Source organism: Xyrauchen texanus, chromosome 2 (assembly GCF_025860055.1).
Source record: "Xyrauchen texanus isolate HMW12.3.18 chromosome 2, RBS_HiC_50CHRs, whole genome shotgun sequence".
Classification (NCBI taxonomy): domain Eukaryota; kingdom Metazoa; phylum Chordata; class Actinopteri; order Cypriniformes; family Catostomidae; genus Xyrauchen; species Xyrauchen texanus.
The window spans coordinates 56,735,974-56,808,062 of record NC_068277.1 but is presented as its reverse complement, the minus strand read 5'-3'; the positions used below and the strand labels follow the sequence as shown (position 1 = coordinate 56,808,062).

Here is a 72,089-nt window from a genome sequence, read left to right as displayed (position 1 = left end):
TTGGAATGACAATTGTCAATTTGACTGGCATAATAAAAAAAAACTCCAGTCTTCAATGTCACACGATCCTTCAGAAATCATCGTAAAATGTTGATTTTGTGCTCAACTATTATCAATTATTATTGGTGCTCAATTATTAGGAATGGTTCTTATTTTTTAATCAATGTTTAAAAATGTTTTCGTGCTTAATATTTTTGTGGAAACTATTATATTTATGTGTGGATTCTTTGATGAATAGAAATGTTAAAAGAACAACATTTATTTGAAATAGAAATCTTTTTAACCATATAAATGTATTTTACTGTCTCCTTTGATCAATTTAATGTGTCCTTGCTGAATAAAAGTATTATTTATATATATATATATATATATATATATATATATATATATATATACTGTATATATAATTTTATATAAAGCAGCACAACTGTTTTCAACTGATAATAATAGTGAATTTTCCTTGAGCAGCATATTAGAATGATTTCTTAAGGATTGTGTGACACTGCAGACTGAAGTAATGATGCTGAAAATTCAGCTTTGATCACAGGAATAAATTACAGTTTACTATATATTCAAATAGAAAACAAGTTTTACATTGGAATAAAATTTCACACTTACTGTTTTACTGAATGTTTGATCAAATAAATGCAGCCTTGGTGAGCAGAAGAGACTAATTTCAGAAACATAAAAAAATCTTAATGTTATCAAACTTTTGACTAGTACTAATATATATTATATATTTGTGTATATGTGTGTATATGTGAAAACTCATGACTCAATGAATTAAGAAGCCAAAATGATTTTACTTTTGAAATGTAATTACTGTGTAGTATCGAACATCCATTAACACAAATAATGTACCACACAGAATAATAGACTTGAGAAGCCCGACTTCCAGAAAAGCAGATACTTCTTCTCCAAACAGGAGTAGGAAAACAAGGGTGTGTGGCATATAACAAATATTTCTGAAATGGAACTTCAAAATCAAAAGTCCAGAAATCTTTTGGTTTGGGTGAAAGGGACCCTGGCTCAAAACCAGTGTCATCACTACTGCCATTTGTTTCATGATTTCATTCACGAGTAAACCCTAAACAGTGCAGATGTTGTGTCTATTTAATTTAACAAAAGTGTATACAGCCTTTGCAGTGATCTTGTTTTCTATCTGCTTACTAAGCTCTGTCCAGAAGCTCTGATTAGGAGTAGCTATGTTGCCATTTTGGACTTATGGCCTCTTTTGATGAACACAGGACTGTGAAAATGGAATCTCTGTCAACTTCTGGTTTCTTGGGCATCTGCCATAAGCAAAACATAATTACCCACTTAAATAATCCTGACTCAAAAAATGTCATGTTCAGTATAAACTTGTTTTCATTACTGTATTGGTCTGAATATAGTAATAATACATAAGGATAATGTATCTTATATTAGGACCAATATGGTAATGTTGACCCTTGGATGCACAATGTATTAAAAAAAACTAACATGGGTCACATGTAAAACTGTAATTAGCATGTATTAGTATTAGCAATGAGTGTTCTGTTCAATAAACATTGACAATCTTAGCTCTCTTGAATGTCACATTGTACCATTATTCTTGAAGTTAACAAATACTATTGTAACTGGCAGTGTTAAAACATTGTACTTACATTGGCTAGAAATATAATTTAGAAACTACATTTGTAGTTTGATTTATATGGATTTATCTCTACTAACTCTACACTAATTTCCACAAGAGCATCTTAAACAGAAGTGTCACTTGACCCTAGTGCATTGAGCATTATTAATTAAAGCAAACATGGGCCAAATAATAATAAGTAGAATGCATACGGCAATCGATATAATGGAAGACATCCAGGGCGCGAACCACCAGTGAAGTGTAGCAGATGATACTTTTTATGTAAATAAATAAAAAGTTTAATCAGGAAACACCAGTGAATGAACTAAAGATAATTGTTTATTGAATAAATGATGTGATGATTAGTCTTGACAGAAATTCTTCGGCAATTTGACTCTAAAAGTGTGTTCACATGGAGGAGATTTGCGCTTTTGTTCTCGTGCCCAGAGCTGGCGAAAGTGAGTGACAGAAAAAGAGTCCGACAGACACCAGATGAATATTGAGCTGCTGCTGTCTGAACACCAATACGTTTTTAATAAACACCATAGTGACTACAAAAACATTGATAAGGATTTGTTGTTGTATCTTCATCCATCTTCATCCAACATTTTGGCAAGAGTTTGAAATGACAAACCTGAAATAAAATGACTACACACAAAACAAGAATAGATTTTAGAAATATATAATATAGTAGCCTAATATATAGTAATCAGAATGACCGAGGCTGCTATTACTACTAACCTACATTAAGTGATCTATTCTGTCAGTATTGTATTCAATAAATATCAGCATTTATAATTCGCCTGTAATTCTAATATTTTAAAAACTGAAGCAGCACAAATTAAACTTTTACCGACACAAACCAGCACAAACGAAGCACAAAAAAAAAAAGAAACTATTTGGGGTGAATTTGGAGCATGTGGGGGGGCTGGTGACATCAACGCCTAGAATTCAATGTCTAATATTTTAAAAACTGAAGCAGCACAAACGAAACTTTTACTGGCACAAATCAGCACAAACGAAGCACAAACAAACGAGACTATTTGGGGTGAATTTGGAGCATGTGGGGGGCTGAGTGACCTCAGAATGACCTATAAATATTCTTTTAATATCTAAAAAACCAAAGCAGCACAAATGAAAGTTTTTACAGCACAAACCAGCACAAACGAAGCACAAACGATTGAGAATATTTTGCCGAAGCTTTGCGTTGGGTGGGGGGCCAACTTCACGCAGGTTAAAAGAGACCTCCATTATTCCACAATGCCCACTTTGATCCTGAAAGGATCACGTAGCCTTCTCAAACAACTTCAGTATTAGGTATACGTACATAATGGAGCATGGTGATATTATGCGTGTTTATCATCACATTCAACTTTTGCATTAGTAATTGAAGCAAACATGGGCCAAATAATAATAAGTAGAATGCATACGGCAATCGATATAATGGAAGACATCCAGGGCGCGAACCACCCAAACACATTGAAACATTTTCCCATATTCCCTGATCTCCGGTGTTATCAGCTAATGCTTTATTCAACTTATCCATTTCCTTTCATACCTTCATGAATTCACCATGATCATCAGTGTGACCCGGGATGTATGTACAGCATTTGTCACCAAACATTTTACATACTCCTCCTCCATCTTTAGCCAAGAGGTAATCCAAACATTTAATACCTCTTGGCTGTCCAACACTGTCTAGATATACTTCAGGGTCACTGGAGGCATCACCTTCTAGGTACCTACGTTTCCGGGGGTTTACCCATACCTTCCCAACAGAAACATTTTCCTGTAACATTACCATAAACCATAAACCATCATACATTATTTCTAGGAATTGGAATTACACTTGTGACTTCTTGCTGTTTTGTTGATACTGAACGGTCATAGGCAAGCACGACCGCCTGCCATATGCAGAGTGTCAGTAGGAATGTCTTCATGTTGACTGTTCCAGGTCCCTCCTCAGGTCCTCCTAATTCGCAGATTCCTGGTTGAGCACTGGCACTGCGTGTTCAGCTCCTCCTGTGCTTTCACAGTTCACCTTGAATCAGGAAGGCCCTCCTCTGGAGCAAGCATCACGCGGCTTGCGTGGATCCACTGTGGTTGAAGGTCAGTTAGCACCCCCGTTCTGGTCACTGGCAGTACAGTAGTTGAAAAGCAACCAGCATTGTGGACGACCCCACACACAAGCTCTTTACCCTCCTGCCGTCTAGCAAGAGTTACCGAAGCATTCGGGCCCTCACGGCCAGACTGTGTAACAGCTTCTTCCCTCAAGCCATCAGACTCCTCAATACTCAGAGACTGGTTTGACACACACACACACACACGTGTCCTGAGTTGCACTTTAATTACTGTCACTTTATAACTGTCTGCTACCTCAATAACTGTAATTCTATATTGTAATTAATAATCTCATAGTATGTTATGTTTACGTTTTTAGAAACTGTCATCTTTTTGCACTACTGTGTACTGGTCGGCGCTGCACTGTCTCTCACTGTGCCTATTGTCCTGTTCATTGTCAGACATTTTTTGTACTGTCCCGTACTTTTTGCACATGTTTGCACGTGCACTTTATATAGGTATATAGGTATTTTATATAGGTATTTTATTTAGTTGTGTAGTCTCATGTGGTCCTGTGTTTGTCCTATGTTGTTTTTATGTAGCATCATGGTCCTGGAGGAACGTTGTCTCATTTCACTGTGTACTGTACTAACTGTATATGGTTGAAACGACAATAAAAACCACTTGACTTGACTTGACATGAGATTGATAGTTCAGTTTCACCCATTGCAGCTTTTCTTTTGATGCCTTGAAGCCAGCCTTCGCTAATACATTGCACACAATAGTTGAAGTGGCTGTGATGTCCGGGCCGGAAAGCAGGATGTTGTCAGCATATTGCAATAGACAGGTGGCAGCTTGGTGTTCTTCAAAGTAGCGTGCACTACAGCAGAGAACACAGCAGGCGAGTCTCTAAATTCCTGGGGCATTCTGTTACTGTTGGCCTCCATATGTGAATGCGATCAGCGGCTGCGTAACAGGCATGACTGACAATGAAGAATGCAGAACACAAATTAATAATAGTAAAATGAGTGTGGTCTGCTGGAATTTAGTTAATAGTAGTGCACACATCCGGCACCACTGGTGACAATGGCATTAATTTTTTCAACTCTTGCGTTAATCACCATGTATTATTAGCTTTCTTCATAGGATTAATTGGTGATTTATATGATGAGTGAATGGGTTTCAAAATACCTTGTTTCAGACACTGTATTAATACCTTTTAATACCTTTGTTTTTCTGACAGAGGATACTGTTTGCAGTATACTGGCAAGTTAGAATGGAGTTTGGCAACATATGGTCTTACATCAATAAGGCCCGCCTCATCTTTGTGGGCGGCCCATAGCACTGGGTCGACGTTGAGCATTTCCTGTTTCGCAGCAGAAGAGTTGACAGACGTTGAGCTGCAAACTTCTCCGCAATGTCCTGTATACACAGACTGACAATATACTGAGGGAAACAGCAATTGTATGAGTTAGAATCAAAAGTTATTATTTTTATTTTCTGCATCGGATCACAGACCAGTAGGCAGAACGAAATTACAAAATCATGCATTTTAAACAAGGTTGTGTTATCTGGAGATGTTACAGGTAATTTTGGCATCATATGACACTACACATGAATGCCATTCATTCCCACAGAGTTTAGAGTGTGTCCCGTAATAGAGCCCTCATAGCAATGCATTGTTAATTAACTTTTAGATGCGCTCGCACCGATGATAAAGGTATGCGGTTTGGTAATTTTTTGCATATAGCCAATCGCATTTGCATTCTGACAATGTTAGTGAAACGATTTGATATCCATCTGGGCACTTGGTAAAAGGAAATGCAGATGTTGTACCTTCGCTCGTATCTTTCTTTGAATCTGAATCGAATACGTCCGCGGCTGCAGCAAATGAGTTGCCTTTAAATTGTGTTAAATCGGGATACAACAGTGTGCTTGGTGTCTTTGGGAGGTTAGGGGTTAAAGCTTTGTTCACGACAATATCATATTTAGGCGGCTCGTTTTGAAACATTGTGCATTCGTTTTGAACTCACTGTGTGCATTTGATTGGTCTCTTTTCATTCAGGAACTTTGTCCCAGAATGGTTTTATTTTCTTCCAAACCTCGTATGACTCTTTTATGTATTTATAATCCCACTGATGGTCCTTTCACCCTTTTTAACCATAGATTTGGATTTACTTATGAATTGATCTAATTAAGTTTTTTTCCTTTTTTTCTTTCTCCTTTCTCTGACCACCCAGCCAAATTGCTGATATAGGACTTGGTATTATAATCTTGTTTATTGCAAAACATCCATTTCGTTCGATAGAGGATTCTTATTTCCTGTCCCATAATGTCACCCTTTTAATAATAATAATACAAACAATTTCCCGATCGACAAGGTTCATGCAGAACAATAATGCAGATCAAATTCTCTCCGTCTTTTCCTTAGGACAATTTCCGTCCTCTTCTTATTCATACCAGAATAAGGATATCCTTTAAACTACTGCTGTGGTATTGGGGTTTTTCCTATTTATAATAGAGCAAAAACCTTCCTTCCTATTTATAATAGGGCAAAATCATCCTTGAGAAGGGCCCCCCTGAGCAGAGTTATTAATGGAGTTAATATCGAGCCAAATTAAATTAAGTTTTATTCAATCTCTCATCAGACAGGTTAATACTTGATAATTAAATCAGTCTTACCTGTCAGGAGAGATCCTGGCAAGCCCCCAAATCAGACACTAAGGGTCCCTATACATAAAACCACAACTAGATGAATAGTGTTACGTGGACTTTTGCAGGTGCAAACAAGCCCTGAAAACATTGCATAGTTCCCCACAACTGTGAAGGGGGTGGGTGAAGACGTATCTACTGTGGGAACAGGCCACACTAGCAGCGGCTTTTCTCTCTTTTTCTTCTCTCCCCACAGAGTAAAAAAAATTTCGGCTGAGGACAAATGTATTCCCGACATTACTTACATATTATACACCGATCAGCCATAACATTAAAACCAGCTGCCTAATATTGTGTAGGTCTCCCTTGTGCCGCCAAAACAGCGCCAACCAGAGATGCTATTCTGAGATGCTATTCTTCTCTCCAAAAATGCTAAGAGTGGTTATCTGAGTTACCGTAGTTGTCAGAAATAGGTATATCTCATGTCTGTCCAAGATAGAAAATGCTGTGTTGGGACATTCCATTCCAAATACATTATCAAACATCTGTTTCATATTAACTTGGAGTGTAAGAGCCCCCTCCTCTCCTTATTTCTTTCTTTCTGTATGTTTGTGTATATTGTATGAATGTGTATGACAGAGGTCCGAAGGATCCTTAGGATTCGAAGGAGCCTTTGTCATATGGAATCGTTATCTGTGATATCTGTATGTTGTAATGCGTGTTCTCGTTGGATAATACTGTAAACCTCCCTCTTAGTTTCGCACTATATCCTTGAATGCAAGACTTTAGAAGGGCGAGCTTTTCTATTCTTTATTTTGCTCCCCAACGTTGGTTCAATGCTTTGTGTTGATTCATGACTCAATAAACGACGGAGAAAAAGGCACTGCTATCGTTTAGAAGACTTTTATTTCTAACAATTGGGGGCTCGTCCGGGATTTCTCCAAACGGTAAGAATCTAAGTTTCCTTTAAATGAGGGGTTGATTCTTGCTGTTTGATGAGAAATAATTTTAAAGTATATGATTATAATGTTATGATAGTGCCGTATTGCGTTATTGAAAGACCGTGATAGGTCACCAGAGACTGGTCAGCAGAGACTGGTGACTCCTGTGTTTAATTAATGCGGAAGGGCGATAAAGGACATAATCAAGTTTATTTATCGTTAGTAGTGTACGGTCTCCTCGTGATTTTTGATAAATGTGGGAAGGTTTCCTCGTACTTCTAATGAAATACGGGAAGAACAAAGAAAGAGACTTGAATTCCTCTTTTTTGTTAGGTGATTTCCCGTAAGTTTTTGATAAACTGCGGGAAGAACGTAAAGAAGATCCGATCAATTTTCTTCGTTGTGTGATATCCTTTACTTTTGTAAGAAGGATTGTTGTGAGATATTTCATAAAAAATCTCCGTCGTTTTTTTGGGCTTTGTGAAGTGAATCAATGCACAGTTTATTATTTTTTTTCCCCTTTTTCCTCTTTCTCTATTCCTCTTCGTTCTTTGCTTCCTTTGACTAAAATGCTTTACTAACAAATGACACTGCAGCATTTTTCTTCTTTGTTTTCTATTTCATTATTTGAATTTTGTTTATTTCGTTTAGAGGTAAATATTTTTGTGTGGTTTCAAAAATGGGAAATAAAATAAATCCACCTTTATTTAATGAATTTCCGAAAGATTTTATGGATAGCAATAATCAAGCCTTTTTTACGGAACCTTATCTATCAAATTTAGCTGGCTGGTCAGATGGTAAAATACAATTCGATCCATTTCCGCGCGAAGGATCCTTTAGTGATACAGACATGTCTGCAGCGAAAGACATGATCTACGGAAACTGGGGTGATCCAGAATGGGACTTTGATTATATGAAACAATCCTATAAAACTTGGGAAATTATGAAAAAGTACTGGGATCGCGGACCTGACATAGATAAAGCGGCTGGAAAAAATTATAAAGATCGTAAATTCTCTCCCCCACGGGCTGATCTCAGCGAACAGCCTGAGGAGAGAGAAGGGAAAACTTTCTCTCCCCGTTTTCCCTCCGAGTTATGAATATCTTCAGGCTCCTATAGCGTGTGAGCCCGTGAAAAATAAACTGTATCATGATTTGAAGGCTGCGACTGCAATTCCGTTCGTGGAAACTGCAGAAGGATTTAAGGTTCACCCGTTGCCTCTGGCTGATGTTATAGCTATCACCACGAATAATTTTTTAACGATGACAATTGATGACCTTGATAAGCGTTTACGTGAGCTTTCCTCTGCTGGAGCCTTTGCTTCCTCCAACGGAAAAACTCTGATACTGTTACAGGTTGATGCTGCGGCTCAGAAAAATCCGTTCTTTCACACAAAAAAGCATGTTAAATGTTACTGCTGCGGTCGCTCGGGGCATCTTGCAAAGTCTTGCAGACAAAGGGCTCATCTCAGTGCACAGTCAGTCTCACAGCCTGAGGGGAGAGGAAAAAGCAGCAGTTTAATACAAACCAGATGTGTACACGCTCAAATGTCTATGACAGAAAACCCCCTCTTTCGTTTTCTCCTAGCCACAGACAGAGTGTAACAGATTCAGGGAGATATCCAACTGAATGGAACCGCGCCTGACGGTGCGAGAGCAAAGAGTCTGAATTTTCACAACTTTCGTTGCAATATCCAAATAAATCAAATGTTTTGCCATTCCTTGAACTAAATGTTGACCATAAACCATACATATTTTTAATTGATAGCGGCGCTTCGGTGTCCTCGTTATCTTCTGATGTGTACTCAGGCTCCGTCACGGGAAAGCAAATTAATTCTGTGGGGATTAATAATGTTCCTGTGAAATGCGAATTGACGGCCACATTACCAATTACTTCTAAGGATGCACCGACGTTGTTTAAAATGCATTCATTTGCAATCATACCGAATTCTCCATTCTGCCTGTTAGGTAGGGACTTGATGCATAAACTTGGTATGAAATTGAATTTTGACTCTAACTCTTTGACACTTCTGTTCCCTTCAGTTTTTTCCATTACAACCGACACCGGAAGTGCTCTTGTGGAAGATTCTTCTGCAACTGTGCTGATACCAGAAATTTCGGGAGTCAACCCTCAATTGTGGGCGGAACACAAGGATAACGTAGGGTTAATAGCTATCCAGCCCTACAGGGCGAATTTGATACATAATAAGCCTGTGTTTCAGAAACAATACCCGCTTTCTAAGGATAAAGAGGAGGGGCTTAAACCTCTCGTTACTCGATTTTTGGAACAAGGCATTCTGGTGCGAACTCATTCACCTTATAATACACCAATCAATCCAATTAAGAAGGCTAATGGTACTTCACGCTTAAGGCAAGATCTAAGAAAAATTAATGATTTGATCAAACCACTTGCTCATATTGTACCAGAAGTTCAGGCTATAATTAATTCTATTCCTTCAGAACATAAATTTTATTCTGTTATTGATTTAAGCTCCGCATTTTTTCAGTAATCCTGTTCATCCTGATACTCAGCCACTGTTTGCATTTTGTTTTGAGAATTGTCAATACAGTTGGACACGTCTCCTCAAGGGTTCAGAGATTCTCCGGCTGTTTTCTCCGCTGTAGTGCACGACACATTGAAAGATGTCAAACTCCCTCCAGACACCTGCCTGCTGGTCACTGGTGCGTCTGAGGACATGTGTGCTGCTGCTTCAAAGATTGTTTGCAATGTCCTGGCTGAAGCTGGTTTCAAGGCCTCTAGAGACAAACTTCAGTGGGTGCAGAAAAAGTCACTTACCTTGGACATGAACTGTCACAAGGCCAAGTTCGTCTGTCTGCGGACAGGATCAAAGCCATCGCTACATTTAAGTATCCATCCACACGGAAGCAAATGCAAAGCTTCCTGGGACTGGTCAATTACTGCCGCCTGTGGGTGCCTATTTGCTCCATGTATGACAAAATCCTGCGAGAAGCTACGCTGGGTGACAAAGACGATATTACATGGACAAGTAAGATGAATCAAGCATTCAAACATTTGCAAGCATCACTCTTAAGGCCGCCTGCCCTTGGCCTACCCTGTTACACACAAGACTTTCATCTATACGTGTACGAAAGTGGTGGCACAGCCGCAGCAATCCTGGCCCAAGAGCATGGGGGCACTTTCCGATCCAATAGCTTATTTATCTAAGACCCTTGATTCGGTCGCTAAGGGACTTCCGCTTGTTTAGTGCAGTGGCTGCTACAGCAATCATGATACAGGATGCTGAAAAGGTTGTTTTGTCACATCCTCTTATTGTACATGTTTCTCATCAGGTAGGAGCCATTATGCTTAATATTTCGACTCAACACATGACTGCCCAATGCCGTTCCGGCTATGAGGCTATATTGTTAGCTACTGCTAATGTAACGTTGAAAGTAACTTCTGTTATTCATGGCCCTACTGTACATTTGCATAGGTTGCTGACACAAGGTGAATTTGAGAGCTGACGACCACGCACTGCCTGAACAGGATCCAAATTTCGACTGCTTGCAGGCCAGACGTTTCCACGTCTGTCCTGGAGGAGGGAATCCATTGGTATATTGATGGATCCTGCTTTAAGCCAAACGTCAATACATTTTTGTGTGGTTATGCTATTGTTGAATTGCCTAATAAAGTAATTGAAGCGTATTCACTGTCACATAAATCGGCACAAGTCGCAGAACTGATTGCTTTAACAAGAGCTTGTCAATTGGCAAAAGGTCAGTGTATCAATATATATACTGACTCCAAATATGCGTATGGCGTAGTCCATGATTTTGCTAAATTGTGAGAGGAAAGAAATTTCAAAACCTCCGAAGGAAAACCAACTTCGCATCACAACATTGTGGCCGAGCTGATTAGTGCAGCACAGCAACCATCGAAGCTTGCTGTGATTAAAGTAGCTGGTCATAAAACAGGTGAGTCTGACGAGGCCAAAGGCAACAGATTTGCGGACGAAGTAGCGAAATGGGCAGCAAAAGAAGCAATACGTAGTCCGCATGTAAATGAACAAAATAGTGAAGTGCCGATGATGAATTCATCGTTGATTAATGATTTGGATGTTAAAATCTTATAAGCGAATCCTACTCAACATGATTTGACTCATTGGGCAGCCAATGAAGTAAAACCAGATCAAGTTGGTATTTTAAGAGATAAACAAGGTAGAATCGCGCTACCAGCATCTACTGTTGTAATGCTGTGTAGACATTATCATGGTGTATCACACGTGTCAAAAGAGAAAGTGATACAAAATTTGAATCAATCATACTGCATTGCGTAACGTTCGAAGAAATACTTTGTTGATATTGGATGCTTGCCTGGTGTGTGCGCAAACAAACAGGCACAAGGCAATCAGCCATGATGCTTTACCGCATCCTGAACTTCCTTTCCAATATTTACAGATCGATTTTACACACATGCCTCCATGTGGAAATCACAAGTATTTGCTCGTGATTATTGACCGATTTACTAAGTGGCCTGAGGCTTTTCCGTGTGGAAAAGAAGACGCAAAGACAGTAGTGAAGGTTCTTGCCAAAGAAATTATACCGCGTTTCGGTATTCCAACTGTTATAACAAGCTGACAATGGAACTCCATTTGCTTCTAAAGTAACACAATTGTTAGCTAAAGAACTTAGTATTAATTGGCATTTTCATATCCCGTATCATCCTCAGTCTTCGCCAAACGTGGAACGCTTGAATAAAACGATAAAAGAACGCCTTAATAAAGCGTGTTTAGATACGGGCAGAAATTGGGTTGATTTATTGCCTGCCGTACTGACGGAAATGAGAATGTCTCCGTCAGCCACTACAAAAATGTCTTCCTTTGAAATTCTCATGGGTAGACCTTTCCCGACCCCTTGGGTCAGAGGTCGCGCTGGCAATCTTTCCACAGGTGACACGGAGGTGATCATTGCGGATTATGTGGATTCCCTTATTAAAATATTAAATGGCATAAATGATGATATCTCTCCCTCTCTGCCTGCAGAAAGCTCTACTCATTTGTTCCGAATCAGCAGGTTCTGTTGAAGTATCTGAAACCAACGAAGTTAGGTGAACCAAAGTGGGCCCAACTACTGTACTGCCGGTGACCGGAACAGGTGTGCTGACTGATCTTCAATCACAGTGGATCCACGCAAGCCGCGTGAAGCTTGCTCCAGAGGAAGGCCTTACTGATTCAAGGTGAATGGTGAAAGCACTGGAGGAGCTGAAAACGCAGCGCCAGTGCCCAACCAGAATCTTTGAATTAGGAGGACCTGAGGAGGAACCTGGAACAATCAACATGAAAACATTCCTACTGACACTCTGCATATGGCAGGTGTTTGTGCTTGCATATGCCTGTTCAGTATCAAAACAACAGCAAGGAGTCACAAGAGTAATTCCAATTACTAGAAATAATGTATGATGGTTTATGTTTTATGGTAATGTTAAAGAAAGATGTTTTTGTTACGAGGGTATGGGTAAACACCCAGAAACGAAGGTACATAGAATGTGATGCCTCAAGTGACCCTGAAGTATATTTACGGTGTTGGACAGCCAAGAGGTATTAAATGTTTGGATTAATTCTTGGCTAAAGATGGAGGAGGAATATGTAAAATATTTGGTGACAAATGCTATACATACATCCTGGGTCACATTGATGATGATGATGATGATGGTGAATTCATGAAGGTATGAAAGGAAAGGGATAAGTTGAATAAAGAATTAGCTGATAACGTCAGGGAATATGGGGACATTTTCCAATGTGTTTGGGTGGTTCGCACCCTGAATGTCTTCCATTATATCGATTGCTGTATGCATTTTACTTATGTTATTATTTGGCCTATGTTTGTTACAATTACTAATGCAAAAGAGTGACTGTTATGTTTGTACATATATACCAGAAAATGATGAAGATGGTCATATCATAGATGGTATAAATAATATGAAAAAATTGTTGATGAATTACAGAGAAGACAAATTAATGATAGATTGTGGGTTTGGAGATTGGATTACAAGTTGGAAACAATTACTTGTATCTTCTTTAATACCAATTGGAGTTATACAGTTAATCCTTTCATTTATTGTTTGCTGTATTATTCCATTCATTAGGATGTTGATTTATCGCTCTATGAATACTTTTGTATTCTCTCAAATACGTCTTAGCAAACAGAACTATCAAGTACTAATGATTTTGAAAGAAATGTTTGATTGAAATATGTTTCATGTATTATTCTGTAATAATGGACATACTGAGAATCATGTAATGTGATAATTATGTTATATTATAACTGTCATTATCAAAGGGGCCACTGTCAGAAATAGGTATATCTCAGGTCTGTCCAAGATAGAAAATGCTGTGTTGGGACATTCCATTCCAAATACATTATCAAACATCTGTTTCATATTAACTTGGAGTGTAAGAGCCCCTCCTCTCCTTATTTCTTTCTTTCTGTATGTTTGTGTATATTGTATGAATGTGTATGACAGAGGTCCGAAGGATCCTTAGGATTCGAAGGAGCCTTTGTCATATGGAATCGTTATCTGTGATATCTGTATGATGTAATGCGTGTTCTCATTGGATAATACTGTAAACCTCCCTCTTAGTTTCGCACTATATCCTTGAATGCAAGACTTTAGAAGGGCGAGCTTTTCTATTCTTTATTTTGCTCCCCAACGTTGGTTCAATGCTTTGTGTTGATTCACGACTCAATAAACGACGGAGAAAAAGGCACTGCTATCGTTTAGAAGACTTTTATTTCTAACAGTAGTCTTTGTCAGTTCGAACCAGTCTGGCCATTCTCTGTTGACCTCTCTCATTAACAAGGAGTATTTCTGTAACAGCAGTTACAGAAATACTCAAACCAGCCCATCTGGTACCAACAAGCATGCCATGGTCCAAATCATTGAGATCAAATTTTTTTCCCCATTCTGATGGTTGATGTCAACATTAACTGAAGCTCCTGACACGTTTCTGCATGATTTTATGCACTGTTGCCACACGATTGGCTGATTAGATAATCGCATAGATGTTTGTTGGTGCCAGACGGGCTGGTTTGAATATTTCTGTAACTGCCGATCTCCTGGGATTTTAACAAACAACAGTCACTAGAATTTACTCAGAATGGTGCCAAAAACAAAAAAAAAACATTCAGTCAGTGATTGCAGTTCTGTGAATGGAAACGTCTTATTGATGAGAGAGGTCAAAAGAGAATGGCCAGTCTGATTCAAACTCTATGGTAATTCAGATCTCAGAATAGCATACTATTCTGAGAGACTGGTTGGTGCGGTTTTGGTGGCAAGAGGGGTACTCCACAATATTAGGAAGGTAGTTTTAATGTTGTGGCTTATCAGTGTGTATATATATATATATATACACACACATACACACACTCATATATCACTCCAACACCTTTTCCTTGAGAAATCATGCTAAATTGCTAATTTGGTCCTGAAAACCATTATATCAAACACAGTTGAAAGCTATTTAAATGAAGCTTAACATTGTCTTTGTTTTTTTGAGTTGCCACAGTATCCAATAGACTGGCATGTCTTAAGGTCAATATTAGGTCAAAAATGGCAAAAAAGACAACGCTTTCTCTAGAAACTCATCAGTCAATCATTGTTTTGAGAAATGAAGGCTATACATGCACATATATTTAAGTAGCAAAATTAAGTAGCCCTGATATAGCTCTGTATTCCCATCCTGTTTTTTCTTACCAATGTAAATTATCAAACTGTAAAAAAGCTACTGAGCTTAAAAAGAGTATATTTTAAAGTCTGGTATATAATTGTATAGAAATGTCTCTTTAAATTATACCACAAATAATTTTTATTTAATTGCAAAGTTCAAAAGGTGCTGCATAATAAGAATAAACCAATGTACAAATAAATATTTGTTAGTGTATGCATACAGTGTGTCATTGACATTTTTTTTTTTGTGTACTGAATAAACAGACAAAGACAAACATAGAGCAAGTACACCTTTTAATTCTGAGAAACCAATAGCAGGAACAATAAAATACATTTTTGACCCAACATTTCATATTCGAATTGCATTCTTTAGAAAACACCAAAGAACTCACACCCTACACTTTATTACTTCACAACCAATTTAATATGTATATATATATATATTTTTTAAACGCAATTAATTTGGACTTTTAACAATAAAATAATACAAATACTTTGTATTATATAAATGTAGTACTTGACATGTTTATTTACTCTATGAATAGCAACGCACTTAATAACTGAAAGTCATCAACCTGCCCCAGGGGTATTAATACATTTGATGAGGAGGCATCATTAGAAGCTGTCAAACATACATGGACAATAGTTTCTTACGCATAATGTGCAAGTACAGAAAATAGACTTATAGCAAGAAAAACAAAATCTGGACAATTTAACTTGTATGATTTAACTTGTAATCATTAACTTTACACTGAATATAAATGTAGCTCATCCAAAAATGAAAATTCTGTTATAATTTACTCACCCTTATGTTGTACCATACCTGTATGCTTTTGAGAAATTCTTAATCTTAACATAGCTATTTTACAAACAACAACATTTAAAAATGACCATGCTCTCATGACAAAAGGACCAAAAAAAAAACAAAACAAAAAAAACACCAGAAGCTTTTATAAGCTTAACAGTATAAATTACCAAACACATTCTCTGTATGTGGAAACATTTTGACATTCTGAAAAACTGACTTAAAAGTGAGTAAATGTTGACAGTGTTCATTTTGGGGTGAACTGATCTTAGTTTCTTAAGTGTGTGTGTGTGTGTGTGTGTGTGTGTGTGTGTATAAGAAATAGAGAGAGCCAGCAAGCCTGCCTGCCAACAAAAAAATAAAACCTACATGAAGATCCTTAACAGCTGACAGCTTCATTCAGTTAATCTGTGTGTGTTACTATGGGGATGAAAGGGGGTGTGAAAGGGTCAGAGGTTACTCTGACCCTCCTTTAACCTCATCCACCAGTGGATGGCCCTCTTCCACCTGGTCTCCAGGAGCATGTTCCTCTTCCATCTCCAGACAGAGGATTGTATCCTGAAAAATAGGTAGTAATCATGTATACACCTAAACAAATATGTACAAAGCTGTGTGAGAGTGCATTCCATGCAAAGGTTGAAACAGTTCCTGATTCGGGGTATGGCTGTCATTTAGGAATATGGAGTCATTAAACCCAAATCAACAACTTGGACAACACCCATCCCCTGTGAAATGTAGGGCTATTCTGAAAATCAAGTCAAAAACTGACATAAAAGCACCATAAAAAGTGGTCTATGTTACTTGTGCGCTGTATTCCGAGTGTTCTGAAGTCACATGATAACTTTGTGAGGAACAAATTTAAGTTGTTATTAGTTTAAAATCTTTAAATCTAGCATTAAATGATGCAGAATGCCATTGGTTGTCATTTGTGTTGTAACCTATAGCAACACTGTAAATCTAAATGTGCACAGACAAACGATAGAAAAAAGGACATTCGGACTTGGAACGACATGATGAGGATGAGTGCATGAAACATTTAATATTTTTGGGTTCACTAATCCCTAAAACACATGAGATACTGGAAAATCATGGAATTGCATACCACTGTTACGGAGGGGCTTTTTATCCGTCTTTGGTTTCAAAAACGTAGATGAAGGGGCCTCTTCAGTGTTCTGCAAAAGATTAGAAAGAATATGTAAGTACATCACTTGACATTTGAGGCCTAAAGATATTAGTTTCTATAGCTCTGTTACAAAATGTAGCGAGTTTCCTTGCTATCAATTGCCTACATAGGCAGCTGCCTTTTAGCATTTTAACTGAAATGGACTGATTTGGAATGCTCTACATAGTCAAAAACGCTGTGTCCTAATCTATATATATGATTAAATATATTAAATTGTACATTGAAGCTGAAGTATATGTAACTTTTTCAGTTAAAATACTTTCTACTATATCTATAGCTTAATTTGCAGAGACAATGAGTAAGCCATTCATAGGTGCATTTAATTAAAAACTGTAAAAACTGTCTTTGTAGAGCTATACAAATTCCTGTTTGTTTTGAGCAACCCACCCCAACATTACGAAATTACATGCTTGAAAAAAAATAAAAAATTCATAAAATTCCATCAAATTTAATTGTGTAAAGTTTAACTAAACTAAATTAAAAAATGATTTTCTTTTCATAGGAACTCGAGCTGCTTATTCGCTATGGGACACCGCCCGAGTGTCACGTGGTCTGATGCCCTTATACAATCACTCCAATTTATTGGCTGGTGGCGCTTAAGGGTGTCCCTAGGATGTCATGGGCCATTGATTCAGATTTCCTGTTCTTCAGTGCACGATTTTTCTAAGACTGTGTTGGTTTCAAAAACTCACATCGAATTGAGGATTATTAATTCTACATTTTGAGTGGCAAATATATAAGGACATTTTATTATCCAGCATAAATTTCAGAGCAATATGAATGTGTTTTTTCCCAAACATTACAAGGATCTGACTGGGACAATGGTGCTTTGAGGCTAGCAATTTCTTACCACGAGCCATTATCCCCACTTGTTCCAGTTCCACGGCCTCCAGATTTGGAGCTCTGTGTGTGGCAGCCATTTGGGATTTCAGCTTTGTGTCTGAGAAGATTGGAGTGCGAACAGTCATCGGATTCTTCCTCGTGTGTGTCGCCCTCCCCCTGAGAGAAAGTGCAAGTCTCGTTGGACATGCTCTTTGGCCTAACCCGGCGGTCATTTTCAGACGAACAAAGCATTCGAAAGAGTTACCACGTGCATCTTTAGCAGTCTGCATTTAAAAACGCTGTATGAGAGAATTCGTCATTGGAAGGTAAGGGAACAAATTGGCCCCTTTCTCCCTATTGTCTTTTTCTGTTTCGTTCTGGGAGAATGCACATAATTAAGGCAATGGACGAGACTGGCTGCAGAACTAGAGGGCTGGACTAAGAGAATATTCCCAAAGGAGTGATGACAAAGCAACATGCGGAGTGCTTCGTCTGTGCCATTATTCTTTCGGGATTCTATCAGGAGATGCAAGGTATTTAAACTAGTTTTTCTTTTGCCCGTTCGTGGACCACGCAGGCGTTAAAGCGAGACAAGAGATGCGCACTGCTATCTCCGCTCGATTGTTCGGTGGTGGCAAGGATGTCACTCTTTTCAGTCAGCTGTTGGATCTACACACAATGGTTTTGCAGTCCAACCAAGTGCATTGTGTTAAGGAATACCACAATGTCTAGCCACGATTTTCATTTAGCATAGAACAACAGATTCCTATGAAGCTGTTCACACCTGGAGTGAACATTCCAGCACCAACAATGCTAGATAAAATTTTTTCAGTTAGTGTGTTAATTTTTTTATTTTATGAAATGCCCTGACCAATAAAACATGAGATTTATATCACATGTCAGGAGCCACTGCAGTAACCAAAACCAGCGCAACCGGTGGCACTAAAGCACAGAAAGCTGTTTTGACCACCAACATTAAATGCAGAAGTAACTCGAAGAAGAAACCCAGAACCAGCAGTGAGGATGTAAGTTCACTTGCATCAAGTTTCTGCTTGAAATGTTGCGTTTGTGCTTAAATTGAATTTCAACTACATCTGGGAAAAACTGTGTGCCGATTTTATTCATGCATTCTTTGTCTTTTATTACTTTTTGCAGTTTATTATCAAGCAGTACTCATTTGACATACTTCAAAGTGATTAAAGTATGTCGTCATGAAATCAGAATTCCTCCACTCAAAATCTGAACACAAGTGGACAACATGAGACACATTTAAGCGACCAGGTGCAAACAACAATGTGTCTTGTCTGAACATATGTGATTGGATTACTCTAAATGTATCTTAAAAACAGGAGTAAATGGGGTCAAAGATGACACCGATGCTACAGTTCCCTCCTATCCATGCACAGTGGCCTTTAAATATAACAAATACTAATGCTATGCTTAATCGTTTAAAAAGGAACCTGTTAGTACTTGTAAGTTATTTTTAACATAATTGTAAGTGTTTGGGCATCTAATCTGTTTTTTTGCTCCTTCAAGAATTTGATTAGTCCAAGCACATAAAGTTGAAGTACGATAACACCAACTGGGGATGATGTCATGACTAGTCTACTTAAATATCAGTAGTAATGCAACAGCGGGACCAAGATGGCACCCTCGGTGAACGTGATTTTTTGAGCTTTTGCACCAAGTGTATCTTCAATATTGCAAAGAGGCTTCTAATTAATTGTTACGTTTAAGAAGTCAGTACAGTTTAAGTCAATTGTGCAGCCTTTTATTTGACAATGGTGCATAAGTGAGGGCTTTCAGAAAGTTCAATAGGTGCTAGCACTAGCACGTGCTCTGTGGTTAGCTGTGAACATGATAAAGTTGTCTCTTTTACAAGCGAGGATGAGAACTTCTCCTTAGCTGAAGATAAGTTCCCGGCATTGCCTGTTACTCCAAGCAAGTCACTAGTTGAAAAGAAAAAAAGTATGCGATAACTCAAGTGCTAACATCGCATCTAAGCATTTTGTTCTGTCAGAGGAAAACATTAGCTGCAGCTTGCTCTCTGTGTTTTTGCTGTGATATTGGACTAGTAGCTAATTGTTAACAGGAGATTTTACTGCACTTTACTGAATATTGATGTAAAGCTTTGTCCATTAGTGACTAGTTTAGAGCAATTCTGCTGGAGTTTCAGACATGTTACACTTTTTGAATGAGTTGGTTATTTGTGGGCTGGACTCAGGTGTGCAGCAATTAGTACTGAAGTAGTGAAAGCACTGTAGCGGCAGCTCTTGTGTGCAGCCCTCCTCAGGTGAAGACCCATCTCGGGTATAAACCTGCGAGTTTACCTGTGCAAGTCCACCGAGAAAGGACAACGACATGGCACCATCTAATACGCTACATTTTTACTATATACATTACCGTTCAAAGGTTTAGGGTCACTTACTCATTCATTATTATTTAATTTATATTAATAGTAAAGTCATCAAAACTATAGAATAATAGAAATGGAAATATGGGAATTATGTTGTGACAAAAAAAAACAATAAATCAATAGCATGTTATATTTTAGCATCTTCAAAGTGGCCACCCTTTGCTTAGAATTTTCAGAAATATACTCTTGGCATTTTCTCAACCAAATTCTTGAGGTATCACCCTGGGATTTCATTCAATTTTCTGCACATTTGCATTGATACACAGGCGACTGCGATGTTTGATTTAAACATATTTAATTAATTTTTCTGCACGTTTGCAACAATACACAGACAAGCAAGCTCCAGGATATTATGGAAGATTTAACATTTTCCTCAGAAGAAGAGCGGGACTCTGATGAACATTTGTATTTTGAAGAGAGACTTGATCCAACCAAGGATACAATTTCAGAAAAGTCAATTAGTTTTCATTAGTTGACATACTATTTTATATAAACATGTTCATATTTTACTAGTGGTACTGTTTCCAGGCTTGCCAACAAGGATTCAGAGTATTGAAATTTTAAATGTGTCCTAATAAGCAAGTTTAGTTACATTTAAATGCTGTTTAGGCTAAAGCAGTCATTTAAATTGTATGCTGTATGATATAAATATGATATGTAATATGATATAAAAATAATATGAATGTTTAGATTACATTTTATCTAGTGTTTAAAATGCCTCATTATCATATTTGCAAGCTTGTGCTTGCAAATATGTGTTCAGGTTAAATGAGAAAAATCTACTTTAAATATGCCCATATTAGAAAATCTGCATATTATAATGATTTCTGAAGGGTCATGTGACACTGAAGACTGCAGTAATGATGCTGAAAATTCAGCTTTTATCACAAATTACATTTTACAATATATTTAAATAGAAAACTGTTCTTTTAAATTGTAAAAAAAAATTCACAATATCAACGTTTTTACTGTATTTTGGATCAAATAAATCCAGTCTTGGTGAGCAGAAGAGACTTCTTTTAAATGGTAGTCAAAAATTAAGTCTTTATGTAAAGAAAATATACAGTCAGATTACTTTTAACTTAAAACTTGATTTTGATCATTAAGTCTCCTCACATTCATTCTCGATCCCTCATTGAAAGGCCCAGGGGTCTTCGTATCCTCAGGTGTGAAATACATCCATATTCAAGATAGTTCACGCCTCCTCGCATATTACCTATCAACACTAAAAGTGTCTTACAAAAGTTAAATTACTATATTGTTTTGTATGAATGAGTGATCAGGATGGTTTTCACATCATTTTGTAGCAAAAATTCTAGGCTACAAGATCCAGTTCTCAAAAGTCTTGTGGACAAATGTTTAGTATCTGTTATATGACCTTATTTCAGTGACTTAACATTTTAGTTTTTTCAAAAGCCATGCATAAACATTATTTTCTCAAAAATACAAACCTGTACATGCATGTTGCACACATATTATTGTAGCCCAGTTTGTGATGAATAGAGCGTAATCAGACTTTAATCAATAACATATCCATCATATGTTATTAAGCAACTGAAAAAAGCACAAATGTCAAGGCATGTCAAAACGTCTCCAGGGCCCAAAATACCCTCAGACCCCAGAGGGTTAAACAGAGTTCCCACCTATAGGCTGAGCACTAAGTGGCTGCTTTTCTTAATTATTCGGTCCAAGTCATCCATTTCAAAAACTTTTTTTTAATAACATTTTAGTTTTGTAATTAAATAAATTAATATGTTGGCACAATTATATTTTTGTCAACAAAACAAATGTCAAACATTTAAGCATACACCTTCAGATCAAACATTTTTTAAGATCATGAGAAACATTTCAGTCAAGTGACCCCAAACTTTTGAAAGGTAGTGTATCTTATACTATTTACATTTCCTTATGCTTATAATAAGTTTTCACTACATTCCTGTGGTTTCCTGTAGGTGAAAATCCACATGCACTCGCCATACACTACACACTCCACAACACCTGAGGTTGCTTAGTACTGCCTCACCAGAGCCCCCCCCCCTCTCAGTTGGACTAAGGAACTGCCAGTCAGCTGTCAAAGCGGACTTCATCCTGGCCTTCGCCAGTCAGTCAAAACTCAGTGGTTTTTCTCTGACTGAACCATAGATCGGTACAGAAAACACTTGATCTCTCTCTACCAACTTTACTTTCACCCACACCCCTCATCAGGGTGGGGAAACTTGTTTGCTCATGTCCAACTCATGGAAATTCAATCCTCTCACATCTCTCTTGCTTCAATTAACTTCTTGGTCATCCATCTAGATGTATTGCTGTACTCATTCCCTGAGGATGGCACATTGCTGGTGGTCCTTGGGGACTTCAACATCCATCAAGACAAACCAAGTGGCTGACTTTCTAGCTCTTCTGACCTCATTGATTAGAAGATTGCAAACCTCTGCAACAGACAGCGCAGGAAAACAGCTAGGTCTCATCCTTACCCATAACTGTATCTCTCTCATGCTGCCTTCTTCCTTACCTCTCACTTCACCTACAATATGGTTTCCTTCCACCGTAACCTATTCTCTATCCCACATTCGCTTCTCTTCGCTGTTTGGAAATTGAGAACTCCTACCTGAAGGACAATGGCTTGCAGTTCAAGGATGATTTCTTGAAAGGTGACTGCGAAAAGTATGAAGGTGTGTCCAGAGATTCAAAAGGCTTGTAAGGCAGGGAATAGCTTTCATCCATGGGCAGGGTGAGATTACCCTTCCCAATTTATGTTTCGAACCAAAACTACAGTTTGCTGTATGGAATTTGAAGCACTAAACAATTGTGTTCATAAGAACAACAGATTTTCTGTTCACAGACTCATGTGCTGCATACTGTTTGATACCAAATGTATATAATTGACTTTATGAAGCACAATCTGTTAAATTGTAACTGTGACTATGCATGTTGTAAATAATGCTGTGTATTTGTAAGGATTGAGATTTTTTTCTAGAATCTAAGTGTTGCACAAATTGAGATTTAACGTGGAGCTGCTATAAACCGTTGACCTTTTTTCAGATTTTTCTAGTTTTGATAGTAAAAATTATTTTTATACAGTACATTCATGAAGTATTCTGACCCCTACATTATTTTCACATTTTGATATGTTGCAGCCTTATGCTAAAATACTTTAAATTATATCTTTTCCACATCAATCTACATCCATACCCCATAATTACAAAGCAAAAATAAGATTTCTGATAACTTTGCAGAGTGATTAAAAAGATAAAACTGAAATATAACATTGACATAAGTAAACAGACCCTTTGCTATGACACTTGAAATTTAGCTCAGTTGCAACCGATTTCTCTGGATCATCTTTGAGATGTTTCTACAATTTGATTGGAGTCCACCTGTGGCAAATTCAATTGACTGGACATGATTTGGAAAGGCACACAGCAGTCTATATAAGGCCTCACAGCTGAAAATGCATATCAGAGCAAAAACCAAGCCATGAGGTCAAAGGAACTGCCTGTAGAGCTCAGAGACAAGATTGTGTTGTAGGGGGGGTGGCAATGTGTTTGCATTCAAAGGACAAAACTCCCCAGGGAGGCAAAGAGCAAATGTATGATCTTTGAGAAAATCAACATACAAACTTTCTCGCAATTAGCATCTCTTCCTGAGGCACCACACCCCACTGGGCGAAGATTGCAAATTCACATCTCATTGTTGCCCTTCCACATCTGTCCCATTCTCTCCCCTCTCCTCCTCCTCCTCCTCTGTTCCCCTTCAGCTCAGAATCACCTCCAACTCACCTAAGATCTGTATGTAACAAAATATCATAACTGATGTATGCAAATAATGTAATTAGGCATGTTTGGTATAATTTAAAATGTCTCAGTGCGACTGGTATAAGGGTCTCTGCAACAAAAAGAGAAGTTCTTTGCCAAATGCTGTATAATTCTGGAGGTCTATCCCCCTCCTTGAAGGTTAAACCCCAGGAATCTGCATTCAGATCTCCTATGCTTTGCAATTTCATGTAGTTTTCTAAACTGCCAGGTATGTTCTTTGACTTGTTTCTGTAACTTATGTTTTTTAAATCCTACCTGGCAAATAAATTGTTACTTTTTGATATATAACACTCCACCAATCTGGGCTTTATGGCAGAGTGGCCAGAAGGAAGCCTCTCCTCAGTGCAAGACACATAAAAAAGCACCTAAAGGACTCTCAGACTGTGAGAAACAAGATTCTATGGTCTGATGAAATGAAGATTGAACTGTTTGGCCTCAATTCCAAATATCATGTCTGGAGGAAACCAGCCACCGCTCATCACCTGCGCAATACCATCCCAATGGTGAAGTATGGTGGTGGTAGCATCATGCTATGTGTTTTTCAGCGGCAGGGGCTGTGAGACTGGTCAGGGTTGAAGGAAAGCAGAATGCAGCAAAATACAGAAATATCCTTAATGAAAACCTGGTCCAGAGCACTCAGGACCCAAGCACACATCCAAGACAATGCAAGAGTGGCTTAGGGACAACTCTGTGAATGTCCTTGAGTGGCCCAGACAAAGCTCATAGTCATTATGGGGTATGGAGTGTAGATTGATGTGAAAAAATAAGAATTTAAAGAATTTTAGCATAAGACTGCAACATCACAAAAATGTGAAATAAATTAAGGGGTCTGAATACTTTCTGAATGCACTGTATGTTTTTTTTCTGTTGTTTCTTTGAATGCCATGGTTTTAAGGGATAACATTAAGCGTAATGCCATGTTTTTGTTTACTAGACAGTTTAATCAGCTATATTTAATTCTGTCATATGGAATTGATGTTGATAATATAGCAATTCTGCTGCAGAGCAATGATATCTCAGATCATTACCAAGTGTCTTGTATGCTGCATTTAGCAAAGGCAACTCAATCTAAAGCACATTATCGATCGAGTAGAACTATTCTTTAGACCACTAAAGATAGCTTCACTAATAATCTTCCATATATCCTCAAATACTCAGTAAGCCAAAAAAGTTCAATAGAACTTCATAAAGTTAGAATTCAGCTAATGCTGATTCTAATCAATTTTCTATTGATTTTAATAAATCAAAGATCAAAAGTTAATTATTAATTATTGCAAATAACAAAACCTGCTCCTGGCTATCAATAAATAAACTTCAACTGGTTCAAAATGCAGCAGCCAGAGTGCTGACAAGAACCAAGGAATATGATCATATCAGCCCAATTTAATCTTCACTACATTGGCTACCTGTTAAATTTTGTTTTAATTAAAAAATATTTTTAACCACTTACAATGGTCTATCTCCACAGTACATTTACGCAAAATCCCCCCTTTTTTTTTTTTTTTAAACATAATTGTGTCCCCAGTGTGTGTAGACAACCACAAAATATGGTAAAAGACCACCCCTTAGTTTCTTTCCTTTCCCCATCAATAAAAAACAGTGTCTCCGAATGAGCAGTTCAGGTTTGCCAGCCCCATATGACGTCAAAATGGGAAAGGTACCACCCAAGGTTGTCGAAGAGGTCTGCCTGAGTAGCTTAGATCTGCCCTCATTAAAACCTGAGTGAGTATCGCACAGTCTACCAAATGTATCTCCTCGCTAGAGCCACTTGTGCTAACTCGGACTGCTTCATCAACAATGGTCAACACAAGACTGGGTTTGCTTCAAAGCTAAGGATCAAGGATGGATCGATACAAACTCTCCGTGACCCAACTTCAGATTTAAAAGTCATAAGGTTCGCACTTTATACTTTTTTATGTTTGCAATTTGGTTTTCTGAATTTGCTAGTTTGCATGTTGTGTGAAAAATGCTTGTTGTGAAAACATCGTGCTTTTTGTAGCATAGCAACTAGTCCCTAACTACCTTATTCTATAACAATTAAGTTGTAGCTCTGTTTCGGTTTCAATATAAACTGATTGGCATCTTCCATTATTTATTTTAATGGTCAGCCATTGACTGACACTAAACATACAGTACTGATTTTTATTTTGTTATTTTATTTGAATTAATACTTTATTTTAATGGTCAGCAACTTACTGACACTGGACATATATTACTGATGCTTATTTAGCTATAATTTTAATTTATTCTTTATTTAAATGGTCAGCAACTGACTGAAACTTAACATACAGTACTGATGTTTATTTAGCTACAATTTAAATGTATTATTTATTTAAATGGTCAGCTATTGACTGATACTGAATATATAGTACTGATGTTTACTTAGCAATAATTTAAATGTATTATTTATTTAAATGGTCAGCTATTGACTGATACCGAATATACAGTACTGATGTTTATTAAGCTATTTATTGTATTTTTATATATTCTTTATTTTCTCAGAGTTCATTTCTAGAATTTGTTGACAATGTATAATAATAATGTCAAATATTCTTTGATAAAAATATTTGTTTAAAGAAAGCAGTCTTTTGACTACATTTGCATAGTCATATCGGTGATAGGGCTGGGCGATAAAACCATATCGATATATATCACGATAAAGAAAATTAGAGGAATTTTCGATATTTACTGTGTGTCGCTAAAACACAAGCAGTTCTCAGGCTGCGTTTCCACTGGGGCAGATGAAATCCGCTCACAGCGCTAGGAGAGAACTTTCTCCGCACCGCTGCTAATCCTACGATACACCTTGCGAGCATGACGCTCTGCTTTCGTAGGAATTCATTGAAAACGCTCCCAGCTTCACTCACAACGTCTCAGATCTTTCTGCGCTGTAATCTTGAATAATTTCTGCCCTGTCCAGCTCCGCACGCGTTGCCTCTTTTTCCTGCATGTGTGTAGATATGAAGCGCCGCATGAGTTAACGTTGTTTCAAAGCACCTTTTAGACCATAACGTTTTTCCTTCTAAATTTATCTTTGTTAATCAGCATGATACAAGCCTTTAATAATAAACAATCGAATAAACAAATCGATTTCTGTTCTAATTTTGTGAAAATTAATTAGATGTCTGGAATGGATAGACAGACTAAAATTTTATGAAAATATACAAAAGTTTTTTATTTTAAAAACATTTTCTAAATATTCTCTCGGGACACCCCTGAACCCACACTCAGCATCATTCCACAGTCACAAGGGCTTCTATGCCCCATACTTTGGTACCTGAATCTAAAGAAATATAAAAAATATTTCATTTTAATGTAAAAATATTCTAACAAATACTGGACTGCTGTCACTATGCTTCAGAACAAACAGATGATCTTTTAACATTCATTTTCAATTGATAAACTGTAAAAGACGGTAAAATTGGTAAAAGATCCCGCAGACCCCACTGCTTTGGCCGTCTCTGGACCCCTGTGCAGTTTTGTAGAGACTATTTTGACTGTTTAGAATTAATTTTTTCTTCTTTTCTTCCGTAAACTTTGAAAAAAAAAAAAAAAAAGAAAGTGCAATGTGTAAATGTATATCTTGATAAATATCGATATCGAACAATATGAAAAAGATTATCGTGATAACAATTTTGGCCATATCGCCCAGCCCTTATACATATATAAAAGGTCTGTTTTCAATCTAGCTCAAAAATGAACTATATCGGCCACTATATTGTAATCGTTAACCCCCCCCACCCCTAAAATCGGTTTCGGTCTCACTATAAATAGGTTATTCAGTTTCGCCTTGTCGTGTGTGTTTATTATTGACTGGGAGCTTTTGACACTTGTAGCACTCAGAAAATCACTTTCACTATTTTTATTAAACAAACACCAAGAAAATGTAAACCAATCAAACAGAACATACCGGTCACATCAGGGCTTCACACATATGAGGACTGGTGCCACAAAGTTCTACAGATGGTGACACCAGCACCTGATTTGGTAGAAACAGTGGAAAAATATATGTTTTTTTGTCCTTAATTCAATTTTTTTTTATAATAATTAATGATAGAAACTAATAAAAATAGTGACATTATTATATATTTTATATTATTTTGTTGCTGAAATGAACATACCAGCTTCATGCTCCCTGAGGTGGATTTCCCTCTAGGCAGTCACATGACGAGTCAATCAAACACACATTTGACCAAGTTAGAGTAATCGATGATCAACAGCTCCAGCATAACTTTGCGCTCACATATCTATCTGCGCTCACAACCTATCTTTTCAATGATCAAAGATAGGTTGTATTGAGTAAAGCAGGACACTAAAACAAAAGAAAATACAACCCAGCTATTAGTCCTGAAGAGCCGTCGAGAAGCGCTTTTGCAGGTTGGCTATTTAGGACAGGAAAGAACACTTAACCACATAATGGCCCGTTCTTTTTGGCCAGGCAGTCACAGGGACGTTTGCAGGTGGTGTGCGGCATGCTGTGAATGTCAGTTGGTGAATCCACTGGCCACTCTATGGTTAATCGAGGTACCCATTGAAAGGATCAGAACAGACCGCATGTGGAAAATGCCTTCTTATTTCTGGTGGACTATGCAACGCGATATCCGGAAGCAGTGCCCCTGCGTAACATCTCAGCAAGTAGTGTTGCTGAGGCACTTTTCAGAAAATTCTCCCAGGTGGGGATTCCGAAAGAAATCCTCACTGACCAGGGCACTATATTTATGTCACGAATACTATGCGAACTGTACAAATTATTAGGTATTAAATCGATTTGCACCTGTGTATACCAGCCACAAACCAATGGGTTGGTGGAATGATTTAATAAAACCCTGAAAAACATGATCCATAAGTTCGTACACGAGGATGCTAGAAATTGGGATAAGCCTCGAGCTCCAGTTATTTGCAGTACGAGAGGTCCCACAAGCCTACACAGGTTTTTCCCCATTCAAGCTGCTATATGGGAGATGGCCGAGCGGAGTGCTCAACGGGAAGCTTGGGAGGAGAGATCTTCAAACAGTAAAAAAACTAAATTCAGTATGTTCTTGATCTAAAAGCAAAACTCCACACTTTGAGTCGATTAACACAGGAGAATTTGCTCCAAGCTCAGGAACGTCAAAGCCAGCTGTATGACAGTGGCACTCAACTACAGGACTACGGGGAGATAAAGTGCTTTTATTACTGCCCACCTCAAGCTCTAAACTACTCGCTATGTGGTAAGGGACCTTTGAGGTCACATGCGAGTTGGCGATCTCGATTATGAGGTTAAGCGAATGGATGGGTTGGAGCAAGTCAGTTTTACCGTCTTATATCCATCATAGCACCCTGTGCTAATGGTACAGCCCACAGCACAAATTGTAAGACAATCTTCCACAATTAAGAAAATCTCAAATTGAAGAAATTGAGAGAAATTTTTAAATTATCCATTCATGAAGTAACCGGAGACAATTTATAATGAAAGTTTCAAACCGTTTTTCTGTTTTTGTATTTGGATTGATATGGTCTGAATGCTAAATTCTCCACTTCACAATTCAATCACTGGCAAGTGATTTACTAGCCAGGGGGTAATGAAAGAAATTTCTGTCACCTAGTATGGAATTTGGTTGAATATTCCAGTGATTTACTCACATTGTAGAGGGCTGGGTATCTACACTGACATTGGGCAACAACCCAGAATTGAAGGCCTTTGTTTTTTACCTGCTGTCAAACGTGAAAAACAAATCAAGCTGTGGTCGGTCACTTCATGTCAGTCAGAAGGCCCTTTCCGATATTGGGTGGTTCAAATTAGCTATAGGTGGGGGATATCGCAGATATTAAAGATTTATTTCTCTGCCATGCTAAATACATGTTCCTCTTTAATTTTAATACATTTTCAACAAAAACCTATTTGCCAGGAATTCCAGTACTTTCATTTCTAAAAGGTAAATTCAAGCACCTCATGCGAACCCTAGAATTTACCCACAGCATGTGCCTGTACTGAGGATGCTTGCTCCCATTACCTAACCCTGAAACAACTAACAACAATCAGAACAGTGTTTTCGGAATATAAATCCTTTCCTCACTGAAAGCTACATATGGACATACGGCAATCCATTTTAGAGTGTAAAGTTGAGAAACTGGGCTCTCACTCTCTCTCTGCATGTGCGATGTACGAATGTATGTGTGTTACTGGTTGCACAGACTAATTAACTACAACTAATGTAGTCGATACTGTCAGCTTGAAGTCGACTAGTCACTCACCACGAGCAAATTAGTCTATATGAAATACAATGGGTATGAAGCCCGGTGGCACTGCATTGAAAAGGGGCAGTGGCTCAAATATAATCAGGTTCATATTAAAATTTGCACACACAGAATACACTTTAAAACAGGTGATTGCTTACTGTGTTGGCAAACTGACAGACAGCATTTGGAATTATCTGTTCATGTTTTAAAAAAATAAATATAAATAATATCTGGAAAATGACAGGATTTGGTTAACACATCCCCTGCTTATTACATCTTGTGCAACTCGAAAGGTTTAGGCATTGGCAGCTTTTTTGGGGCTTGTTGTAGTTACATTCATTTTCCAGTAGTTTTAAGCTTTCTGTAGCTGTTAAGACACCCTCGAACAGCACAAATTCTTCCAGAGCCTCTGCTGTTCAGGCATCAACAGTAACAACACTGTTTAACTGCAACTAAGCCGAGGTTAAGCCGAAGTTAGAGTCAGAAACAAGTGTAGGTTATCTTTTGAAATATAGGTGGCGCTGTCTCCAAACTGCTCAGGTTTCCACAGGATTTGATGTCAATGATGCATACAAATTTTCTTTTAAATTCTTAAAATCTTGTTTTGTTTAAACTGACTTAAACATTTTACCACAATATGTCGCTGTTTCAACACTGCATAGGTATCCTCAGGACATGATATCTATGGTGCAGTTAAAAAAAAAAATCGGTATGCTTCAATGCTTTCAAAAAATAAATAACTTTTTTTAATAAAATTCAGACTCCCATTAGGGAGGAATACTAATAATACAATATGTGTCACAGCACCTTCAGTGCTTTGCCCCTAACTATAGCAGCAAGCAGCAATTATGGGGCCAAGCACTGAAATGTAAAGCTTTGCACTATAGCAAGCTTTACATACAACGTAACTCCACCCTATTTCTACTACGTTACGCCGATGACACACAACTCTACTTGTCTTTCCGGCCTGATAAGACATCTCGGCCTGGATGAAGGAACACCACCTGCAACTCAATCCAGCCAAAAACAAACTCCTGGTCTTTCCAGCCAACCCTGCTGTTAAACACAACATCACCATGCAGCTTGGTTCGACTACAGATCTAGGGATAACCATTGATGACAAACTAAATTTCATGGACCACATCTCAAAGACTGCAAGATCATGTAGATTTACACTCTACAACATCAGGAAGATAAGACCCTTCTTATCTGAACATACCACACAACTATTTGTTGAGTCACTTGTCATAACTAGACTGGACTACTGTAACGCTCTCATTGCAGGCCTCCCTGCATGTGCAATTAGACCTCTACAAATCATCCAGAATGCAGTAGCACGTCTGGTCTTTAATGAACCAAAGAGAGAGCATGTTACACCACTCCTTGTCTCTCTCCACTGGTTGGCGCATGTATCAAATTCAAGGCTCTGATTCTGGCATACAGAACAGTCACTGGGTGTGCTCCAACATACCTAAAATAATTTCTGTAGAGCTACACGCCCACTAGAAGCCTACATTCGGCTAAGGAACAACGTCTTGTTGTACCAACACAAAGAGGCACCAAAACACTTTCTCGGACTTTCAGCTTCATGATACCATGTTGGTGGAATGACCTCCCCAACTCCATCTGTGAAGCAGACTCACTCTCTGTCTTCAAAAAACTACTTAACGCATCTTTTCCAAGAGCACTTAACTAGTTAACTTTTTTTTTTTAAATTGCACTTGTATGTTTTGAATACTATTCTGATGCTAGTGAAACTGTAATATGGCACTTTTGTACCACTGTCTCCTTAAGATGATTCGCTTATGTTTTCCTCTTTTGTAAGTCCCTTTGGATAAAAGCGTCTGCCAAATGAATAAATGTAAACGTAACCCTTAAAAATAATAAACATTAAACCCTACAATTACAATAGAGTTTCAACACTTCATGCTTGAACCCCTAATACAAATAATAAAAATGAAACCCTAGAATTACTATTACCACTAGGATTTTGTGGCACCTTTTCTTGAATATTGAGGACCAAAATGACTGAATTTAATGTAGGTTCTCTCAAAAACGGCAATACCATTTGCAGCATTTTTTGTGTGGTTTTGCAGTGAAATCACATAAATGATAGTATCCTTGTATAAATGGGTTAATGATAGCAAGTGCACTAACCAGTAAATATAATTTAATGCATAATAACTAAATATGCAATTTCCAATAATAAATACACACAATACATTTAAGGAGTTGAACCCCATGTGGCTAATAAGAGTTCAAAGGACGATCCTTTATTTATATAACATTTTTCTGCCTCAGACAATGCAAGTAAACTTTAAAATGGTTAAAATAGTAGACCTAATATAAAACTGTAAAGTAAAAAGATATTAATAATTAGACCTGTTGTGATTATTGCAACACCTGATAGTGATCATTTGGTCTAAACCCTGATTATTTGTGATGAAAGCACTTATTAAGCACTTTAAATTTTAATCTCATTTTACTCATTTCAAGTGAATATTTGAAATGAAAGCCATGTATTTTGTTAATTTTCCGGTGCAACAGTGCATTTTGTGAGCACTCCAAATTAACTGACAATCATCGACGTACTCTGGGCACTGCAATGACAGCAGCTTCTGAGGAGTGCATGAAGATTAAATGCTGTGATATACGCATGCCGTTCTCTATCCCAAGGAAGTTAACAGAAGGATTTTGATTGTGAATGCAATAGAATCCCCCTTAAAAGGTCTAGGATCTACAATAGATGACAACTGGCATCCTGTATAAGATGTCAAACAATGGGCATCCTGCATGGGAACCACTTCCCATACATAATAAGCATAACAAAAAAATGGCACACACAAATATTGGGTAAAATAATAATAATTTTTAAATATGTCTGAAATATTATTTACTGGTATTTTCTGTCATTGAATGAATTATAACTACTTTTATTTTAAACACTTTTCACGCTCCATCTACAAATCTTAGAATTTGTGAAAAAGAAGGAATCTTAGAACGCCAAGTCAGATGATGCCTTAAAATGCTGCCTATATAGGTTTTGGAACAAAGCCTAAAATCTAAGTATCCTTACATGTTCAACTTTTGCATTTCTTTTGTAACTCTTTCCTTCCTTCATTCTTTCCCAAATCTCAATCTTCTGTCTTCTCTTGTCCTCCTCATGCTAAAAAGAATAGATGAACAGGCATGAGTGAGTACTGCAAACAAGATCTCAACCAAATGGATGTCCGGGTATAAAGTGCTAACAAGAGAGGCTTACCCTCATTTGTTTTTCTTTGAATGCTGCAGCTCTAGCATCGAGCTCTTCCTGCATTCTCTGACGCGACGCCTCCAGGGCTTCCTGACGTCTCGCCACAGACACAGGGTCTGGAGATATGAAATTTACTTCTCATGTCTACTATCTGAAATACTTTATTTATATCTTCAAATGCATTGCTTGTTCCTACCTTGGTTTGATGCAAAGACAGAGGGACTCTGATTCTCCCTGGATCTGCTCTTGATGAGATGTTGAATGAGCAGATAAACCATCACACACAGGAACAGCAGATACCAACCATAGTCAGACAGGAAAACGGAAACTGTTTGGGAAAAATTATATCACAAGTAAGACACAGCACATTTTTTAAATGTTATCTGTGTATTCAGAGATATTGACGGTAAAATATAATCATAAAAGATATAAAAGATTCTTACATTATATAAAAGGTTAACAGATCATTAGATAACAGTGTAAATTACAGTATGTACAGTTTACATGTAAATGTAGAGTGGCCGGAAATAGTATTTGAACCTTGAAGCAACACTTATGAATATTAACATTAATAACTAAAAAACTGGTATAAAAATATTTTACTAGTAGGTTTTGTTTTATTGATATTTTTAGCATACTATAACGTTTAAAGCTTACAATTAAAACAATTCTGAAATAATATATATCTGAAAGCAGCAATTATCAGGGTTCAAGAGGCATAGGGCCTTTAAGTGCATGTGTTACAACAGGTTGCATTACATTCCAAGAACAATGCTAAAACACAAACAAGCACGCACACAGGTGCAGCTATCATTATGAGGATAACCTAAACCTAACCCTCACAAAAAAAAAAAACTCTGTACTTTTTAATTTTCAATAAAACTTTGTTTAGTATGTTTAAGTGATTTGAATTATGGCAACATTGGAAATGTCTTCATAAACCACATTTATAGCATAATATCCTTGTAATTACCAGTTTGTAATCTAAAAAGAAAAGTCCTCGTAAACCACTTAAAACATCCCATACACAATAAATATCTTGACAAATGGTCTGTTTTTATCAGTCTTTGTCTAATTGTCTATTTTACTTATTGATTTGTTTTAATTTCCTGAAAATTTTATAAATATATGTCATTCTATTTTTGTATGTAGCCTTCATTTGATATATTGATTTGATAAATAAAAAAAATTAAAAATGTATTTATTTCCTTCCAGATGAACAGATCTGAAACAGATCTCAGAGACATACATGTGCTTTCTGGGTTTGTTCCACTGCAAGCAGCCTGAACGACCTCTAGTCTTTTAGAAATGCTTTAGCCATTAGTTACAAGAAAGCTACACATACTGAAGAAAATGTAAAAATACTTCTCTCAATGTCATCAGAATTGAATGGTTTCTGTAAAAAAAAATAATAATAATTTCTGTGCATACCCCAAGATGAAATCTTGCAGGCAAAAGCTTACTTGACAATTAATGTAGTAGTGCAATGAATAAATAGTTAACAAATTGATTGTAATTATTTTTATTAACTTTCTGTGTAAACATTGTCAATTTAATACATTATCGTTTAGTTTTAGGCCCATTTTAGTTATAGTACAGTAATACTGTATTTTGTAAAGTAAAAATATTTACTTGAATGGAATATAATAGTATACAGCCGTGGCCAAAAATATTGGCAATGACATATATTTTTGCAAAGTTTGCTGCTTCGGTATTTGTAGATTCTTTTTTAACATGTTCCTATGGTCTACTGGAAAACAATGATAAGCATTTCCTAAGTTTGAAAGGCTTTTATTGGCAAAAATATTCAATATATGCAAAGAGTCAATATTTAGTGTTGACCCTTGTTCTTCATAACCTCTGCAATTCGCTCTGGCATGCTGATATCAGATTCTGGGCCAAATCATCGATTCCTGCCTTATTAGTGCTCGGAGTTGATCACAATTCATGGGCTTCTGCTTGTCCACTCACCTTTTAAGTATTGACCACAGGTTCTCAAAGGGATTAAGATCCGGTGACAAAATTTCAATGTAATGATCTCCGAGCCACTACATTATCACTCTTGCCTTGTGACATGGTGCTCCATGCTGGAAAATGCACGGATCATCACCAAATTGCTACTGGATTGTTGGGAGAAGTTGCTCTTGCAGGACGTTTTGATACCATTCTTTATTCATGGCAGTGTTTTTGGGCAGAATTGTGAGAGAACCCACTCCCTTAGATGAAAAGCAACCCACACATGGATGGTCTCAGTAGGCTTCACTGTTGGCATGACACAGGACTCATGGTAGCGTTCACCTTTTCTTCTCTGGATTATCGATTTTCCAGATGTCCCAAACAGTCGGAAGGGGGGTTCAACAGAGAAAATAACTTTGCACCAGTCTTCTGCTGTCCAATCCATGTACAGAATTTCAGTCTGTCCTTGATGTTTTTCTTTGAGAGAAGTGGCTTTCTTTGCTGCCCTTCTTGACACCAGGCCATTGTCCAAAAGTCTTCACCTCACTGTACGTGCAGATGCACTCACACCAACCTGCTGCCAATATTTAGCAAGCTCTGCACTGGTGGTGACACAATTCCATTGCTGACTCCTCAGGAGATGGTCCTGTCGCTTGCTGGACACTCTGGGATGTCTTGAAGCCTTCTTCACTGCAGTTGAACCTCTCTCATTGAAGTTCTTGATGATCCGGTAAATGGTTCTTTCAGGTGCAATATTCTTTGAAGCAATATTCTTGCATTTGAGGCCATTTTTATGCAAAGCGATGATGGCTGCACGTCTTTCTTTAGAGGGAACCATTGCTAACAAGAACACAATGATTGGAAGCACTTCTTCCCTCCTTTTATAGCAATCATTCTGCTCTTATAATCCAATCAGAATGATAGAGCGATTTCGCCTGACTAGAACTCGTTCACACTTTCCCAGGTGCTGCAGATATGATTAGTGAAATTATGTTAGCTGGTCATTTTGTGCCAGGGCCAAAAAACATTGAAATTAGTTTTTTGTGATCAAGTTAATTTTTTTGGCCAATTAAGGTTTATTTATTTAAAATACATCTGATCACTCTGCACAACAATCTAGAAACAATGTGAATCAACAACACAACAACTGAATCAGAAAACTTTGCAAAGCACAAATTTCTTTGTCACTGCCAATACTTTTGGCCACGTGCTAAGCCACATAGGGACTTTAAACCTTTAATTTGAGTTTTTTACAGACATGTTGTAATTGTAATACCAGTTTGTTCACTTAACCTAGAATGTGTAATTTATTTAATTTTTATTCTCAACTGGTAATACTGTTTAACCACAAAAATTATAAATATTTTGATAAATGTACCTAGAGTCAATAGTTCTTTAAACTATACATTTATAAAAAACTCTTGTCTTAAACTAAGCCTTTACTGGTCTTGGCTCAATCTCTACCTACTCTGGTATCTGGTCTCAACTACCACACTGCTGTGTTATCACCAAAACTGTCTTGATTTTGTTCTAGATTCTTAGACCTTTGTGGTTCAGTTGGACTGGATGAATGCTGGTATCCTAGCAACGATGTGACGTAGCGCTGCCTAGGCCACCTGTACGAAACCAGTTACCTTCGTATGTAAATGCTGTCTGTTAAGTCATTGACTTACAGGTCAGAAACTCAACTAGAGCCCTGTCCCAAATGGCATCCTAAGCCCTTCCTTTGAGTCCAGACTTTGGTGACATAAGCAAGTTCAGACCGATGGGGCACTAGTCAGGGCTAGTCTCTGCACGGCCATCTGTCGTTTGAAGAAAAGTGCAACTGCGGTGTGCATCAAGTTGAAATGCCTTGGGCTGTTAAGATCAGAGCGTGCATAATTTATGGTAAAAAAAATGAAAAAATCTATTTATTTCTCACTGTTGTGAGCAGGGCAGATTGGCATCTGAGCAGAGCGCGCCACACTGGCCTCGCATTCCAGCGAGGGGAGGTGGGAGTATTTAAGGAGAAGAGACAGCGGCAGATGGGAGACTTATGTGTGTTTGAGTATTTTATGACTTGACACAGATGACTGAAAAGTAGTGCATGTTTTTGTTTCTATACACACTGAAAAGAGTCATTAAATGTATGTATTTGTCAAGTTGGTCCCAGCTTTCTCCTCATCTTTTTAAGTGTTACCAACACCCACACCTATAATATCGCTTTTGAAGATACGGATTAAACCACTGGAGTTTTATGGATTACTTTTACGTGACCTTTACGTGATTTGTGGAGTTTCAAAAGTCTGGACACCATTCACTTGAATTGTTAGTTTCAACAGAGCGGAGACTTTTAAAAATATTTGTTCATGTTCTGCAGAAGAAAGTCATACACATCTGGGATGGCGAGTAAATGAAGAGAGAATTATAATTTTGGGGTAAACGGTCCCTTTAATGCAACATGATTGAACTAAGAATAAAATCGCAATATGGCCTTGTGTGATCACTAATGCTGCATTTAAAACACTGTCTGCATTCAGTCAGCACTGTACAAGCTAGCGGTGCACTAGTGGCTGTGTACAAAAAACACTAAGCAGCGCATCAATGAGATGATACAATGTTTATCATAACCATTCAAATCACGAAGGTTGTCAAAATGATCCCATTCCAAATGTTGGCGACAGATTTTAAAACTACTGCGCTGATCAATAATAGCCATGTGTTTGTCAAGAATGGGAACACTTCACAATATGGTTCTCTTTGTTAACATTAATTAATCATGAACCAACAATGAACAATATATTTTTTTTACATCACAAATTTACACATTTTTATTAATGTTAGTTAATAAATATACAATTGTTCATTGCTAGATCATTTTAGTTTATAGCACATTAACTAATGTTAACATATACAAGTGATATAAATCTATTATATATGTTGAAATTAACATTAACCAAGATTACTAAATGCTGTAGTAGTAATTTTTGTTAGTTCATGTTAACAATGTTGTTAACTAATGTAAACTTATTGTAAAGTGTTACTGAATTAATTTAATAAAACATGTAATAAACATAGACATATTGTCTGCATTATGTAGAATTTATCTTTGATAGCGTGTTAGATTTCTGGGCACACATTCACAAAAAAATCTTAAGGCTAAATGTAGCTCCTAATGTGGAAATTTAGGAGAAACTAGGGATGGGCACGAGTACTCGAGGACTAGGGAACTTGGACGTGGCAGCTATGATCGATCGTGAAAAAGATGATAGATAGTGATCACACATGATGTGACTTTACTTATTTCTAAATCCAGTGACAATTACTAGCCAACTAAACACAAACGTGTCAAAGAGGGGGCATATTTTTAATTTTGTGATTTATTACATTGTGACTCTGAGGGGTAAATTGATTATCAGAGACTTGTCATGGCAAACAAACTGATACGAAGCTGCAATGCTAACGTTACAATGATCGAAACAAAGAGTGTGTAATAACAGTTTGTGTCTCTTTAAAACATTTGCTAAACACGATTTATTATAATTTACTACAAGAACTTTGACTCGTTAATGGATATTATTTAGTAAAAGTGAATGATTGTCACTGACTAAACCTCCCTGCCCTGCATGACGCAACACACACCTGCATCACGATGAAATTAATTAAGAATTCCACTCGAGTGTCCAAGTTAGATTTCCGATATAAATTGTCATTCAGTTGCACTTTCCTCAGTTGAATGGAACAATTCATGAATCACAGCAACAACAATACAGAGCATTACAGCTTTCCTCACAAGAGTGAAAAATTGGACACACACACTTACACATACACACCAGAAACGTGTGGCAGTAGGCGAGTGTTTCAAAAAGCTAGACAAAGTGCAGTTAAATGGAACACAATGCAGCATCTTCAAAACTGAACTTCAACTTAACATGCATATTAAAACGCAATGGTTATGGCATCTCCTTGTAAGGCTAGGTGCCAACCCAGCACATGCCCACATGGAACAACAAGACTTCCGGGAAACACAACACTCAAACTCTCACAAATTAGACCTACACATGAGAAAAGGCATCACTGTGTGGAAAAACCCAGCTTAACAAACATTGTCCATCTGAGACATCCTGCCCCACACAAACTCCAGCTGTTCTCTCTCCCCCTGGTTTCCCCCACAAGGCACACACAGACACACAAGATGTACTTGTGAAAATATAACAAAGAAAAACCATGAAAACAAATAATGTAACAAGGCATGTTTGATATAATTTAAGAGTTCTCTGTGCGACTGGTATAGTGTTATTTTTCCCAGGTTTGTAAAACTTAATGACAACAATGTTATAAGGTCTTTGCCAAATACTGAATAATTCTAGAGGTCTATCCTCCTCCTCGAAGGCTAAACCCCAGGAAGCCAAGAACCCATTCACCACAAAATTCTCATTGTTCAAAAGGATAATACCATTTGGTACACAATGCGTATTCTGGCTGGATATTTAATGAAAGCTGGCCCAGAGCTCAGGGTTCTCTGTATTCAGATGATCCCACACCTCAATGTGTGTAACTTTAATATTAGGAACCTGCATTCAGATTAGGGTTGTGCCGATGGACGATATCATCGTCCATCATGATGGCTGACCAACATCACGATGTAGAGCCACCATCGTGATGCCACGCCCCCTTTTGCGAGTCCTGCTAGTGTGACTCACTAATTCTAGTCTCTTCTATAGTTAACCTAAAAACTTTGCAGGGATTGCTCTGTAAATTAAATTGAGAATATAACTAATGCATATATGCTATTTTAAATACTGTAGTATATGCCAGAGACGTGACGTGTTAGTCTGTGAAAATACCGTGTCAGGCAGGCTACACAAATATTGATCTTGACATTGTTAGCTTCTTGTCTTTTTTTTTACATGTCTTACACTGTACATTTAGATTAAAATATGTTATGTTGTAGGCTACAAGAAAATAGCCTTTATTAATTAATTATTAGTAGTTGTAGTGTCTCAGAAAATCTTGCTCATTGTCACAGAGCTCTTGTATACACTGAAGCGGCAGTTTAAGATAAACCCAGACCAGCGAACGTCAAATAACTTTTGTCTGGTTAATACTTTTAAAGAAAAATTTCCTTGGCCATAAATCCATAATGTCAAATCAAATGAAAGCAACAAGGTGAATATGAATAACACACATTTATTAAAACATAGAAGAACAACAAATAAGAACAAGAAAACGGGAACAACACTCAGACCGAAACTCGGCATTAACATTTCACTTATAATTAGCAGCACAATTAACTTCAGCACAGGCTACAAAATGAATTATGTTACTGAAATATTGTAATATGAACTACACAAATGAACGTTTAAAAAATAATATGCAAAATCGAATAGCTCCGCAACGGATGGCGAAAAATGCGTAAAGAAGTCTAATATCTTTCACCATAGACCATGTTTAAATTTCGATGTTTCTGGCCAGAAATACCAACATATTCACTTTATCTGGTTTTAATAAGCTGCGGATTGGAGTAACTACACTACCCGCTGTGCTGAAGACCCGCTCAGATGGAGTACTGGTAGCACATATGCACAGATATTTCCGTGCTAATCTTGCCATGAACGGAAACCTTTTGTCGTTCGTTTTCCACCAAGTCAGCCGGTCCTCTCCCCATCAATGGCCATTTCCTGCAGGTACATGGTCATTTCTGCCTCGACCTTTTGCTCATCAGTGAGCGTGGCTGTGGCTGCTCTCTTCGCAAGAAGGCTGCCCAAAGGCTCTTTCTCAACTCTTAAAAAATTATGGGAGTGTTACCCCTAATTTTAGGACTTGTAAAAATGTAATCTAGTGAAGCATTTTAACACCAAATGTAGCTCCTAAAACCTCAACAGTTTAGAAGTTGTTGTAGAAATTTTGATACTCATTGATCAGTGATAGTCATTGCAAGGGAATGCCCCTGTGTCTGAGGAATGCAGAGGGGGAGGATCTGCTTCTGTGGGAGACCTTGGGCAAGAGGTATAAAAAAAACAAGTCAGCCCTCCCCTTCGGCGTCTCACTCATGGTACAGATTAACTCCTGTGTAATGACTGGGTCCTTCTTGCAAGAATAAATTCTTTTAAAAGACTGTTTTATTCAGTGTGTCTCTTACACAGTGATAAAGGTTGGTTAATAATTTTTTTGCCACAACAATTTGGTGTCAGAATAGTGGGATTCCTTGGAAGTGCCTTCTGGACCTGAGTGCGGACGGTGTTTGGCCACCTGGACTGAGAAGTTCCAGCTCTACCTCGTAAGCTTAAGAGAGAGTGGCCGACCGCATCAGGGCCAGGAGAAACTCCACTGGAATCAAATGAAAACAAACCCGTGGCAACCCAAATATCTCCGGTAAGGGACGACTAAATCATTTTCTTTTGGTATAAAAGTGAGTGAACCATAGTGGCTGAAACTGTTTTCTGTGGTGCGAGTACAAGAGGTTCTTCTGAGACCTACGAACAGGTCAAGAGGTTTTCTAAACAGAGTTCTCGCTAATTTTTTTTAATTAGGTTAGCTGAAATACTGAGCGCTGGAACGTACTCCAGAGAAAGATTTTGAGCAAACCGTAATTAACAAAGAACTAGGGAGTGCACCCTTAGCTGATCTTGGGTTAAGAAATCAGATCTGTTGGAGACGTCTGTCGAACGGTAAATCCACAGAGGAACAGAAACAGCCAGTATGGGGAAATCTCAAAGCAAGCTTGCCAAATTTGATACACCAGTTTTCTGTCAAATGAGAAAAAACTATGGGAGGAAATGTATGCAGGACATAGAGAATACCATGATTTCCCCAGGGAGGGGACACTGAGCATGACTAGACTGAGAGTGGTGTGAGAATCAGTGGAACAGGGCAGCGAGGCACAAAAAGTTGTGGCTGCGTTCAACATGTGTGTAAAAATGTGAACAGACAGTGGGCTGTTGGCTTAAGGAAGCAGATAGAAGAGAACGAAAGCAAATGCAGAAAGAATTAGCATGTAGGATTGAAAAGTGTAGGAAAAAACTAAAATAAAATGTGTCAGCACCACCAGAACCAACTAATGAAAAGTATGTTTGTGTTTCCCCACATGCAACGACAATTGTGCCGGCGCCGCCGACGTATAATCATCACTATCCCGTGGTGGAGCTGAAAGCCCTGAAACTGAACCCTGACCTCGACTGCTCTCCGCCCAGAAGACAAGGACCACAAGTGCCCGACTCGGGCAGTGAAGGAGACATGAATGAAAGCAAGTTACATTGAATGGAAGAGCGGGCGGCTGACCTCCACCCTGGCACACCCTGGCACACGCTGTACACGCAGAGGAACAGCTGCTGACAAAGACAAAGTCAAGGCGAAGGGGGAGAAAGATCTTCAGCTGGCAGTTGTGCGACTACAGTCTAATGCTGTGGGCCGACAAAAAGAAAAGAGGCTACATAAATCAGCGGAAGTGGAATTGCGGCTTGTGAGACTGACGACCATGAGTTCAGAGAATGCACGAAATGCAAACTGTGCAGAACAAAAGGGACACTGGGCTTCAGAATGTTTGGAGAAGAAAAAGGCAGACCGAGGCAGAGCAGAGAGCAGCGAGGGAGGGGGTCGAACACAGGGTGCTCGGCAGCTGGCTACAGAAAGGGGAAGTGAACATTTCTTAAACACACACACATACACTGATTTACATACTGCTCTCTGTAATGAAGACAATCCTTGCAAATCTTTGAGTGTGACTGATGAAATTTTATGTGATAATGTTTCGGATGAATGTTTGAGAATGTACAAAAGTTCAGGGTTTTTACAAATGCCGAGATATCAAATGTTAGTTATGGGGACATTAGTAAATTTTTTGGTATATTCTGGGGCTGGCCATTCTACGATACGACCATGTGACTTGCCATGTGTCCCAAAATTGACAGGTTCAGTGCATAAAGAGCACTTTGACCTAAGGGCCATTTGGTTTCTGAAAAGAAATTCACAGTGCCCTTAGAGTGCGAGTCGGAGAAGGGGAGGACATTTAAACATGCGTTTTTGTGTTCACCAGCTTGTCCGGTACCTTTAATGGCCAGAGATTTAATGTGTGAATTGAATTTGAACGGGGGGTTCCTTTGGAATTAGCATTGAGGAAGAACCACAAATATGTTTTTCTAAATTTGAACCGCAGTGGGCATATGAATGGCGTGTGAAAAATTATGATTGGAAAAAAATTATCTTGAAATTGGCAAAAGATCGAACAATGTCATTTAACACCGAAAATATGACGCCTGACCAATTGCATTGCACGCCACATGTCGTAATTGAACTGGAACCACAATATGAGGAGGGGTGGTTAACGGGGTAGAAAATTAGACTCTGAAATTTGATGAGATTTTATAGACAGAAAATGTGTGTGCGCTTGCCTGACAGAAAAACAAATGCAGTTCTATTTGATAGCAGGAGAGCTGTGCCACACTTATCTTTGGCCAAGGCCAAAGAACAACTGTGGGCAGATTTGGGCAACTTTGTGAGAGAATGCATAAAAGCAACAGATTGGGCTGAAATAAGTGCAGGAGTGAAACACAGCAGAAGTGTAGGAGCATTTATATCAAAATGTGATTGAGATTGAAGTACAGTATGTGGATGATTTGTTGATCTGTGCATGTGATGAAGCTACGTGTGTGGCTGACTCTGTGTCCCTTTTGAAGCACCTAGAGGGGATGAGCTGTGATGGCATGCCTTGTTTACCCAAACACTTCTTTCCTCATTATGGAAAGTTGATACATGGGTTAGACCATGTATAAAAAGTGGGGATGGTTGTGCAAATGAAAGAATTGTGGTTTACAAAGGGTTTCACGATATTTGCTGAAAATTTTTGCAAAAGATGTGTCATTTGTAACACACATAACGTGGCAAGAGGGATAAAAACACCTATAGTATCTCAACTACCATCAGGAGGGCCTTTTGAGTATCTGATGATGGATTTAATCGAGTTAACCCCTTGTGGGAAACAGAAATACTGCCTGGTGATGGTTGACATGTGGTCCAAATGGGTTGAGGCCTTCCCAACCTCGAAACAAGACTCGGCAGCAGTAGCGAAAGTTCTTAACCGAGATTGTTCCGAGATGGGGAATTCCAAGAAAAATCAGCTCGGACAATGGGAGTGTGTCAATGAAGCAATAAAGCAGGTGGGTCAGTTTTTGGGAATTGAAATGAGAACACACTGCAGTTGCCACGCCGCCAGTGGAGGTGCTGTTGAGAGGGAGAATCAAACGATCAAGAACAAATTGGCTAAGTGCTGTGAGGAAACTGGGCTCACATGGGTTAAAGCACGCCATATTGTGTTGATGTACACAACAAATTTAAGTCCATTTGAAATACTCTTTGGTAGACCACCATTCATGGGAATAGAAAGGGGAAACAAAGGCTGCCATCAACAGATCTGTGTGAGAATGACATGTTGAATTATCGCAAAGAAATATCTTCTCTGTTGTCCAAAGTTTGTGTTCAGGTGAAAGCTGCTCAGAGAAAGGTTGCTGAAACCTTCCTGCATAAAATCAGGCCTGGTGATTTCGTTGTGATTCATGACCTGAGGAGAAAGAGCTGGGAGGAGGAAAGGTGGCTGGCACCATTCCAAGTGCTACTGACGACTCACACGGCAGTGAAGGTCGCAGAGAGAGCTACGTGGGTTCATGCCAACCATTGCAGGAAAGTTCCGCCCACATCGCAGGAGAATCAGCAACAGGAAGAGATTGTTCCAAGTGAATGTCAATAAACGCTGAGGTCAAGTTTGAACACCAAGCACCACTATCAGTGGAAGAGCAAGGCCAACCACAGAGAATAACACGGCCTGTGTGCGGAGTGGACCCCATCGTGTGGTCACAAGCAGTAATCATCGTGAAAAGGTACGAACTGAAAATAATTCAAGGAATATTAACAACAGACCCCTGCATTCTAGCTGTGTGTGTTTAAGAGGAGCCAGATACAAGAAGAAGGGAGGAGACTTGAAGAGGCAGGCAGCCCTAGTTGTGGAAACAGCATTCGGCTGGGCACCGTTAATCAGCAAAACAGATAAGACTCTGAGTGCTTCAAAGACTGAACTCCTTCACACATTCTGGTCACACAGCTGCAGTACTGATCTAGCAAACGGAAAAAAATGGAGCGTCCGAGACCGTGGCACCCATTCAGAGTGCCAGGAATGTGTGGTCTGGGTAAGAGTATGTGCATAATGACTTTGCTTGCAGTGACAATTTGTATGATAATACTGCACCTTACCGAGGGCCTGAGAGTGTTATCAACAGAAAACCACACCAACTGGACTGAGACAACTGCGCCAAACACTACCATCCAACGTGTCAAGAGAAGCGCATTCATGTTCGTGGAGCCAACGCGTGGCCTGGAAGGAGAAATCATCACGATTCAGGAAGGAACAAATGTGACTTTCAACTGCAACCCGTTTCAAAGGAACTGTCCGAACTGTGAGGGACGCAGCGAAGAGTATGCACCTTTCTATGTCTGCAGAGATCCATGCAAGTGGGGCGACGTGAAAGCGTACTACTACGACTACAAGAAGGGAAAAAAAGAAATGTTGAAATTTTGCCTGGGGTTTTACCAAAGCACTATGCAGCAAATGTGGGGTGGTCATTGTTCTTAGGGGTGGGTACAACGGTAACAACTAATAAGATAAATGGGCTAGCATGGACAGTATTAGCAATAGCTAATAGCACAGAAAATGCTTTGACAATGATAAATGATGAAATGAAACAGTTAAGAGATGCGGTCATTCAAAACAGGTTGGTTCTTGATATGTTAACTGCAGAGAAAGGGGGAGTCTGCAAAATGTTGGGAATGTCTTGTTGTTTCAATATTCCAGATTACAGCGACATCACCACAAATGTAATTGAACACATGAGAAAAGCTGTACAAGATCCAGAACATGTTGAGAGTACATGGGTTACTTGGTTTATGAATCTCTGGGGAGGATGGGGGTATTGGCTGATTCAAACTGTGTTACCAATTGCGGTGATAGGACTGTTGATATTGTTATGTTTACCATGCATTATAACGTGTGTTTCCAGCTCAGTACAGAGACTGGTTAAAGCAGGGATGTCTGTTCAATTGGAAAAAATGACAGTCTATCCAGAGGATGATGAACACAAATATGATGATACAAGTAGCGAGAGCTACTGTGAAATGTGTTAAAATGAGGTATGTCTTTTCTTTCTGAGAATGTTTTGATATGTAAAGAGGGTTATAAGCAGCGGTCATCAGTGTTACGAGATGACGTACAAGGAGAGGGTTTGAAATGAGGGATTTTATTCTACTTTTATAGCCTGCTGACATAACCAAGAGATGTGACATAACCAAAAGGTTAAATTGATGTGTTTTTTCCTAGTTAATCTGTACACTATTTCTTGTTTATACTGAGGTGACCGATGGTCTGATTTTATGTCAGGAGTGCAGTAACAGTGTTTACTCATTCAGCCCGGCTTCAGATAAAGTCTTTGCTTGCTTGGTAATACTTAAGGGACTATCCCCACAAAAAAAATAAATAAAAAAAAAATAAAAGAAACAGCCCAAGCCTTTTTACTTTTTCCAAATGTTATTTCACAAATGTTTAAGAGAGTGATCATTTATACGAAAATAAGAGAAGAAGAGTGTAAGTATGATGATATGACTTATTGTGATTGAGTAATCTGAATGATAAAAAGCAGGGAATTGTTGTAGAAATTTTGATACTCATTGATCAACAACTTCTCCCACACCCCTCGACATACTGGTAGGTGTGGGGGAACAGGTTTGCTCATTCATAATAACTGGACTTTTTCACCACAGACTTCACTATGTAACAATACATCTTTTGAATTCCATGCCATTACTACAATGCAACCCACAAAATTACATGCTGTTGTCATCTATCACCCCCCCAGGTCAGCTGACAAGCTTTCTTGAGGAATTGGATGTCCTGCTGTCCTCCTTGCCAGAGGATGGCAGGCCACATGTGGTTCTTGGCGATTTCAACATACACCAAGACAAGCCCCAGGCCATTGAACTGAATACTCTTCTGGCCTCATTTGACTTGGAAAGACTACACACCACAGCAACTCACAGGTCGGGCAACCAGGTGGACCTCATCTTTACACGCAACTGTACCACCTCTAATATTCTTGTTACACCTTTACATGTCTCTGATCACTACTTTGTTCAATTCAACATGATTCTCCCATCCATTGTAAAACCGACTTCACCTTTGGTTTCCTTTTGCCGTAACCTCCGTTCCCTCTCACCCTCTCGCCTTTCCACTGATGTCTCTACCTCTCTTCCCACAATAAAGGTATTTTCCATGCTTGATGTAAACACTGCCACAGACACACTTAGCTCTACTTTAACAACCTGTCTAGACAACATCTGTCCGCTCTCCTCTAGACCAGCATGGACTACACCACCCAGCCCCTGGCTGTCTGACGTCCTTCGTGAACATCGGACTGATCTCAGGGCAGCTGAGAGGAAATGGTGGAAATCTAAATATCCAGCTGATCTAGGTAAATATCAGCTTCTGCTTGCAACTTTTTCAAATAACGTTAAAACTGCAAAAACTTCATATTACCAGACCAAGATCAACAGCACCACAGACACTCGTAGCTTGTTTAGAACATTCAACACACTTCTCTGCCCTCCCCCTCCACCACCTGACACATCACTGACAGCAGATATATTCGCCAAATGTTTTACTGATAAGGTTACAGCCATCAGCAATACATTCACTGCACCACACCCTGTCAAACACCTGGCTCCTGTATGCAACTCGTCTTTCCCTATGTTCTGTCCTTTAACTGACACTGAGGTCTCTAAACTCCTCCTCTCCAACCACCTCACAACCTGTTCCCTTGACCCCATTCCATCACATCTTCTCCAGGCCATCTCTCCGTCCATTCTACCGGCACTTACACACATAATTAACACATCCCTTCTTGCAGGCACTTTTCCCACTACATTTAAGCAGGCTCGAGTAACCCCACTGCTGAAAAAACCTGCACTTAACCCCACACAGATAGAACACTACAGACCAGTCTCTTTCATCCCATTCATGGCAAAAACACTTTAAAGGGCAGTTTTCAATCAGATCTCCGCCTATCTCTCACAGAACAAGCTGCTGGATGACAATCAGTCAGGCTTCAAAAGTGGACACTCTACTGAGACTGCCCTGCTGTCTGTCACTGAGTCGCTGAGACAGGTGAAAGCTGAATCCAGATCATCCGTTCTGATTCTGCTGGAACTTTCTGCTGCCTTTGACACAGTCAACCATCAGATCCTACTCTCCACCCTCTCTAAACTGGGCATCACTGGAACTGTGCTTGACTGGTTCAACTCTTACCTCTCAGAAAGGTCCTTTGAGGTAGCCTGGAGAGGGGAGACATCCAAGCCACACCTGTTACTTACTGGGGTACCTCAGGGATCAGTGCTTGGGCCACTTCTCTTCTCCATATACACAACATCACTGGGACCCATCATCCAGTCACATGGTTTCTCTTACCACTGCTACGCTGATGACACGCAACTCTACTTGTCTTTCCAGCCCAACGACACCACAGTGACCGCTCGAATCGCTGCCTGTCTGTCAGACACCTCAGCCTGGATGAAGGAACACCACCTTCAACTCAACCCAGCCAAGACCGAACTCCTTGTCTTTCCAGCCAACCCTGCTGTTGAACACAACATCACCGTGCAGCTGGGTCCAACTACAGTTTCACCTTCCAAAACGGTCAGAAATCTAGGGGTAACCATTGATGATGAGCTAAATTTCACAGACCACATTTCAAAGACTGCAAGATCATGTAGATTTACACTCTACAATATCAGGAAGATAAGACCCTTCCTCTCTGTACATGCCACACAACTGCTCGTTCAGTTCCTTGTCATAACTAGACTGGACTACTGTAACGCTCTCATTGCAGGCCTTCCTGCCTGTGCTATTAGACCTCTCCAAATGATCCAGAATGCAGCAGCATGTCTGGTCTTTAATGAACCTAAGAGAGCACGTTACACCACTCTTTGTCTCTCTCCACTGGCTGCCGGTCCATGCACGTACTAAATTCAAGGCCCTGATGCTGGCATACAAAACAGTCACTGGGTCTGCTCCAGCATACCTAAAAACATTTATGCAGACGTCGCCTTGTCGTATCAAAACAAAGAGGCACCACTTTCCCGGACTTTCAGTTTCATCATACCACGGTGGTGGAATGACCTTCCCAACTCAATCCGGTAAGCTAACTCACTCTCTATTTTCAAAAAACGGCTAAAAACACATCTTTTCCAAAAGCACTTAACCGGTCACTAAAATTTTGAAAAAAAAAATTAAATAAAAATTTTAAATTTCTTGTTGCACTTAAATCTGTTTTGTATACTATTCTGATGATAGTGAAACTTTGGAATATGGCACTTTTTGTACCACTGTCTCCCTAAGATGATTCACTGATGTTTTCCTCTTTTGTAAGTCGCTTTGGATAAAAGTGTCTGCCAAATGAATAAATGTAAATCATCAGTGATAGTCATTGCAAGGGAATGCCCCTGTGTCTGAGGAATGCAGAGGGGGAGGATCTGCTTCTGTGGGAGACCTTGGGCAAGAGGTATAAAAAAAACAAGTCAGCCCTCCCCTTCGGCGTCTCACTCACGGCACAGATTAACTCCTGTGTAATAACTGGGTCCTTCTTGCAAGAATAAATTCCTTTAAATGACTGTTTGATTCCGAGTGTCTCTTACGCAGTGATAATAGTTGGTTAATAATTTTTTTGCCACAAAGTGTAGGACTTCTAAAACCCTAAGAGTGACTCACAAACTATCCAAAGCATGGCTGCTGTACTTAATCCACATAAAAAAATTCCTGAGAATGAAGAAGGCCGAGAAATACCTAGACCAGGGGTGCTCAACACGTCAATCGCGATCTACCAGTCGATCGCAAAGGCAATGCAGGTAGATCCCACAAAATGTAAATGTACTTTCGTTAAATTTTAATAAAAATAAAATGTCTTTCCTTCTTTTAGTTTCTGTCTGACTTGCACTTGACGAGTAAATATTGACCAGACGAGGTTTTGTTTATTCAGTTGCCATGGATTAGGCAAAACTGAATGGAAATAGACAGTAGCTAATCCGGGCAGTAGCATCGCAATTTCATGCTCTGTTCTCAGAAGTCCTTGGAAGGCGCATATGCGCAAACCTAGTTGTCATGGCAACTGAATAAACAAAACCTCGTCTGGTCAATATTTACTCGTCAAGTGCAAGTCAGACAGAAACTAAAAGGAGGAAAGACATTTTATTTTTATTAAAATTTAACGAAAGTGTAAGTTCAGGATTTTCAGATCAGGATTTTTTTATAGATCTTGAAGTGATGCTGCAAGCCGCTGGCACCCCTCATGATATAATATTGGGAGGAGACTTTGATCATTTGATGGACTCAGTCCTTGATCATAGTGAAGCAAAAGTGTGCAAGCCCCCTAGAGCAACATTGATGCTTCACAGGATGTGTAAATATCTTGGTCTTACAGATATTTGGAGACTTTTGAACCCATCTGGTAGGGACCATAATTTATTTGTCATCAGTCTATAAGATTCATTGCAGAATATAAATATATTTTTATATATCTTAGTCCATTATTTCATCTGTTGTGGATTGCTCAATTGGAAACATCTTCGTCTCAGATCACACCCTGGTGAGTTTAGAGGGGTTGCCACATAATGGAGAAAAAGAAATCATACAGTTGGCGCTTTAATGTATCCCTTTTGCAAAATCCTGAATTCCAACTAATATGAAATAAATGAAATAAATGTGTCTGCAGTGTCCTCTTTAGGCATGGCTTAGGAGACACTTAAGGCGGTTCATAGGGGTCGGATCATTCAGTATGCCTCATTCATCAAAAGGTCCAAAGCATGAGAACTTATGGAGTTGGAAGGGAATATTAAAAGTGCCAAGGCAGAGCTGAAGCGCCGAATGTCGTCTGATGGCCTCAAAGAATTGACCCGACTGAAAAGCAGTTTAATACTATTTTGTCACAAAAGGTGGAGTTTTGGCTATTCAGGGCAAGACAGTCATACTTTGAGTCGGGGGGAAAAAGCAGGGAAGCTTTTGGCTAGGTATATAAAGCAGAGAGACTTTTTCTACCATTACCTCAGTGAAATCTGCTGGTGGTGAAATTTTTACCTCAGCCATTGATATTAATAATGTTTTTAAAGAATTCTATCTTGATCTTTATAGTTCCACGTCTTCATCTACTGATGAAAATATTAGAAACTTTGTGGAACCATTAGAACTCCTTAAACTGATGACAGCAAAATAATCCTCTTGATTCTGAGATAAACTTGGAGCGTGGCATGGTAATTTAGGCCTTGCCTACATTCCGGAGCCAGATGGCTTTGCCACTGAGTTTTTTAGATCCTATGCTACAGAATTGGCTCCACTTTTGCAAGCAGTTTATATGGAATCATTAAAGAATGGAAAGCTGCCGCCAACCATGACACAAGCCCGGATCAGACTGACACTTAAAAAGGACAAAGATTCAAGCGAGTGTAAAAGTTACCATTCAATTTCCCTGATCGATCTAGACCTTAAAATATTGTAAAAAATTCTGGCTAACCAAATGAGTACAATTATGACAACTCTTATACACATAGATCAGGTGGGGTTAATTCGGGGCCGAAGCTCTTCTAATAACATTAAGCATTTCATCAATATCATGTGGTTAGTGGAGAATGATCGCTGCCATCTCACTTGATGCCGAAAAAGCATTTGATATGGCAGAATGGGATTATCTTTTTAAGAATTTGGAAATATATGGGTTCGGGAAAATTTTATTTGATGGATTAAGTTACTTTATTGACACCCAGTAGTAGCGGTATAAACAAATGGATTAATTTCAGCTGACTTTAATCTGGATAGGGGCACTCAGCAAAGTTCCATTATTCTTAATTAATTTTCTCTTCCTAAATTAATATTCTTATTAATTTAAGTTTTCTGAGTCAATTGGTCAAAATCCAAAGCTCTGGCTCTGACAGCATACTGCCATTTGGTTGGCAGGCTAATTATTTTAAGAGGATGAAAGTTGGATAGGGTGCCCTCATTTCCGGTGTGGTGTGCGGAGATGGGGAGGGTGGCTGCTTTTGAAGAAATATCAAGCAGAAGGCTGGGGGACAGAATTTGTTTGACAGGTTATATATGATTATTATGTTTGAATCTATTTGTGGCCACAGGGGTTTTCGTTGGGAGTTAGGGTGGGTTTGATGACTGGGGAGGTTAAATGTTAAATCAGTGTTATATATATATGTTGTGTTTTTATTTTGTTATCGGTTTATAAATAAATAACAATTTTAATTGAAAAAATAACATTATAATATTGTAATATTATAAATATTATAATGTTGACATTGACCTTTAAAACGGTATTGTCTGAATCGTGAGGGTGTTCTTATTATTGTAAACTTAGTTAGAGATGCAGTTACCAAAATTAAGTCATTGAAATAACACCATATAACACATCCTAAACATTTGTCCCCATGCCTTTTGAGAACTTCTTGTAGCCTAGAGTTTTTGCTACAAAATGATGTGAAAACCATCCTGAGCACTCATTCATACAAAACAATATAGTAATTTAACTTTTTTAAGACACTTTTAGTGTTAGAAAGGTCATATGCGAGGAGGCGTGAACTATAATGAATATTGATGTGATTCACCCCTGAAGAGACAAAAGAATCCTCCCCTGGCCCTATCAATGAGGAATGTGACAGAAAGAGAATGAATGTGAGGAGACTTACTGATCAAAATCTAATTTTAAGTTAAAAGAATTAATCTGACTATACACTTTCTTTACATAAAGACTTCACTTAATTTCAGACCTACACTACCGTTTAAAAGAAGTCTCTTCTGCTCACCAAGGCTGCATTTATTTGATCCAAAATACAGTAAAACTGTGATATTTCGAACTATTTTTTTACAATTTAAAAGAAAAGTTTTCTATTTAAATGTATTGTAAAACGCAATTTGTGATCAAAGCTGAATTTTCAGCATCATTACTGCAGTCTTCAGGGTCACATAATCCTTCAGAAATCATTATAATATGCTGATTTTCTAATATGGGCATATTTAAAGGGCATTTTACTCATTTAATCTGAACACATATTTGCAAGCACAAGCTTTGTTGATGATAATGAGGCAGCATAAACACTAGTTAAAATATAATCTAAACATTCATATTATTTTATATATCATATTACATATCATATTTATATCATACAGCATACAATTTAAATACCTGATTTAGCCAAAACAGCATTTAAAATGTAACTAAAACTTGCTTATTAGGATATATTTCAAATTTTAATACTCTGAATCCAGGCTGGCAAGTCTGGAAACAGTCCCACTATTAAAATATGTACATGTTTATATAAAATAGCATGTCAACTAATTAAAACTAAATGAGTTACTCGTCTGAAATTGTATCCTCTTCTTCGGAGGAAAACTAACTCTTCATCACGATCCAGGAGTTCTCACTTGTGTATCGTGCTGTCTTTCAAATGCGCAGAAAAATTAACAAACTTGTTGTTTTTAAGACACAGTCGGGGCGTGTCTTAGTGTATGAATAGCGAGCTCTGCTGGTGGGTGTGATCACATTAGAGATAAATTAGCTGAGCTAGGAGAAACTGTACATCGCTTTGTTTCATACAGATTACATTGCAGGAGAATATTTGTTTTATTTAAAAGCAGACATTTGAAGGTTTCTTTAAACATGCGTTTCATGTTTGTGTGATAATTATTAGCGGAGTTTCAGTTCATTTTTGTGACGTGTTTCAGATATAGGCTTGCGAACCCAGAGACTGCTTACAGCTCACCCTTTTTATTTTATTTATTTTACAAAAGCACAAGGTTTTGTTGTTATTGCGAGTGTACACAAATAAAAGTAGACCCTTTATAGTCTCTAATGATGTCTTATACTTATCTGTATGCCCCAAAATGACTGAGAATTTTATGTTGTTTTCGCAGTAATGATGAAAAAATCCAGCAGGATTAAACTACAGTTGAAGTCAGAAGTTGACATCCACCTTAGCCAAATACATTTAAACTCAGTTTTTCACAATTCCTGACATTTAATCTTAGAATACATTCCCTGTCTTAGATCAGTTAAGATCACTACTTTATTTGTGAAAGAATGTGAAAATGTCAGAATAATAGAGAGAATTACATATTTCAGCTTATATTTCTTTCATCATAAATTTACATACACTTTGTTAGTAAATACTAACCAAATGGAAGCATTGCCTTTAAATGGTTTAATTGGGTCAAACATTTTTACATTTTACATACATATATACAGTGGATATAAAACGTCTACAGACCCCTATTAAAATGCCAGGTTCTTGTGATGTAAAAGAATGAGACAAAGATAAATCATGTCAAAACTTTTTCCACTTTTAATGTGACCTATAATGTGAAAAATTCAATTGAAATTTCCAAAAATAATTTCCAAAGCATTAGATATACCATGGGACACAGTGAAGACAGTCATCATTAAGTGGAGAAAATATGGCACAACAGAGACATTACCAAGAACTGGACATCCCTCCAAAATTGATGAAAAGACGAGAAGAAAACTGGTCAGGGAGACTTCCAAGAGGCCTACAGCAACATTAAAGGAACTGCAGGAATTTCTGGCAAGTACTGGCTGTGTGCTACATGTGACAACAATCTCCCATATTCTTTATATGAATGGGCTATGGTAGGGTGGCAAGACGGAAGCCTTTTCTTACAAAGAAAAACATCCAAGCCTGGCTGAAGTTTGCAAAAACATCAAGTCTCCCAAAAGCACGTGGGAAAATGTGTTATGGTCTGATGAAACCATGGTTGAACTTTTTGGCCATAATTCCAAAAGGTATGTTTGGTGCAAAAACAACACTGCACATCACCCAAAGAACATCATACCCACAGTGAATCATGGTGGTGGCAGCATCATGCTGTTTTTCTTCAGCTGGAATCAGGGCCTTAGTCAGGGTGGAGGGAATTATGAACAGTTTCAAATACCAGGCAATTTTTGCACAAAACCTTCAGGCGTCTGTTAGAAAGCTGAAGATGAAGAGGACGTTCAGTTTTCAGCACGACAACGACCAAAAGCACACATCCAAATCCACAAGAAGATTAATGTTTTGGAATGGCCCAGCCAGAGCCCAGAACTGAATCCAACTGAACATCTGTGGGGTAATCTGAAGAGGGCTGTGCACAGGAGATGTCCTCGCAATCTGACAGATTTGGAGCGCTTTTGTAAAGAAGAGTGGGCAAATATTGCCACATCAAGATGTGCCATGCTAATAGACTCTACCCAAAAGACGGAGTGCTGTAATAAAATCAAAAGGTGCTTCAACAAAGTATTAGTTTAAGGGTGTGCACACTTATGCAACCAGGTGATTTCAGTTTGTTTTTCAATTGAATTGTTCACGTTATAGGTCACATTAAAGGTGGAAAAAGTTCTGACATTATTAATCTTTGTCTCATTCTTTTACATCACAAGAACCTGGCATTTTAACAGGGGTGTGTAGACTTTTTATATCCACTGTGTGTGTGTGTGTGTACACACAACTGGTCAAAATTTTTGAAACACTTGACTGAATTGTTCCATGATCTTAAAAATCTTTTGATCTGAAGTTGTTTGCTTAAATGTTTGAAATTCGTTTTGTGGACAAAAATATAATTATGTGTGTGTGTGGCCAATTGGCCAACAAAACGCCTATAAATATACATAATAACAAAAAATATACATTTATTTCATTATAAAAAGTTTTTTTTTTAATTATAATAAAGAATGAGCGTGTTTCAAAACATTTGACCGGTAGTGTGATATATACACATTATATTATATATATATATAATATATATATATATATATATGTACACACACACACACACACACACACACACACACACACAGTGAGTACAGCACTCACATTTTTGTAAATATTTGATTATATCTTTTCATGTGACAACACAGAAGAAATTACACTTTGCTTCAATGTAAAGTAGTGAGTGTACAGCTTGTATAACAGTGTAAATTTGCTGTCCCCTCAAAATAACTCAACACACAGCCATTGATATCTAAACCGCTGGCAACAAAAGTGAGTACACCCCTAAGTGAAAATGGGCCCAAAGTGTCAATATTTTGTGTGGCCACCTTTATTTTCCAGCACTGCTTTAACCCTATTTGGCATGGAGTTCACCAGAGCTTCACAGGTTGCCACTGGAGTCCTCTTCCACTCCTCCATGACAACATCACAGAGCTGGTGGATGTTAGAGGCCTTGTGCTCCTACACCTTCCATTTGAGGATGCCCCACAGATGCTCAATAAGGGTTAGGTCTGGAGACATGCTTGGCCAGTCCATCACCTTCACCCTCAGCTTCTTTAGCAAGGCAGTGGTCAGCTTGGAGGTGCATTTGGGGTCATTATCATGCTGGAATACTGCCCTGTGGCCCAGTCTCCAAAGGAAGGGGATCATACTCTGTTTCAATGTCACAGTACATGTTGGCATTCACGGTTCCCTCAACTGTACTGAACTGAACTGTAGCTCCCCAGTGCCGGCAGCACTCATGCAGCCCCAGACCATGACACTTCCACCACCATGCTTGACTGTAGGCAAGACACTTGTCTTTGTACTCCTCACCTGGTTTCCGCCACACACGCTTGACACCATCTGAACCAAATAAGTTTATCTTTGTCTCATCAGACCACAGGACATGGTTCCAGTAATCCATGTCCTTAGTCTGCTTGTCTTCAGCAAACTGTTTGCGGGCTTTCTTGTGCATCATCTTTAGAAGAGGCTTCCTTCTGGGACGACAGCCATGCAAACCAATTTGATGCAGTGTGCAGCTTATGGTCTGAGCACTGAAAGGCTGACCCCCACCCCTTCAACCTCTGCAGCAATGCTGGCAGCACTCATACGTCTACTTCCCAAAGACAACCTCTGGATATGACACTGAGCATGTGTACTCAACTTCTTTGGTCGACCATGGCGAGGCCTGTTCTGAGTGGAACCTGTCCTGTTAAACCGCTGTATGGTCTTGGCCACCGTGCTGCAGCTCAGTGTCTTGGCAATCTTCTTATAGCCTAGGCCATCTTTATGTAGAGCAACAATTCTTTTTTTCAGATCCTCAGAGAGTTCTTTGCCATGAGGTGCCATGTTGAACTTCCAGTGACCAGTATGAGGGAGTGAGAGCGATGACACCGTTTTACACTGTTATACAAGCTGTACACTCACTACTTTACATTGTAGCAAAGTGTCATTTCTTCCGTGTTGTCACATGAAAAGATATAATCAAATATTTCAAAAAATTTGAGGGGTGTACTCATTTTTGTGAGATACTGTGTATATATGTATATACACACACGCACACACACACACACACCAGTTAATTCCGGAACTCGAATCTGACTGGACGAGAGACATTCCATGAGCACTGATGGTCTGACACCATCAGCACTCAGACACTTCAGTGTGTGTGTGTGTGTATCACTCCGCTAGTGTAAAGTGTAAGAGCAGTGCAGATCTGTTAAGAGCTATGGTTTGTCTTTTTTTTTATTTTTTACATTAAATATGTTAGTAAGCAGGTGGTTTTATTTTAAATTTACTTCAGCACGAACAAAAAAAGACCCTCATTGGACCATAAGAAAGATTAAACAAAAAAATAAGCAGGTGATTGGATGGATGTGACCTGGGTCACATCTGTCCAATCAGCTGCTGGTCAAATCATGTCAATCATTTTCATTTACATCACTGTTATTGCTAGACAGCATAGCAGCAAAATGTCCGAAAGTACAAAAGTGGAGCAGGAAAATACAATGGTTAAAGGAACAACGTGACCAAGATATACTGAAAAAAATCCCTAAATTGACTGGATACTTCAATATCTTCACACAGGAGCAGCTAATCTGCTGAAGAAATATGCAGGTGATCTAGGAGGATTTTGTGGACAAAATTGGACAATTCAGACACCTCAGCAAGGTCACTGCTGCAATTTATAGGAGCAAGGAAAATACAATCAGTGTTTACAAATGTTGATAAAGCACTCCGGCTATTTATGACTTCGCCTGTAACCAACGCAAGCGGGGAGCGGCCTTTTTCAAAACTGGGACTATTTAAAAATAGATTAAGATCCACGATGGGCAGGGCTGGTAATCTGGCATACCGGGCATTTTCCCGATGGGCTGAAGCACTTTGGGGCCCATCAGGGGTGGACTGGCCATCGGGAGAGCCGAGCTGGCCAGTGGGGCGGCCGCGAAATGTGCCGAATGGGCCGCGATAAGCTAAAATGAGGTGCTGTGTTATGCATAATGGACAACAAAATTACGCCGCGATATGCAAAGAAAAGGACAGCGAACACCCACACGCTCAAGATTTGGGCAAGTTGCCTTGTAAAATCCCAGGCCAATTTATCTTCCCAGTCCAGCCCTGACGATGGGCCAAAACCACTTGTCTCTGATGAAGTTTCTGCGCAAATTGGATTTTACCAGCCTCATTAAGGACTTCTCTGCCAGAAAATCAAGAAAGAAAACAATTCTAAAAAGGTAGGTCTATGCAACAATATGTACATATTTATTATTATGCTGCGGTTTCATTATTGCGGTTATAATAACAGTGTTATTTTTGTGCTGTTTTTTTTATTATGGCTTTGTTTTATACACAGTTTAGTGTATTGCACATTGGTTTGTGTCTCAGTAATGATGTTGTGATTTTGCCTCAGCAAAACAGGGTGTTCTGAACTGATGCAGATGCTGTAGCCTACCTGTTGGTTTATAAAGCTAAAAGTGGTTACCAGCTTGCAGTTGAACTGTGAATGCAGGGAATTCTGTTGCTTTGCTGTTTATAGTTACATATTTCCTTTGTAATTGTTATGTGGCTGTGGTGGCAGAGGTTAATATCTGGTATTCTTTCCACTTATATCTCGGTTTATGTTAGTTTTGGTTGTAGTGCCGGTGTTTCTTGATCATAATTAAAGGGCTGCTTCTAAGCACTGGGCCTTGTGCTTGTTTGTATTTGTTAGTAATGTTACATTTCTCATTTTACTTATGTGGTGTGGTGGTAATTTTCTTGCTGTGGTGGTCCACCACTTTAAGGAAACACTAGTATTGGCTGTCTCAATGTGTGCGTGTATGCCAGTTCACCTTACCATTTGTGTGTGGACATGTATGGCACTAAATACATTTTTCAAGTAAAGCACAATGATTAAGAGGGGCCTCACACAAAGAGCAGCCTAGGGGGCCCTGACCACCTTAATCCGCCTCTGCGGAGGACATTGCGGTTTCTACAGTGATCGACTTTTGTGCACTGGCTACCGCAAAATAGGGATAAATACTCCCACTTGGACGCTATTTTTCCACTGAGAAAGCTGGCGAAGCATCTCTGCTAGGGTGTGGCAACAGGTGATCGCACACGCTCCGTCTCTCTCATTCAATTGAGCTTTATTGGTATGACAAATAACAAATTTGTAGAACAAATTCTGTATTGAAAAAGTGTGGAAAAACAGGGGGAAAAATAAATAAACAGTGTATATACTTTCAGTGGCGTTTGTACAAGAGTTGGTGTAAATGGGCGCATTACTGTTTGGTCGACTCTTCCCTCTTTTTGTGGCAGGAATTTATGTATTTTGCTGCTAGTGAAATGCAGTCTCTTTTTTCACCAAGTAAATATTGAGTTTTTGCGCACGCACACACGCACGCACACCCTTGTTTATCCAATAACTTGTTTGAAACAGCACAAGCTGGGATACCATTTCTGAGGTAACATTTTTTTAAATACTAATGAAGGCTTGGACAAATTACCTATTGACACACTACTGCTAAAGATATAAATAACCATCTTTAGACAAATGTTTTTGTTAAACATCTTATGTGCCTAAGACCTTTGCACAGCACTGTGTGTGTGTATAATATATATATACACACAGCAAAAATTTGGAATAATGTACAGATTTTGCTGTTTCGGAAGGAAAATGGTACTTTAATTCACCAAAGTGGCATTCACCTGATCACAAAGTATAGTCAGGACATTACTGATGAAACAGCACCATCAATATTTGAAAAAAAGTCATTTTTGATCAAATCTAAACAGGCCCCATTTCCAGCAGCCATCACTCCAACACTTTATCCTTGAGTAATCATGCTAATTTGCAAATGTGGTACTAGAAAATCACTTGCCATTTATATCAAACACAGTTGAAAGATTTCTGGTTTGTTAACTGAAGCTTAACACTGTCTTTGTTTTGAGTTGTCTATTGCATACTGTGACTGGTAGGTTTTATGGTCAATATTTGGTCAAAAACTGCAAAAAAAGAAACAGCTTTCTCTAGAAACTCGTCAGCCAATCACTGTTTTGAGGAATGAATGCTATTAAATGCTTGAAAAAGAAGACCAGATGTACACCTAAACAAGAGGACAAGTACATCAGAGTCTTTAGTTTGAGAAATAGATTCCATAGAATGTCCTCTGCTGACAGCTTCATTGAATTCTACCCACTTAACACCAGTTTCATATACAACATTAAAGAGAAGACTCCAGCCACTTTTAAAACAGAAAAACAAAAAGAAAAGATTAGAGTGGGCAAAGAAACAGAGACATTGGACAACAGATAATTGGAAAAGAGTGTTATGGATCTTAACCCCATTGAGCTTTTGTGGGACCAGCTAGACTGTAAGGTGCGTGAGACGTGCCCGACAAAAGAGCCACATCTACGGCAAGTGCTACAGGAAGCGTGGGGTGAAATGTCACTGGATATCTGAATATCTGGACAAACTGACAGCTAGAATGCCAAGGACCTGCAAAGCTGTAATTGCTGCACATGGAGGATTTTTTTATGAAAACTCGTTGAAATAGTTTAAGAAGTTCTGAAAATGTTTTTCAAATTGTTATAGTAATTTTTCATGTTATTAATGTCCTGATTATACATTGTGATCAGTTGAATGCCACTTTGGTGAATAAAAGTACCAATTTCTTTCTATAAGAGAAAAATCTAAATAATTTATTTAATTTAATAAAAATAATTTTTATTTAATAATTTAGCACACAATATTTTTTTGTTGTTTCGATTCTAAAACAACGCTTTGCTTAGTATAAACACATTTTAGAAATATTATGCTTTGGCAGTGCAACAAACATTTGTAAACTAAACATTATGGTTACAAATTACATACAAATTATTATATGAGACTTGACCTCAAATAGCGAGAGTTTTAGATTATTTAGCGAGTGCGTAAATCACTACACTATGCTGCATTTAGAGTGCTGAGAAATTGGGTGTATTAAATAAAATAAAAAAGAAAGTGAATGCACATTATCATACCCAATAGTAGAAATTCCAGCTTCACCTTTAGTAAAACAAATAAATCTCTTTAAATATCACAAAATATCTGTCTCTCTCCAATTTCTTTCTCATAGACACAACATTTTGGGTTTTTCCCCCTGTGGGAACAACAGGGAAATTCAAATTACTTTATTCAAATCAGCAACTTGCTTGCTTGAATCAGTCTGATTTTATGGATCTAACTTACTGCTGAACTGACTTGAGATTTTTTAGCAGAGATGGGCAACTTCTATTTAAATAAATGGGAGAAACTGGAATGCTCAGCCAAGTAGCTTTGGGTGCCCAAGGATCAACGGACGTAGAAAGGAAGCCCCAACTTACAGTTAAAAGAGACAATCACCTTTTAGATACAGACATCGCCTGTCAATCAACTTTAAAACATGCATGCGTATTAGCTATACAAGCATGGAAAATGTAGTTTTTTAGGGTAATAAGAAATCACAATTTTTGATACCAGTATTGTCAGATTTTATTGCTGATTTGAAATATGTTCTTTGATCGTAATCTTGGTCTTTCTCCATTTAAGTAGATAGGAACTGCACTGGCATGACTGGAAATAGCCTCCCGAGAGCATTCCAAAGATGGCTGACAGTGGACTGACTAGGGTTGCAACGGTATGAGATTTTCACGGTATGATAACAGTCTCAGAAAATATCACAGTTTCACGGTATACAGTATTACACAATTACTATTATCAGTGAAACAGAAGGGTTATTTTATTTATCTATTTATTTTTGAGCAAACACTTTATTATACACTCACCTAAAGGATTATTAGGAACACCTGTTCAATTTCTCATTAATGCAATTATCTAATCAACCAATCACATGGCAGTTGCTTCAATGCATTTAGGGGTGTGGTCCTGGTCAAGACAATCTCCTGAACTCCAAACTGAATGTCAGAATGGGAAAGAAAGGTGATTTAAGCAATTTTGAGCGTGGCATGGTTGTTGGTGCCAGACGGGCCAGTCTGAGTATTTCACAATCTGCTCAGTTACTGGGATTTTCACGCACAACCATTTCTAGGGTTTACAAAGAATGGTCCAACATCCAGTATGCGGCAGTCCTGTGGGAGAAAATGCCTTGTTGATGCTAGAGGTCAGAGGAGAATGGGCCGACTGATTCAAGCTGATAGAAGAGCAACTTTGCCTGAAATAACCACTCGTTACAACCGAGGTATGCAGGAAAGCATTTGTGAAGCCACAACACGCCCAACCTTGAGGCGGATGGGCTACAACAGCAGAAGACCCCACCGGGTACCACTCATCTCCACTACAAATAGGTAAAGAGGCTACAATTTGCAAGAGCTAACCAAAATTGGACAGTTGAAGACTGGAAAAATGTTGCCTGGTCTGATGAGTCTCGATTTCTGTTGAGACATTCAGATGGTAGAGTCAGAATTTGGCGTAAACAGAATGAGAACATGGATCCATCATGCCTTGTTACCACTGTGCAGGCTGGTGGTGGTGGTGTAATGGTGTGGGGGATGTTTTCTTGGCACACTTTAGGCCCCTTAGTGCCAATTGGGCATCGTTTAAATGCCACGGCCTACCTGAGCATTGTTTCTGATCATGTCCATCCCTTTATGGCCACCATGTACCCATCCTCTGATGGCTACTTCCAGCAGGATAATACACCATGTCACAAAGCTCGAATCATTTCAAATTGGTTTCTTGAACATGACAATGAGTTCACTGTACTAAAATGGCCCCCACAGTCACCAGATCTCAACCCAACAGAGCATCTTTGGGATGTGGTGGAACAGGAGCTTCATGCCTTGGATGTGCATCCCACAAATCTCCATCATCTGCAAGATGCTATCCTATCAATATGGGCCAACATTTCTAAAGAATGCTTTCAGCACCTTGTTGAATCAATGCAACGTAGAATTAAGGCAGTTCTGAAGGCGAAAGGGGGTCAAACACAGTATTAGTATGGTGTTCCTAATAATCCTTTAGGTGAGTGTAATTGAAACCATTTATTTTATTGAAGTATGTGTAAAAAAAGTGTCTCCCTTTTGAAAATAAAATAAATAGAAAAAATAAGAAAGCTAACAGAATTATAATAAAAGAATTATAAACATGATACAAAAAAATAGCATGTAACTATAACATGTTATATAACTAAAGCATGTTAGCATAGCATGTTAAATTAACTACTAAATGAAAAATAACATCAGCTGTGTGAGCTTTTGAAGTAATGTCCTATGATTATTAACAGTTAACATATACTGTAGGTGAGTGGCAGCACAGCCAGACTGCTCCTGTCTGTACCTTTAACTCAATGCTTATCAACTGGTTTTGCTTCAGGACAGATTTTATATTGGAAATCAAGTGTTGACCTGTCATAGATTAAACATAACCTGTATTTAATGTATCCTGGGATGCATTTACTTTTATTTTGTATAGTTTTGTTCATGGTTTTCCAGTACAAACATGCATCAAGTGACATTATTTTTGTTGTTGATGTCAAAATCTACAGGAAGTTGTCTCTCCCCCTTTTAAAAATTGAAGAGCATATTTACTTATATGAGCCCATTATTATTACCCGTTTGTTAACTAATATTACCATGGTCAGTGTGCTAGTCTTAAATAACAGTAATAATAATAATAAATTAATGTATTTATGAAAAATAAATACTAGCTGAAACACATCTTGAAACTTTAACTAAAACTGCCACTGTTGATATAAAATGAGGTCAAATAGATTCTACCTTTTAGATTATTTCAAATGAAACTGAAACATTTTGTCAAAATATAAGTTTATTTTACTCATGTAAAATCCTGAAACAAATTTGTAAAGGTGATGTGTGTAATTATTCATATTTTTAACTATTTTGGTTAAGGGGCCACATCAAGCTTAAGTAGTGTATAGGTGCCACATTGTATTTCTTTTGGGATACAATGTTCTGCATTGATTTGGTTTTTGTTTCTTTTAAGCCCAGAAATAGTTGTGTAGTCAATTTTCTGAAGTGTATCTGTGACTAATGGGACTATTCTGCAATTGCCTAAAGTATTGTATTGCTCTACAAAGATAGATACTTTTCTATCAGGAATGAAAAAAACTGAATTAAGGCGGAGATTATACATTTATTTTGCCATCTCTACTGCCCTGTTAATTTATTATTCAGTTTTAATAATAATAATAAAAAAAAAAAAATTTATAGAACTTTTAATGTTTGTCGCAAAGCGGGCGAGTTTACTTTGCACAAATAAAAAATTAATTTACATATTCATCTCTGGCTTGCTTTTGCTTGCATGTCAATGATTACCCCTCCATGTGTAAATGATGCCGAGATCTACTTTTATATTTAATTTAATCACTGAGAAGGTTTACCTGCAAAATGAGTAGCACCAAACATCAGAGTAGCCCTATAACACTTTTCCTTGAGCAGAATATTGCACTACAGATCGCCTTTCAAAGGAGAAAGCGAGACGTGCATGGTTGCCAGATTGCACAAAACAAGTATGACATTAGGCGGAATTTTTCCAATTTGCGCAAGTATAAATCTCAAACTGGGGGTGTTTCGTCTCTTATCTGGCAACCCTGAGCATGTTAAACGCTTGTGGATACGCGATAGGTCCCAATGCAAGTTAACTGAAATACTCAATGAAAAATAAAAATGCTTCTACGATAAATGAGCCGCGGGCCGTATGTTGCCCATGTCTGCTTTAGCTGTTTGCGAGATTATCATTAAATCTGCGTCTGCAGTCCTGAATAGTCTATCACTTGGGCGGCCGCCAAAATATCTTCAATGGGATTCAATGGGAACCATGGCATTGTTCTTTCCCTGCTGCGAGCACTGTGCCACTGTGTGTCCGAGTACTGTGCCACTGTGTGTCCGACTGTTTAAACTGTATTTTATTTTATATTCTAAACTGTTTCAATTATTCTTATTCTTATTTTAATCTCTTCTATGTAAAGCACTTTGAATTACCATCGTGTATGAAATGTGCTATATAAATAAACTTGCCTTGCCGCGACTCAGTCCAACTAAACCAGTTGAGAAACACTGCTTTAACTCACACTCATGTCAGACCCCCTCGCCTCGCTTCTCTCAGACATTTTCTCGTCTGTGCACGTGTCGCAATTCGACGAGTCTGACAAGGAATAAAGGAGATGCGCACCGAGTCTGACAGGCAGACAAGGAATAAAGGAGATGCGCACGTGCACGTGAGATTCTCCGTCCGGTTGCATTTTTTTTCTCAATACCGTAGATAAGCAAATGTACATGGTATGATAAACGTCAATTTTCAAACCGTGGTGTACCATGAAACCGATATACCACTGCAACCCTATTTTCTACTGATGATTTATACTGGAATTACTGTTAATTTTGCTGCTACATTATCCAGTATACTAGTTAACAATAAAGTGTTTCTAAAGTGTAAGCTATACAGTTATATTGCAATAATGTGTAGTTAGAGGTTTGAGTTTCTTTACATATTAAAGAGTAATCCCAATTAGTTCACACAATAATGTAAAGATATTCTAAACTGATTATGCAAAAAAAACAACACTGGTATCGGATCGGTATCGGCCGATACTGAGATATCCGATATCGGAATCGGAATAGAAAAAGTTGTATCGGTGCATCCCTAATTATAAGAAGTTTATTGGTTTTATGGCTTAGAAAATTTTTATTTCACAATGCCAATATGCAAGAAGCCATCAAACTGAGTAAATTCAGTCTGTGAATGTTTTCACAATTTCAGTTTTGTGTGAAACTAGTGTTTATCTATCATAATTATCATGTGCTTGCAGAATGTGTCCCCTCAAAGCCTAAAACACAGATTTTTCAGGTAAATTGTTAACCACAGAACTCAAAAAAGGGTTAAGAGACAAATACTGATCTGTGAAAAAAAAAAAAAAAAAGAAAATCACAGATTAAGGTCTATTTGAGCCTACTATGTCCCGTCTAGGTTTAGAATTCTAAGATGATTTGATGATCACAAATCAGGCTCTAGCTAATACAGGTTCATTTGCATGAATCCAGATTGCGTGTTTACTGGAAATAGCCGTTAAAAGTGAAGAGCACTTATTTTTCACCTTCCCGACTCATGGACTTAAAAAGGGTTGACAGGAAAACAACCTGCTGTGAACAAATTCTCAAATCAGACTGGTCAAGATGAGAGTGGTTTCAGTCTTCCAGGTGTTCAACTTTTGGAGCTATTTAGATTAGAAAATTAAGAGTCGTAAAATTTAAATGACAGATTGCGGAGCGGAGGATGATGTCATCTGAATTCACAATCATGAAGGATCACATGCAACATTATTTACATGTCTACAACAGTGCATAGCGGATTTATAGCCAATCGAAGTCTGAATTACAAACCGCAAACTATCTTTACAGCAGTGGTAATTAGGGGTTCAAGCACGAAGTTCTGAAACCCTATTAAATTATCAGGCTGTTTTTTACATAATAAAATAATTTTACATTTATATATTTGCAGACAAAGGTCTCAATCATGCAAGGGAACAGGTTTATATAGTAAAACTTTTATTTTATGAAAATTTACATTTATTCACTTCATAACCGTCAGACACACAGGTAGTGATGGTCGCTTTTGAAACACGCTTCACCTCCAAAACCTTTATGACTAATTTGCTCAAAACCAGTAATTTGGAGTGCGTATCAAACTGGCAAAGTCACATGATTTCAGCAGACGAATTTTCGTTAAGTCACACTGTTTCAAAAGCAGTTTCGAAATGTTTCTCGATTGTTTTTTCAAGTCAGTCCTAGGGTTGCAGCGGTATACCAGTTTCACGGTATACCACGGTTTGAAAATTGACGGTTATCATACCATGTACATTTGCTTATCTACGGTATTGAGAAAAAAATGCAACCGGACAGAGATTCTCACATGCGTGCGCATCTCCTTTCCTTCTCGACTGTCTGTCAGACTCGTCAACTTGCACTACACACACACACACACACACACACACACACACGCAGCAGATGTCAGAGAGAAGCGAGGGGAGGAGGTCTGACATGAGTGTGAGTTAAAGCAGTGTTTCTCAACTGGTCTATTCGGACTGGGTCGCGGACAGCAGGGAAATAACAATGCCATGGTTCTCCCATTGAAGATATTTCGGCGGCCGTCCAAGTGATCGAGTATTTACCTGCCGAGGCAGATTTAATGATAATCTCGCAAACAGCTAAAGACTTCTCAATTGCACTTTAACAAGCTCGCGATCATGATCAGCTCTTGTCTCGGGCGCGCGTTCAACAACTGGGCTTCCCTCGATATTGCGGAGCGCAGACATCAAAACTGTGACCAATTTCAATTCTAGCGAGGCTTTTCTAGTTTAAAGTATTATGGAGATTGTCAATTCGAACCTCTCAAACAGTAGCAGCCCTAACATGCCAAACAGCACTGAGGAAATAGCAACACTGTGCTATGCGCCAAAAAAAAACACCATGACCTTTACATATTTGTTTCAGGATTTTACATGCGTAAAAGTAACTGTTATATTTTAACAAAATGTTATAGTTTCATATGAATTAATCTAAAAGGTAGAATCTATTAGACCTCATTATATATCAACAGTGGCAGTTGTTGTTAAAGTTTCAAGATGTGTTTCAGCTAGTATTTAATTTTCATAAATACATTAATTTATTATTATTATTACTATTATTTAAGACTAGCACACTGACCATGGTAATGAGGAGCCTTTCCTTCTGTGTAATATGTGTATAAATATGTAATATTAGTTAACAAATGGGATAATAATGGGCTCATATAAGTAAATATGCTCTTCAATTTTTAAAAGGGGGAGAGACAACTGTAGATTTTGTTGTTGACATCAACAACAAAAATAATGTCACTTGATGCATGTCCTTGTACTGGAAATCCATGAACAAAACTATGCAACATAAAAAGGAAATGCGACCCAGGATACATTAAATACAGGTTATGTTTAATCTATGGCAGGTCGGCACTTGATTTCCAATATAAAATCTGTCCTGAAGCAAAACCAGTTGAGAACCACTGAGATAAAGGTACAGACAGGAGCAGTATATGTTAACTGTTACACAGCTGATGTTATTTTTCATTTAGTAGTTAATTTAACATGTAAACTAACATGCTTTTGTTATATAACATGTTATAATTACATGATATTTTGTATCATGTTTATAATTCTGTTTATTATAATTCTGTTAGCTTTCTTATTTTTTCTATTTATTTTATTTTCAAAAGGGAGACTTTTTTTTTTTACACATAATAAATGGTTTCAAGTTTCAATTATAATAAAGTTTGCTCAAAAATAAATAAAATAACCCTTCTGTTTTCACTTACAATAGTAATTGTGTAATACCGTGAAACCGTGATATTTTCTGAAAATAAATAAATAAAATCTCATACCATTGCAACCCTAGTAGAAAAGAAGTTTTTTTTTTGCAATTTTTTTTTCAACTTGTATCTGGACTTTAAAGGATTCAGATCTCTTTTTTGTTAATTTAGTTGTAAGATATCAGCTCATTTTTCATTCAGAGTTATTTTTTTGGAACCCATTAAACTTAAATATTTGTATCATTTGTAAACATATAATATATTATAATAGTAATATATCTTAATCATGCACCTTTAACTTTTAAACCCTCACACTTTTATTTTGACATTCTGAACTCTCCAGGAAGTCCTGTAAGTGTGTCTGTTTTTAGGCAAGTTAAACAGTAGTTTAATTAGCTTCTTATTCAAATTCTGGTCAAATGCACCTCCAGTGCCATTCTAAATGCATATTATAAGTGCTCCAAACTATTGAGAATCTGAGATGTTGTTATTGAGTAACTTTCAAATATTGCGCACGGCATAAAGGCTAAAAATAGACGCGTGTGTAAACGGAGCAGCGCCATTCACTGACACGCTGGAGCTGCGTGTGCATTTTATATATTTATTTATTAAACAGCCTTTGTGATTCACAGAGCTATCGCACGTGTTCAAGTGGCTTTGAATAAAATGCACGAGTCATATGAACTACTTTAATTGTGAGTTTATTGTTCTTTTATGTCATTTTTTTAACTTTACATTAACAAATATGACTAACACACAGTATCGGATTTGGATCGGGCTCATCAGACCGATACCCGATCCGGCTAAAAGCTTCAGTATCGGAGCCGATACCGATCCAGGTGTCGGATCAGTGCATCCCTACTTATAATTCTACAAAATGAGCACCTAGACTTAAGTAGACCATCCTGATTTATTAATTTTTTTGAGTTGTTGAGTCAACAGTGTACTTGAGAAATCAGTGCTATAGGCTTAGTGTTATTAGCTCTTTGTTTTAGTCTTTCTCATTCATCTCCCATGATGGGTCAAAAATGACCTGGAACAACACAAGTGTTAATTTTTGTCACAGGGGCTAAACTCATCAAATCCACTCCAATGTTTTTTTGTGAGTTCAGATGGCAAATGAAAGAAAAGTAAACAAGCCTTGGCCCACTGAGATGAATTAACCATTTTTATTAAAGAAACCAAAACAAAATGGGTCAAAAATGACCCAAACACTGCACAAGTGTTAAATAAAATGACCAGCTAGTTGACATATCTTCAAAATTGTATTTGTCAACAAAAAGCCAAAGCCATCAAACAGAGTCAAATCAATCTCTAAAATTTTTCACGAATCCAGTTGCGTAAAACTATTATTTTTCCATCAGAATAATCATGTGTTTCCAGAATGTGACCTCTCAAAGCCTATAACTCAGATTTTTCTGGTAAACTGTTGACTCAAGTTCTCAACCAAGGGCTAAGAGACAAAAACTTTACTGTGAAATAAATCAGGATGGTCTAATTGAGCCTAGTGTGACCCATCTAGATGGTCATTTTGAAGAATTATAAGAAGTTTATTGGTTTTATGGCTTAGAAAATGTGTATTTCACGATGCCAATTTGCAAGAAGCCATCAAACTGAGTATATCCAATCTGTGAAAGTTTTCATAAATCCAGCTGTGTGAAACTAGTGTTTTTCTATCATAATTTTCAGAATGTGTCCTCTCAAAGCCTACAACACTGATTTTTCAGGTAATCTGTTGACTACAGAGTTCAAAAAGTGTTAAGAGACATATACTGTGAAAACAATTCACATCACGAAGGTCTACCATGTCTTGGTGCTCAATTTTTAGAATTATAAGCGGATACCTCTGATGGCTTTATCCATTTACACAGCCTATTCTGTTGTTATTATTACACAAGGCAATGGGTGTAGAGCAGTAAGACGCAATCAAACGCGACACAATGTGATTGTGAAAGTTTTCACAAATCAGGCTCTATCTAATACAAGTGAATTTTCGTGTCACCCAGATTGAGAGTTTACTGAAAATAGCCATTGAAAGCTTATTTTTCACCTTCCCGACCCATGGACTTAAAAAAAGGGTTGATAAACTGCTGTGAAAAAGTTCTCAAATCAGACTGGAAAAGATGAGAGTGGTTCGTAAAATGTAAATAACTGATTGCGGAGCGGATGTCATCCGTATTCACAAATCATAAAAAATCAAATGCAACATGTCTACGACAGCGCATATCGTTTTTAATAATCAATCGAAGTCTGAATTTTAAACCGCAAATTATCTTTACCGCGGTAAAGATAATTTGTCGTAATAATGTTACATTTGTGCAAGTCATGTCCTGATAAGATCTGCGTCACTCTAGCAGTGTGATGTCTTTGACCACACCTTAGTCCTTTTATGACTAATATATCCATAGAGAAGATATGAAATATAATAAAGGTAGGCTATTCTTTTTATGTTTGTAAACACTGGTGACAAGTCAGTCAAAAAGGATAATAAAATGAAAGCAGTGGCTCATGTTTCCATACATACCAGATGGCAGGATAAAACTCAGATCTAGGTTCTGAGGCACGTCTTCATTTCTCACATCGGCACCACCGTCGGCTTCCATTTAAAAAAAACCTTTTTTTCAAGTTCTTATGACGTAGATATGAGAATATATAATAATCATTGCCTGTTTAAAACTTTCAGTTCACTTCCACTAAAGATAACCTGATAGCCAGTAACAAACGATTTCCGTATCAAGCTTCTTCTTCTTCTTTTGGGCTTTGGCGTATTCCGCACATTAGCCACATACCGCCATCTACTGTTTTATTATTTTTTTGCATCCAACATGGGTGATTTTTCTACCTTTCTTCTGATGTCTGTTTTGGGTTCCAACAACGGTCGGCTCAGGCTGTTGCGTGTTCAGCTCCCATGCCTAAACCTCATCATGTGATTTCCCTCAATATCAGTGGGTATGTAGTTTACATATCTTCTTATCTTCCATATCAAATATGCTTGTCTAAACCTGGGTCTATCAAGAAAATTATAATTACTCTTTGATTAATT

General features: G+C 38.2%; 1 protein-coding gene across 1 annotated transcript; it reads right to left on the bottom strand.

Annotated features, from left to right (window-relative positions):
* Positions 1–16,040: 16,040 nt before the first annotated feature.
* On the bottom strand, positions 16,041–71,788 carry LOC127662620 (selenoprotein S-like). The gene is made up of 6 exons (XM_052153894.1): positions 71,571–71,788; positions 33,665–33,796; positions 33,478–33,584; positions 33,292–33,381; positions 16,863–16,932; positions 16,041–16,318 (listed from the first exon to the last, which is right to left on the bottom strand). The coding sequence occupies exons 1-6, from the start codon at positions 71,647–71,649 to the stop codon at positions 16,239–16,241; spliced, it is 558 nt and encodes a 185-aa protein (XP_052009854.1). The 5' UTR covers positions 71,650–71,788; the 3' UTR covers positions 16,041–16,238.
* Between the last annotated feature and the right edge of the window lie 301 nt (positions 71,789–72,089).

Coding starts and splice junctions, on each gene's coding strand:
- LOC127662620 (XM_052153894.1), bottom strand. CDS start 71,649: ATGGAAGCCGACGGTGGTGCCGATGTGAGAAATGAAGACGTGCCTCAG. Junction 33,382..33,477: donor TCAAAGAAAAACAAATGAGG/GTAAGCCTCTCT, acceptor TATTCTTTTTAG/CATGAGGAGGACAAGAGAAG. Junction 16,933..33,291: donor GAAATGCAAAAGTTGAACAT/GTAAGGATACTT, acceptor AATCTTTTGCAG/AACACTGAAGAGGCCCCTTC.